This window comes from Mytilus galloprovincialis, chromosome 5 (assembly GCF_965363235.1).
Source record: "Mytilus galloprovincialis chromosome 5, xbMytGall1.hap1.1, whole genome shotgun sequence".
In the NCBI taxonomy this organism is placed as follows: Eukaryota; Metazoa; Mollusca; class Bivalvia; order Mytilida; family Mytilidae; genus Mytilus; species Mytilus galloprovincialis.
The window spans coordinates 47,226,640-47,298,728 of record NC_134842.1 but is presented as its reverse complement, the minus strand read 5'-3'; the positions used below and the strand labels follow the sequence as shown (position 1 = coordinate 47,298,728).

General features: G+C 32.4%; 3 long non-coding RNA genes across 7 annotated transcripts; all 3 read left to right on the top strand.

Moving 5' to 3' along the window:
• The first annotated feature begins 20,244 nt into the window (after positions 1 to 20,244).
• LOC143075930 (uncharacterized) lies at positions 20,245 to 44,688 on the top strand. Of its 3 annotated transcripts, none has more exons than XR_012978471.1 (6): positions 20,245 to 20,384; positions 24,742 to 24,867; positions 25,885 to 25,962; positions 39,000 to 40,311; positions 42,774 to 42,866; positions 44,646 to 44,688. It is a non-coding gene; the product is annotated as an uncharacterized LOC143075930 (long non-coding RNA). The 3 variants fall into 3 exon arrangements; XR_012978472.1 differs by having other exon boundaries at positions 20,254 to 20,454; XR_012978470.1 differs by having other exon boundaries at positions 20,254 to 21,445.
• A 1-nt stretch (position 44,689) lies between these two features.
• Positions 44,690 to 56,495, top strand: LOC143075928 (uncharacterized). Of its 3 annotated transcripts, none has more exons than XR_012978467.1 (3): positions 44,690 to 44,711; positions 53,516 to 53,651; positions 55,825 to 56,495. It is a non-coding gene; the product is annotated as an uncharacterized LOC143075928 (long non-coding RNA). The 3 variants fall into 3 exon arrangements; XR_012978468.1 differs by lacking the exon at positions 44,690 to 44,711 and adding an exon at positions 51,632 to 52,471; XR_012978466.1 differs by lacking the exon at positions 44,690 to 44,711 and having other exon boundaries at positions 51,632 to 53,651.
• Positions 56,496 to 56,507: 12 nt separating this feature from the next.
• Positions 56,508 to 67,369, top strand: LOC143075929 (uncharacterized). Its single transcript, XR_012978469.1, has 3 exons — positions 56,508 to 56,657; positions 60,133 to 60,245; positions 66,006 to 67,369. It is a non-coding gene; the product is annotated as an uncharacterized LOC143075929 (long non-coding RNA).
• The last annotated feature ends 4,720 nt before the right edge of the window (positions 67,370 to 72,089 follow it).

Genomic DNA, 72,089 nt, shown 5'->3' with positions numbered 1-72,089 from the left:
TATACCTTTTGTTCATCTCTTAATAAGCTTTCGAATGAAGTATAATGTATATCTATAAGTAGGGACTAAACGGTCGCACCAGTCCATTCCATTATTCAAAATATCCATTTCCTTATTCAAGATTAGCTATTTCTTAATTTTCACGCGTATTTTGGACATTAGGTCCTCTGTAACCCCTCTAATGGTCATAACGACACATATCATTAATGCCTGATATTCATATGATGAAAACATAATCTTTTTATCAGTTTAATTTAGGTGCGGAGCTGGCATGTCAGTGAACTGCTAGTAGTCTGCTGTTATTTATGTATTATTGTCATTTTATTTATTTTCTTTTGTTTCATCTTCTGACATCGGACTCGGACTTCTCTTGAACTGAATTTTAATGTGCGCATTTTTATGCGTTTACTTTTCTACATTGGCTAGAGGTATAGGGGGAGGGTTGAGATCTCATAAACATGTTTAACCCCGCTGCAATTTTGCGCCTGTCTCAAGTCAGGAGCCTCTTGCCTTTGTTAGTCTTGTGTGATTTTTTATTTTAGTTTCTTGTGTATAATTCGGAGTTTAGTATGACGCCCATTATCACTGTACCAGTATACATATGTTTTAAGGGGCCAGCTGAAGGACGCCTACGGGTACGGGAGTTTCTCGCTCCAATGAAGACCCATTGGTGGATTTCGGCTGTTGTCTGCTCTATGGTCGGGTTGTTGTCGCTTTGACACATTCCCCATTTCCTTTCTTAATTTTATCAATTGATTCCTCTATCAATAAGCTTTAATTTCGTGTATTAATTTTGCCTTGATAAGGGGCTAAAGGCTTGCAGCAGTCAATTCCTTTATCTAAAATAAGCTATTTCTTAATGTTCAAACGCATTTCGATGTTTAGTTCCTTCGTTACTCCTCTAATATGCGTTGCAGAACATATCGTTTATACTCAGTTAATTATTCTATCAGTAAGCTTTAATTTGGTGTATACTTGTTGCATTGATTACAGACTGAGGGCTTGCAGCAATTCATTTCATTATTCAAAATAAGCTATTTCTTAATGTTCAAGCGTATTTCGATGTTGAGATCCTTCGTTACTCCTCTAATATGTGTTGCAAAACATATCGACTATATATTTTTCTTTCCTCTTTTAATAAGCTTTCGAATGAGGTATAAGGTATATCTATAATTAAGGGCTAAAGGGTGGCAGCAGTCCATTGCATAAATCAATATCCATTTCGTATTCAAAATTGGCTATTTCTTGATTTTTTTATGGCCATTGTCGCACATATCGTTTATACTCCGCTTATTCCTCTACCAATAAGCTTTAATTTGGTGTATAAATTTTGACTTGATTAAGGGCTAATGGCTTGCACCAGTCCTTTCCATTTTTCAAAATAAACTATTTTTTCATGTTCAAGCGTATTTCGATGTTTAGGTCCTTCGTTACTCTTCTAATATGCGTTGCGGAACTTATCAACTATATATATTTTGTTTCTCTCTTAATACGCTTTCGATTGTGGTTGAAGGTATTTCTATAATTAGGCGCTAAAGTCTCGCAACAGTCCATTTCATTATTCAAAAAATCCATTTCATTTTTCAAAATTGGCGATTTCTACATTTTCACGCGTATTTTGGCATTTAGGTACTCAGAAACCACTCTAATTGTCAGTACGGAACATATAGTTTAAACTAAATTAATTCCTCTATCAATAAGTTTTAATTCCGTGTATTAATTTTGCCAAGATTAGGGGCTAACGGTTTTCAGCAGTCCATACCGTTATTCAAAATAAGCTATTTCTTCATGTTCAAGCGTATTCCGATGTTTAGTTCCTTCGTTACTCCTTTAATATGCGTTGCTGATAATATCGACTATATACCTTTTGTTCATCTCTTAATAAGCTTTCGAATGAAGTATAATGTATATCTATAAGTAGGGACTAAATGGTCGCACCAGTCCATTCCATTATTCAAAATATCCATTTCATTATTCAAGATTGTCTATTTCTTAATTTTCACGCGTATTTTGGACATTAGGTCCTCCGTAACCCCTCTAATGGTCATTACGACACATATCATTAATGCCTGATATTTATATGATGAAAACATAATCTTTTTATCAGTTTAATTTAGGTGCGGAGCTGGCATGTCAGTGAACTGCTAGTAGTCTGCTGTTATTTATGTATTATTGTCATTTTATTTATTTTCTTTTGTTTCATCTTCTGACATCGGACTCGGACTTCACTTGAACTGAATTTTAATGTGCGTATTTTTATGAGTTAACTTTTCTACATTGGCTAGAGGTATAGGGGGAGGGTTGAGATCTCATAAACATGTTTAACCCCGCCGCAATTTTGCGCCTGTCTCAAGTCAGGAGCCTCTGGCCTTTGTTAGTCTTGTATGATTTTTTATTTTAGTTTCTTGTGTATAATTCGGAGTTTTGTATGACGTCCATTATCACTGTACTAGTATACATATGTTTAAAAGGGCCAGCTGGAGGACGCCTACGGGTAAGGGAGTTTCTCGCTCCAATGGAGACCCATTGGTGGATTTCGGCTGTTGTCTGCTCTATGGTCGGGTTGTTGTCGCTTTGACACATTTCCCATTTCCTTTCTAAATTTTATCAATTGATTCCTCTATCAATAAGCATTAATTTCGTGTATTAATTTTGCCTTGATTAAGGGCTAATGACTTGCAGCAGTCCTTTCCATTATTCAAAATAAACTATTTTTTTATGTTCAAGCGTATTTCGATGTTTAGGTCCTTCGTTACTCTTCTAATATGCGTTGCGGAACTTATCAACTATATATGTTTTGTTTCTCTCTTAATAAGCTTTCGATTGTGGTTGAAGGTATTTCTATAATTAGGGGCTAAAGTCTTGCAACAGTCCATTCATTCCATTATTCAAAATATCCATTTCATTATTCAAAATTGGCGATTTCTACATTTTCACGCGTATTTTGGCATTTAGGTACTCCGTAACCACTCTAATGGTCAGTACGGCACATATCGTTTAAACTAAATTAATTCCTCTATCAATAAGTTTTAATTCCGTGTATTAATTTTGCCAAGATTAGGGGCTAACGGTTTTCAGCAGTCCATACCGTTATTCAAAATAAGCTATTTCTTCATGTTCAAGCGTATTTCGATGTTTAGTTCCTTCGTTACTCCTCTAATATGCGTTGCTGAAAATATCGACTATATACCTTTTGTTCATCTCTTAATAAGCTTTCGAATGAAGTATAATGTATATCTATAAGTAGGGACTAAATGGTCGCACCAGTCCATTCCATTATTCAAAATATCCATTTCATTATTCAAGATTGGCTATTTCTTAATTTTCACGCGTATTTTGGACATTAGGTCCTCCGTAACCCCTCTAATGGTCATTACGACACATATCATTAATGCCTGATATTTATATGATGAAAACATAATCTTTTTATCAGTTTAATTGAGGTGCGGAGCTGACATGTCAGTTAACTGCTAGTAGTCTGCTGTTATTTATGTATTATTGTCATTTTATTTATTTTCTTTTGTTTCATCTTCTGACATCGGACTCGGACTTCTCTTGAACTGAATTTTAATGTGCGTATTTTTATGCGTTAACTTTTCTACATTAGCTAGAGGTATAGGGGGAGGGTTGAGATCTCATAAACATGTTTAACCCCGCCGCAATTTTGCGCCTGTCTCAAGTCAGGAGCCTCTGGCCTTTGTTAGTCTTGTATGATTTTTGTCTTAGTTTCTTGTGTATAATTCGGAGTTTTGTATGACGTCCATTATCACTGTACTAGTATACATATGTTTTAAGAGGCCAGCTGGAGGACGCCTACGGGTAAGGGAGTTTCCCACTCCAAAGAAGACCCATTGGTGGATTTCGGCTGTTGTCTGCTCTATGGTCGGGTTGTTGTCGCTTTGACACATTTCCCATTTCCCTTCTAAATTTTATCAACAGATTCCTCTATCAATAAGCTTTAATTTCGTGTATTAATTTTGCCTTGATTAAGGGCTAATGACTTGCACCAGTCCTTTCCATTATTCAAAATAAACTATTTTTTTATGTTCAAGCGTATTTCGATGTTTAGGTCCTTCGTTACTCTTCTAATATGCGTTGCGGAACTTATCAACTATATATATTTTGTTTCTCTCTTAATAAGCTTTCAATTGTGGTTGAAGGTATTTCTATAATTAGGGGCTAAAGTCTCGCAACAGTCCATTCCATTATTCAAAATATCCATTTCATTATTCAAAATTGGCGATTTCTACATTTTCACGCGTATTTTGGCATTTAGGTACTCCGTACCACTCTAATGGTCAGTACGGCACATATCGTTTAAACTAAATTTATTCCTCTATCTATAGGCTTCAATTCCGTGTATTAATTTTGCCAAAATAAGGTGCTAACGGCTTACAGCAGTCCATTCCGTTATTCAAAATAAGCTATTTCTTAATGTTCAAGCGTATTTTGATGTTTAATTCCTTCGTTACTCCTCTTATATGCGTTGCTGAACATATCGACTATATACCTTTTGTTCATCTCTAAATAAGCTTTCGAATGTAGTATAATGTATATTTATGATTAGGGACTAAAGTCTCGTAAAGTCCATTCCATTATTCAAAATATCCATTTCATAATTCAAGATTGGCTATTTCCTAATTTGCACGCGTATTTTGGACATTAGGTCCTCCGTAACTCCTCTAATGGTCATTACGGCACATATCATTAATACTCATTTTATTCCTCTATCAATAAGCTTTAATTCGTAGCATTAATTTTTCCTTGAAAAGGGGCTAACGGCTTGCAGCAGTCCATTCCGTTATTCAAAATAAGCTATTTCTTAACGTTCAAGCGTATTCCGATGTTTAGTCCCTTCGTTACTCCTCTAATATGCGTTGCTGAAAATATCGACTATATACCTTTTGTTCATCTCTTCATAAGCTTTCGAATGAAGTATAATGTATATCTATAATTAGGAATTAAAGGGTCGCACCAGTCCATTCCATTTTTCAAAATATCCATTTCATTATTCAAGATTGGCTATTTCTTAATTTTCACACGTATTTTGGACATTAGGTCCTCCGTAACCCCTCTAATGGTCATTACGGCACATATCATTAATGCCTGATATTCATATGATGAAAACATAATCTTTTAATCAGTTTGATTGAGGTCCGGAGCTGGCATGTCAGTTAACTGCTAGTAGTCTGCTGTTATTTATGTATCATAATTGTCATTTTATCTATTTTCTTTTGTTTCATGTTCTGACATTGGACTCGGACTTCTCTTGAACTGAATTTTGATGTGCGTATTGTTATGCGTTAACTTTTTTACATTGGCTAGAGGTATAGGGGGAGGGTTGAGATCTCACAAACATGTTTAATTCCGCATCAATTTTGCGCCTGTCTCAAGTCAGGAGCCTCTGGCCTTTATTAGTCTTGTATATGCTTTTTAATTTTAGTTTCTTGTGTATAATTCGGAGTTTAGTTTGACGTCCATTATCACTGTACTAGTATACATATTTTTAAGGGGCCAGCTGAAGGACGCCTACGGGTACGGGAGTTTCTCGCTACATTGAAGATTCATTGGTGGACTTCGGCTGTTGTCTGCTCTATGGTCGGGTTGTTGTCGCTTTGACACATTCCCCATTTCCTTTCTAAATTTTATGAATTTATTCCTCTATCAATAAGCTTTAACGTCGTGTATTAATTTTGCCTTGATTAGGGACTAAAGGCTTGCAGCAGTCCATTCCTTTATTCAAAATAACTATTTCTTAATGTTCAAGCGTATTTCGATGTTAAGTTCCTATGTCATCCCTTAATATGCGTTGCGGATCAAATTGACTTGATAACTTTAGTTCCTCTCTTAATAAGCTTTCGAATGAGGTATAAGGTATATTAATAATTAGAGACTAAAGGGTCACAGCAGTCCATTTTATTATTCAAAATATCCATTTCATTATTCAAAATTGGCTATTTCTTAATTTTCACGGATTTGAAGGGTTTTTCAGGCCCGTGCCCCCACTCTTATCGAGATATATATATATATAGTGAAGCGCCGTAAACACACACAGAGTTGAGTTTTTCAAATGCAAATAATGAAGTTTAAAGATCTTATATATGTGGTATTTTACTTTATTTCTTTAAAGACTGCCAGGTATATTACTGTAAATTCTTAAATTATTGCGAGGTTTTTAATTATTGCGAAAATTGCGACAGAGTTGTAAACGCAATAATAATATTCGTAAAAGTTAAAAATCGCATTTAAGTCTAAAATGACAAAATCGCAATAATAAATGCACGCAATGATTTCTGAATCTACAGTAAGTAGTTATATAAAATCCATAGTCCAAGTTTAAACCATTTTCACTCATCACACCATTTGTTAATAAACAAATAGTTAAAACCCAAAAGTTTTGTGTTGTTAGATTGCTGTCTCGTCGATGTATACTCACACCACCTATTATTCAGATCTCTAAGAGATATAAATATGCTAAAAGGTCATGTGTGTGAGAAGTCACCTTAAAACAAATGTCTAAATAAGAAATGCATGCATCTATTTGTTTTAATTATATTATAATTGTGCAGATCAGAAGATCTTTCTATATAATGATATTTCCCAGTTCAAAGTCTTTTATTAAAACCATATATTTAACACCAAAACGAAATTGTTCTCCAAATTAATACTCAGATACATGTACAAACACTTTGGTTTGTTTTGAGACTAAGAAGGAGCGGGAAATGTAACTGTAAGCTATACATTATAAATCAGCATGTGTTAACCCAACTAACATGTTTATTTAGATAGTGTCCAAAATTGTTAAATGATGATAGGGCGAATGAAGCGGGAAATATAACTGTAAGCTATTATACATAACATGCTGATTACGCATTTCTCACGGATATTTGATACAGGGAAGGTCGTTGTTTTATCATCTCTACCACAAGTACACATTCCATCCTCTAGTTTCCGCTGCAATTTATAATTAATCTGACAGTGCTCGACATCATTCTAAAGTATTTTGCTTCACCGATAAAGGATTAGATTTAAAAAAGAATCAAAAAATTATTAATATGATACTTTAAATTGCAACAGTCTTTTTTTTAACTATTTTTAAACATCGACCATCTTTTCATTTATAAAAGGAACCATGTATATTGAAAAAAGGGAATATGTTAGTTTGTTCCAGGGCGTTTTATCCTTCGATTTGGAAAACAAATGTTTGTTCCGAGCAAACATAACTATACCCCCTTGAAAAAATGAATGTTGGGGCTAAACAAATATTTGGTTTTCATTTAGAAAAAAAAAATAATTATGAAATTCATTTCATGATTCAAAATAAGCTGTTTTATAATTTTTACCCGTATTTCGATTTTTAGGTACTTCATTACTCCTCTAATATGCGTTGCGGAACATATTTATTGATCATCTTTTAATAGGCTTTCGAATGAGGTAAAAGGTATATTTGTATTTGGGGGCTGAAGTGTTGCAGCAATCTAATCCATTATTCAAAATATCCATTCCATTGTTCAAAATTGGCTATTTCTTAATTTTCACGCGTATTTTGGCATTTTGGTCCTATGTAACCGTCTTGAACGTAATTGTGGGTTTTCTATCAATAGCTTTCACATGGTGTATTTAAAGTTTTTCTTATTTAGGGACTGAGTTACTGCCTCTAAATAAAGTTTTATTACTGACGAGTCACAGCAATTCATTCTTTTCTTAAAAAGAACTATGTCTTAATTTTTATATAAAAAAGAAGATGTGGTATGATTTCTAATGAGACAACGGTCCATAAGAGTTTTAAATGACACATAATATGCATTATGTATTTTTCGACATGTTAGATCCTCCGTTTCTCCTCTAATATGCGTTGCGGAACATACTAACTACATATATTTTGTTCTTCTATTGATAGGCTTTCGAATGAGGTATCATGTAAATATATAAGTATGGGTTGAAGGGTCGCAGCAATCCCTTGCATCATTCAAAATTGGCTATTTCTTAATCTTCACGGTTATTTTGGCATTTATGTCCTCCGTAATCTCGATCTCTCTGATGGACATTGCGGCACATATTATTTATAACCTAAACCATTTTGTTTCTCGATCAATGAACTTTCAAATGGTTATAACGTTTTCCTTAATTAGGGGCCGACAGTCTCAGCAGTCCATTTCATTATTTAAAATAAGCTACATTTGTACTTCTTAATGTTCACATGTATTTCGATTTTTAGGTACTTCGTTACTCATCCGCGTTGCGGAACATATTAGCAATATACATATTATATACCTTTTGTTCCTCTATGATTAAGCTTTCGAATGAGCTTGAAGTTATTTCTGTAATTATAGGGCTGAAGGGTCACAGTAGTTCATGTCATTATTTCAAAATATTCATTCAATTATTCAAAATTGGCAATTTCTTTCTTTTCACGCATTTAAGTCCTCCGTTACCTCTTTTATGGTCATTGAGGGACGTATTATTGATACATTTTGTTTCTCTATCAATGAGCTTTCACGTGGTGTATAAAGTTGTCCTTCATAAGGGGCTGACAGGTCGCATCAGTCCATTCCATTATTCAAAGTAAGCTTTTCCATAATGTCCACCCCCATTTCGATTTTTAAGTCCTTCGTTACTCCTCAGATTTGCATTGCAGAACATTTTGACTATATATCTTTTGTTCCTCTATTAATAGGCTTTCGAATGAGATAGAAGGTTCATATGTAATTAGGGGCTGAAGGTTCACAGCAGGCCATTGCATTATTCAAAATATCCATTCCAATTTTCAAAATTGTCTATTTCTTAATTTTCACGCGTATTTTGGTATTTAGGTCCTCCGTAACCCTTCTAATTGTCATTGGGGCACATATTATCAATAAAAATTTTGTTCCTCTATTCATAACCTTGCAAATGGTGTATATATAAAGTTTTCCTTAATTATAGGGCTTATGGGTTGCAGAAGTTCATTTCATGATTCAAAATAAGCTATTTTATAATGTTCACCCGTATTTCGATTTTTTGGTACTTCATTTCTCCTCCAATATGCGTTGTGGAACATATTAACTATATACCTTTTGTTCCTCTTTTAATAGGCTTTCGAATGAGGTAAAATGTTTATTTGTAATTAGGATCTGAATTATCGAAGCAATCAATTCCATTATCTAAAATTGGCTATTTTTATTTTATTTTCACGCGTATTTTGGCATTTTGGTCTCCTGTAACCCTATTAAACGTCATTGTGGTTTCTCTATCAATAAGCTTTCACTTTGTCTATAAAGTTTTCGCTAATAAGGGCCTGAGTTACTGCCTCTAAATAACGATATTGTTACTGACGAGTCGCAGCAGTCCATTATATTATTAAAAAAGCTATATTTCATAATGTTTATGCATATTTTGACATTAAGATCCTTCGTTACTCCTATAATATGCGTTGCGGAACATATTAACTACATACATTTTGTTCTGCTATTAATAGGCTTTCTAATGAGGTATTATGTATATCTGTAATTAGGGGTTGAAGGGTCACAGCAATCCATTCCATCATTCAAAATTGGCTATTTTTAAATCTTCACTGTTATCTTGGCATTTATGTCCCCAACCTCTTTAATGGTCGTTGCTGCACATATTATTTATAACCTAAACCATTTTTGTTTCTCTATCAATGAACTTTCAAATGATTACAACGTTTTCCTTAATTATGGGCTGATGGGGCGCATTCATCCATTTCATTATTTAAAATAAGCTACAATTGTATTTCTTAATGCTCACATGTATTTCGATTTTTTGTCTTTCGTTACTCCCCGCATTACATTTTAGCTATATACTTTTAGTTCCTCTATAAATAAGCTTTCGAATGAGGTTAAAGGTATTTCTGAAATTAGGGGATGAAGGGTCACAACAGATCATGTCATTATTCAAAATATCCATGCTATCATTCAAAATTCTTTCTTTTCACGCGTATTTTTGTCATTTAGATCCTCCGTACATAAAGTTTTCCTGAATTAAGGGATGAAATGTCGCAGCAGTTCATTTCATCATTTAAAATAAGCTATATCTTAATGTTCACGCGTATTTCGATATGTAGGTATTGTTACTCCTCTAATATGCGTTGTGGAACACATTAACTATGTACCTTTTGTTCCTCAATAAATAAACTTTCGAATAAGGTATAAAGTATATCTGTAATTAGTGACTGAAGGGTCGTTGTAGTCCATTACATTACTTAAAATATCCATTCCATTACTTGAAATATCCATTCCATTACTTAAAATATCCATTCCATTATAATCAAAATTGGGCATTTCTTCCTTGTCTTGCGTGTTTTTGGTATTTAGGTAACCAATGTAGTAATCATTGTGGCTCAATCGACATGTTTTATAATCAGGGGATAAATAACAGCAAATACATAAATAAAAATAACCTTAATCATATGGGCACAGGACGTTTGCGCTTTTTCACCTGTAAAACGATACGACATTTGCGCTTCAAATACTATGGACATTTGCGCTTTAAATTTTGATTCACCAGTATTAAATTGACCGGACATTTGCGCTTTTGCACCTATTGTCCTCTATCTGTAATTTTAAAGAGAAGTAATTATTGCGTAAATAAATTTAACTTATATTTGGCATTAGTACGACACATGGTCCAGAATCATTCCCTGTACATTATAATGAACAGTTCTACTCGACTCATCCTGATATTTTTATCTTTTTAAAGAGCATCATTGAACAACAGTATGTGAATCACATTAGATTCGTTATATTGATGAACAGGCATCCCTGTCAAGAATTGGGAAAGAGAATATTGAATATATATTTGAAATGTGTGCGAAATGCCAGTCTGAACAGATAAACAGAGCTAAATTTGTCCAATCCTTGGTCTTCATATATCAAGCGAAAACTGACCTGTGATGACTGTACGTGTTTTTAGGTCTTTAGAATGTTTACCTTTAGCTCAGTGTATATAGACTTTTAAACACATATCAATGTGCTATGAAATGAATGTGCTATGAAATGTGCTATTAAATGATTTTTTTAAACCTTTAACCATAAAGAAAAAATATTATTCTGCCAGTATTAAAGAGGAAGATATGATAGTCATAAAAATCAAATATTGCAAAAGGGCAAATGTCCTATGTTAACAGCGCAAATGTCCTTTTTTAAAAAGCGCAAATGTTCTATGATTTGAAGCGCAAGTGTCCAAAAAAATAAGCGCAAATGTCCTATGAAAAAGCGCAAACGTCCCGCGCCGAATCATATATATGTCTTGGTTTTCAGGAAACAGAAATACAAACTATATATCATTATTCAATATACATCACTTAACATTGAATTTTGACTACTGAAAAATTAATAATGGACATACATCAGTGCAATGCTTTCTGTTCTTAAATTGTCTGATCTAGCCAAGAATTCCTTGCTAAAAATTCTGTGGACCTCCTACGGCACCTATTAGTAGTTAAAGATTTGTTTTTACTAAACAAATTAATTTAATGTATGATCTGCATGTACGTATCGCTTAGAAAACGGCCATATACCATACGGCGCGGGACGTTTGCGCTTTTTCATAGGACATTTGCGCTTTTAATTTTGGACACTTGCGCTTCAAATCATAGGAAATTTGCGCTTTTTAAAAATGTACATTTGTGCCTTTTACATAGGACATTTGCGCTTTTGCAATATTTGTTTTTATGACTTCCTTCCTCTTTTATACTGGCTTGGGACCGACAAGTCATATTTTTTAAAATGTTTAAAAGTTTATATACAGCTAAAAGTTAACATTTTAAAACACATAAAACACGAACAGTCATCACAGTTCATGTTTCGCTTAATATCTGAAGCCTAAAGAGTCAAAATAAGTAGCTCTTGTTATCTATTCTGACTGGTATTTTGTCCACATTTCAAATACAAAAATCAAGTTTTTCTTTCTCAGTTCTTGACTGGAATGCCTGATCATCAATATAATGAATCTAAATGTAATTCACTGAGTGTTGTTCAATGATACTCTTCAACAAGATAAACATAGCAGGATGAGTTAAGTAAATCGTGATTCAATTGTCACATAATTTTTGCAGATAGTCTGCAAATTTGGAACATCCAAGTTCACTTATACAAAGGTAAAAAGCGCAAATGTCCAATCAATTTAATACAGGTGAATCAAAACATAAAGCGCAAATGTCCATAGTATTTGAAGCGCAAATGTCCTATCGTTTTACAGGTAAAAAAGCGCAAACGTCCTGTGCCCATACCATAAGGTCAATATTAATCATCGATGTAATTTGCTCTATTGGATGTTTGAAATTTCAACGGAGGCAATTTCTTGGCATGACAAGCCAGCCTCTTAGCGATAAAAGAATATTTTTGAAAGAACTTAGCATTTTGCTACCTTTTTATTCTTCAGTTCGTTTTTAAAACCTCTTTGTTTCTCCAATTTGAAAAATTCAAATAAAACGAAAACTGAATTTTCTTTCATTAGTGAATTCGAAAAATACTGCTTCATTACTTATTTCAGAGTTTGAACACTTGGTGCTTAGTTTCACTTCATTCGTAGTTGACAAGGATGGACAGATTCCATGTCGAAGGTCAGTGTCTCTCTCCAGGCGTCCCAGTTTTTCTCTACATGCCATGAAATAGCGAATAATGATAAAAGTGGCGTTAAAGTCCAACAATGAACACACCAATCATTATGTATCCTTCACGTTTCACAAACAGATCATAGTTTTGTTAAACATAAATATTATTATTTGAAATTGAATTTGACAATAGAAATTTCCCCGAATCGTTTAATAGTGAATCCGGATTACACTGTAATATGTGCCGCTGGATATGAAAAAGCTCAAACTCTAAAAATTTTGAACAACTAGTGGAATAGATAATTTTAAAGCAAAACTATCTTAATATTGTGTCAGCTACCTTAAGGGAAAACAATAAGTAATGAGAAGATATATAACATTTACAAGGATAAGGTTACATTCCTTACTTAAAGTCGACACCTAATAATGTAGAATATCTATTTCCAATAGAAAAGAGTAATTCTGAGAATAAAGAGAGCAGTCGCTATTCAAAAGGAGCATGTTTGGAGGGTTGAGATCTCTAAAAACATGTTTAACCCCGTCGCAATTTGCCCCTGTCCCAAGTCAGGGACCTCTGGCCTCTGTTAGTCTTTTATGATTTTTAGTATTAGTTTCTTGTGTATAATTCGGATTTTAGTATGACGTCCATTATCACTGAACTAGTATACATCTTGTTAAGGGACCGGCTAAATGACACCTCCGTGTGTGGAAGTTTCTCGCTACATTGAAGACCCATTGGTGGCCTTCGACTGTTGTCCGCTCTATGGTCGGGTTGTTGTCGCTTTGACACATTCTCCATTTCCATTCTCAATTTTATGTCTTTGACAAGCAATGCTTTAAACCACTGACAGTCTCTTTAATGATCCCATGCACAAAAATGACAAAACTAAATAACAAAGTATATTGTCCCAGCTAGCCTGAATAGTGTAGGTCTCAGCTCGAGAGTTCCCACTAAAGGCATTTCGTTTTTTTTTTAGATAAAAAGATTTGAGATACCCAGTCTACAAAATTAAACAAAAGTTCAAAATCTGACTCTCGTCTGTACTAATTGTTTCATTGGCAATTTTACTACATTTTCTCATTATTATGTTGCTTCATAAATGTCTTTAAAGATGAAACTTCTGTTGGTGGTTACGGTTCGGAGATGGGCTGTTCTGTCCTTGTCAGATTTCTCATACATGTTTTTCTATATTAATACTCTAGTTAGAAGAAAATAGCTTGCAGTTATCCGCTATCTCAAGAAGTTTAGACATTTGCTTTAAATAACATGCGATGAAATAAACACTTGAAATGAGTGAAATTCTAAAGATGGCGTAGACATATTGATTTATTAATTGATTAGGATAAGATATCTGGGTTTTTCAGTTGATTGCATCCGTTTCGTTCTCTCACAAGTACAAATGAAGATCTCGATCATTGATTATACTGTTCTGTTAATTTCTGTGTCATTTTGTCTCTTGTGGAGAGTTGTCTCATCGGTAATCGTACCACATCTTCGTTTTACAAGTACAGAAAATTTTGGAAAGCTCATTTTTAATTATTTAATTTTTTTTAATCGAATATTCCAATCGTTACACCATTTTCCAAGGTCATGAATGCTTGGCGCCTTTAACATGATTTAACCCTGTCACATTATGTATATATATATATAAATATATATGCCTGTTCCGACTTAGGAGCCTGTAAACCAGAGGTTGTCATTTGTTGCTGTATATCATATTTGTTTTCCGTTCATTGTTTTAGTACATATTTCATTTTTTTCATTTGTCATTTTGAAGCCTTTTATAGTTGACTATACGATATGGGTTTTACTCATTCTTGAAGCCCGTGCGCACGTGGCGACCTAATGTATATCTGTAGAGAGTTGTCTCATTGGCAATCATACCATGTATTCATTTTTATATTGATACCAGTTTATAGGCATTCAATTGCACCAGAAAAAACTTAATATGGGGAACCTTTAACCTATTTTCAATACAATTAAGAAAGGGAGCTTCCCGTTTTGATAAGATCTGTATTAGATATTTTTTTAATTATTTGTTATTGACTTTGAACTAACTGTTAGTAACTGCGAGTAACGTTATGTGTCTGTTGTTGTTGTGGGGTTGAATAAATCCCTGGCACGTCCAGGATGTGTTCTGTTAGTTGTTTTGTGCTTTCGATCAATCTGATGAGTTAAGCCCTTTTCAATGATTTTTTTTATAGTTTGTTCTTATGTTCTATGTACTAGTTCACCATGCACTGTCCCAGGTTATCAGGGAGTTCTTGGGGCAGCAAACTAGTTTAAATCCGCGTCATTCTAAATGTGCATGTAGCAAGTTAGTAGCCTGTATAAATCTGTATGCTTGCATTTATTGCTATATATCATAATATTTTTCCGCTGTTGTTGTACATAAGTCAGGCCGTTAGTTGTTTTATATTTGTCATTTGAGGCCTTTCATAGCTTGCTATATGTGGTTTGGGTTTTGCTCATTTTTGAAGACCGTACGTTAACTAATAGTTGTATAATTCTTGTGCATTTGTTCTCTGACCATGTGGAGATTTGTCTCATTGGCAATCATACCAAATCTTCCTATATTTATATATATAAATATACTAGTTAAGCATTTTTTGTAAGGGAAACCCCGAAAGATTACACGATTAAATAACTGGTGAAAAACTTCATTGATTGTAGAGTAAAATTATCTCAGTGAATTAAGATATGTCGATGTTAATCCAATTGCGTACCATATATCATTAATATAAGGGACCTATAATCATGATAATCATAAATTAAATCGTGCCAGTACCATAGAAGAAAAGTTCCAGTCGGTGAACAGTCCATTACTGTAAACCAACTTATTTTCGCGAGCGATTTATTTTCGCGACTTTCGCGAGTAGAAAAATAACGCGAATATAAATCGTCGCGAATATGTCAATCTTTGATCTTTCCTTAATAAACTTCATCAAGTAAATCAGATAATCGCGAAATTTAATAGCCGCGAAGTGGTCAAGAAAGGGTAAAACGCGAAATAAAGTATCCGCGAAAATAAGTTGGTTTACAGTATGCGGACTGTGGCGACTGGGCAGGCGCGGATCCAGAGGGGGGTTCCGGGGGTTGGAACCCCCCTTTTTTTTGGACGATCAATGCATTTGAATGGGGACATTTAATTGGAACCCCCCCCTTTTGTCCTGGGTTAGGACCCCCCCCCCCTTTGTCCTGGGTTAGGAACCCCCCTTTTTAAAATGGTTGGATCCGCCCCTGCTGGGCCATGTACTATGCGGCAAAGAAATGAGATGTTCTAATATTATTACACCTGCATACCAAATATTAAGACTGAGCAGCTTTATATGGGTCCATCTTTGATTGACAGACATTCCATCACAAACTTCAACATAGAAAGTATATATAATATATAAGCAAAAGTTTCAAAGTCGACCATGCATTCATATAATATTCATAATATAGCTCATGCCAGTGGAGTGCATGCATATAGTGTTTATGCCTGTTTTATTTTACTTTTATTTTTTGTGTGACTATATGATTTGTGCAATCTTATTATTAACTTGTGCTATGTTTTAAGTGTACTATATGCTTTTAACTTATATATGTCATTTATGGTATCTTACTATGCATTATATGTTTAAAATTGTGTTGTTTTTCATGACTTTTGTATGTGTGTATTGTATTGTGTATGTGTGTATTGTATTTTGTTATTAAGTCGATTTGAAAAGCTCACTAGAGCTTGTGTTATGTAGTTTATTGAATATCGACTCTAAATAAAACTTTGAATCTTGAATCTTGAATCACGGATATGAGTTTTGCTAATGCTAATACAACTGAGTGTTTTTGTTAATTAGTATCGTCCTGAATATCATGAAATATTGTCCATTGGACGTGAAGCAAACAACTTATATCCATACATTGTTTTTGATGTTTGGTCTATTATATCATAACGCAGGAAAACGAAACCATCCAAATTCATGTTTTCGGTATAAATCTTAACGTCATTCTTGTGTTGGTTACAGTTTGACATTATTACATTGAAAAAAACAAAACAACAAAAATTAATTAAGTTAATTAATTAATTAAGTCTCATTGTAGGTTATTAGAAAAAAATGAGTATGGTTAGATTATTAAATGCATGTAAACCTAATATTATATGTAAAACTGAAGTTTCTTTTCAATTTCCTTCATTCTTTTTAATGCATTAAATGTATGTGTATAGATAATCTGTCAAAGTTGTCCCATTTCTAGAACATGTACTATATTTTTCTATCTTTGAGTGGTTATTAGAAAATCCCAAAACCTTAGAACTTGTTGTTTTAGCATGTTATTATCTGCATGCCATAACAGATTAATAGCTTTATTTTGCCTTTTTATAACTGAGAAAAAAATCTCCACGGCTTAGATCATGCAGGACTGTATCCTACTGATGTAAAGTTTAAAAAAAATACAAATCATAATACTAAATTACATCTTTTCGCGCCTATTGATAAAACTGTTGCATATAAATGTTTCACTCAATTGATGTATTTACTTTGGCGTTGCTAATGATATAAGTGCGAGAACTATTAGACGGTGCATCATTGAACTGAATTGACCTGCGTAGGCGTAGGTGCAATAAAGTTGTCATTTCACTTATCAAGCTTTTAACCACATAACGGTAACCAACTCATCATGCATGCTGATTTTGAGCACGCGTCTAATCGTTTCAGTCCCTTTAACAAATACCGCTGTTATGAAAGACCTTTAATAGATACTTTCAGCTTCCTTTTTTTAATCATTAATTAAAATATTAATTCTTCCGACTTGGGTATCTTGTTATTTAAATAGATGCCTTTGGTTTTTGTTTTAGATTGCATTTCTGTAATAAATAGGATTTTACCGAAAAGCACTCAACTTAAATATTTTGATATACGTAATTCCAGAAACATCTCTTATTATCATATATATGGGATGTGATATGACTGTTGTTTCTCTACTATCTGATACTATCTAATATTTGAGACCATTCAGGTAAATGGTATTTTTTTCAATCAGATTATTAATCGGTTTTGTCTAAAACTACTACATATAAATTCAACATATAAAAATACAAATCATAATACTAAATTGCATCTTTTCGCACCGTTTGATAAAACTGTTGCATATAAATGTTTCACTCAATTGATGTATTTACTTTTGCGTTGCTAATGATATAAGTGCGAGAACTATTAGACGGTGCATCATTGAACTGAATTGACCTTCGTAGGCGTAGGTGCAATAAAGTTGTCATTTCACTTATCAAGCTTTTAACCACATAACGGTAACCAACTCATCATGCATGCTGATTTTGAGCACGCGTCTAATCGTTTCAGTCCCTTTAACAAATACCGCTGTTATGAAAGACCTTAAATAGATACTTTCAGCTTCCTTTTTTTAATCATTAATTAAAATATTAATTCTTCCGACTTGGGTATCTTGTTATTTAAAAAGATGCCTTTGGTTTTTGTTTTAGATTGCATTTCTGTAATAAATAGGATTTTACCGAAAAGCACTAAACAACCTCTATAAAATTATCTAAATAATCGAGGTCCCGAATTTAAAGAAATTTAATTCCCGACATCCCGAAATTAGAAAAAATAAATCTTGGATCCCGAAAGGGTCAATCCCGAAATCAGGCCCGAGCTTAAAAACACCCGATCCCGACGTCCCGAAAAAGTCCTGCCCCTCCCTCTGCCATGTAGTTATCAAAATTTTCGTGTTTATGCTGCATACATCAGATTTTTTTTTTCTTTCTCGATACTCAATCAAACAACTCAGACTAAATGATCTTATTAAACATATTGCGGATAGCCATTTAATAAAAAAAGTATAGAAACTAACTAACTAATTTTATTCAGTATAAAACCCAGCACAAAAGGATCATCGCTGAAAAACATGAGCACATATCATATAAAAAATTATCAGTTTCCCTTTATGAGGGGGGATAGGAGGGGTCTTAATCCCGAAATCCCGGACTTGAAAAAAATCCCGAGGTCCCGAATTTAAATAAAGCAAATCCCGACATCCCGAAATCCGAAAAAAAGGATTCCCGGATCCCGAAAGGGTCAATCCCGAAATCCCGAGTTTAAAAACACCCGATCCCGGAGTCCCGATAAAGGTCCTATTCCCCCTCCTTTATGATCCTGTATGTATCCATACCAAAATTGTAAAAAAACAAAACACAGTTCTTTGATTTGCAAAGAACGACAATAAATTCTAGGTTATCATTATTTGAACTGAAGAAGGTTATAAAAAAAACCAAAAAAAAAACAACACTGTAAGTCAGAAAAATAGTCGTGAAACATTTTCTGATTAGCTGAAGGGTGGTTTGCATTCGACAATCCTCGGTAGAATCCGATACTCTAGCTCCTTCCTAGATGAGGGTACGGAATCGGCCGAGTTGAGACGAAGACAAGTTTTTAAGTTTTAGATCTAAGTAAATAAAAACATGACAATTGGCTTTACATATACAGTGCGTGCCTAGATCGTAAACGTCACACAAAGTGCTAATATTTAGATACGATGAAATCTTAAAAACCTTTTTATTAGATGTTATGATGTAAAACGACAAATTCTATGCGTGGATTAAGTATGTAGACACTATGAACGTTTTATTCGATTTTAGTTAATGAAAACAGAGTCTCTGATGAAAAGAAGACAAAGTGTTTTAGCTTTTAGATCCTTAGTCTATATTGTGAAAAGCGAACTATTTTTAGATTTAAATGCTGCAAGCTTGTTATTCTTTTTACCCGTGTGAATGTTAGTGAAGTAATTTATTTTACAACATTTATCTTTTACTATTTTACTACGTAAACATATATAACCCATAGGCGGATCCAGGGGGGCCTGGGGGCCCGCCCGCCTTTTGTGTGGGAAAAATTGGTTGCTTATATAAGGAATCACTGACGCATGACTGGAGCCCCCCTTAGGTCAGTCAACGGGCCCCCTTATGAAAAGTTCTGGATCCGCCACTGTAATCCCCCCTGTATATATGTCCGGTAACTAGCCTAACAATTTTTAACGCAACTAAGAATGCATACTTCAAGCTATGTGACCTACCGAATTAGACTATTTACTGGATTTGTTATCTCATACGCAACACGACGGGTGCCAAATGTGGAGCAGGATCTGCTTACCCTTCCGGAGCACCTGAGATCACCCCTAGTTTTTGGTGGGGTTCGTGTTGTTTTTTCTTTAGTTTTCTATGTTGTGTCATGTATACTTTTAATTGTTTGTCTGTTAGTATTTTTCATTTTTAGCCATGGCGTTGTCAGTTTGTTTTAGATTTATGAGTTTGACTGTCCCTTTGGTATCTTTCGTCCCTCTTCTATACGTCCTCAATCCTCAATCTTATGGCCTGTTGGCACGAATTGTCCCAATGTGCAGTTTTCCTCTCTGGTGCGTTTTCCTCGACGTATTTTCTCAAGTTCTCTGTGCTTTAAATTTGGTATGCGCTGGTTAAGATTGGGATTGAGGAACAGCAGTATTAAATCTGCCCGTTCTGTGCAACTAGAAAGTGATCCTGTATATATTAGTGGAGGATATCATTATTCAATATATAGTGTACATATTATATTCCTACATTCATGGTGGTGGGTTTTGTTCTACACGCCGTAACGGTGTGGTTGTCCTACAAAGGATGTGAAAATTTGGAAGAAGAAGAAGTTTACCTTATCTCCCTTTAGAACTATTTATAGATGGCGCTGTATACAACATGGATGCTGTAACATTATCAATTTATGTCTTATGTTTACATCTTCATGGCACACATTTAGTAAAGTTGTTTGATTGCCAGGGGGATGTTACATCACATTTCAAAAGGTTAGGACTGAAATGTGGACAGAGACGAGATTTTACAGCCGAAATTCTGTCGGAAGGCAATTTATAATGGGTACAACTTCAAGTCAAATCGGCACCTGGTCAAATCGGCACCTTGTTAAATCGGAACTAGTCAAATCAGCACCTATTTAAAGTCAATTCGGCATCCTATAATATTTGATAAAATAAATATAAATAATTCTAAAAATGTATAAATTCATGATCTATTATGGGGGTTGGATTTTAGCTAGTCCAAATAATTATGACGTCTGGCAAGGCTATTTTAATTTTTTTCTGGGACGCCTTCCTACGACGTCATAACGCCGAAGCCATTTTTTACATCTGGAGTTTGAGAGCAAATTTTGGGGGGAACTTTGACACCTAATTTTAGGAAGTCGTCCCAGAAAAAAAATAAAATAGCCTTGCCAGACGTCATAATTATTTGGACTAGATTTTAGCATGCATTAAAACGCATCAAGCAGCTAGAATGCAAAAGTTTATTATCTAAAGTTTTCCCAACATTCTATGACTGACGTTTTGATAATTTTTCTTTTCAGGTAATTAATAACATAGTTACTTCAAAAACTTCATAAGAAACAACGAAGCCCTGCAATAATTAATGAAAAAATATTAACTACTTCCTGTAGGTCGTGACGTTTTCGCCTGGTTTTTGCATGCTGGGATTTAAAATACAATCATTAAAAGTCTTGGCTTTTAATCATATTTTAACGTAATTGTAAGCTCACCAATGACTTATGCTTTATCTAATAACCATCTGATAATAAGAAGATAAAACACACAGACGTGCAATTGTACACATTAATGAGATAAATTTTCTATGTAAAACGTATATATTTGAATTATTTTTGTAGACAACACAAAAAGTTATAAATTTATTTTTAATTAATGCATTTTCGGACTAATTAAGTGAATAAATTAACGTACAATAATCTGTTAAGACAATATGTTGGTGTACTCTTATTGATTGACCTTTTACTACCTCTGCTATGACTGTGTGTGTATTCACGGTTCTGTGGCAATACTCGTAGATGGCTTGTTGAAAGGTAAATTGTTATTTGCACTTCAGTATTTAACCACGCCTCTAGGGCACACCTTGCCAGGTGTGACTGTCTTTTCGGATCAGTGGATTATAAAACAAGGGAGCATTTAATACACACATTTAAAGTACATACTCAAGTTGGTGACGAATAAAAATAGATCGCCGTGGAAACCTAATTCATGTGTCAGAATGAAATGATATACACCGCTTGTCCTTGATTTATGTCTCATAAAAAAGGGGAACTTAGAAATTAGAAATAGCTTAACCAAAGCATTTTGATTGTCTTAATTAGGCAAAAAAATGTACGAGTTAGACTTTTGAAAGCCATGTATTAATTAATATCTGAAACTATCTGAAGATAACTCTACCGAAGCGGAATATAATATGTACTAATACTTTTGTTTTCACATCTTTTCACATTTATGATTAATTATTGTTATCTATTGTTCATTTAATTACTTAATTAGTACCTATATGTCTACTGCTTGGCATTAAATCTCTGTGTGGAAGGAAGGGATTATTACATATAGATTATATTATTTGGATGAGGATTTGAGCTAGCCTATAAAAACACATTAATTAGTTAACATACATTCAAGACCAAAGGATATTAACTTTGATGATTCAATTAACTTTTACTTAAAAACAACAGACAACGAATTTAATGTCATCTTTCCCTATTTTTGAATGTAATTATAAGTCTGTTCAACTGGCAAGAATACCCCTAAAGCGGACAAGCAGTTTATTCTTTAAGTTGCTGTCATTGAATATCAAGAAAGAAAATAAATCCCGAAATTGATTTGAAACTGTACGTAATACTTAATAGTTTTCCTAGAAAATATTCACATCCCTTGGGGATTATCAGTGTACCTCCAGTTGCATATATATATTACATGAATGTCGGAACAATTGTCATGATGACGAATTTCTTCCTTTATTCGAGAACAATCTATTTGATATATAAATCTGTGATTTTACTATGTTCATAACTTTGATGAACCAAAGCAAGTTATATATCGACCTGTATTTAAATCAAATTGGTTCTCTTCTTCTTCTTCTTCTTTTGGTATACAAAAGTCTATCGAATTCGTTGATTACATACCGTTGGCATACGTTGACTAGTCTATTTACAAAACTTTTACCCAAATTTACACAAAATGTATGTTCCTTTCTTATGTTCAATGTATACATGTATATATTTTAAATTACGCTATAGTTCCGTAACTTTCTATCCAGGCGTATAAACGAATCGACAACAAGTGCGTACATTTTTTAAATCAATATCTGGTATGTTCCAATCTGTCCTTTACTATTGACAACGAGTATATATTACATTTTTCCAAATAAACCCTTGGAAAAAATATGTAAATAGATTTCTACTTTCTTCAAATCTTTGTGGTTTATAGACATATCATGATTTTTTTATCGGAGAAGATGACAAAATAGCGGAATGCAGACAATTGATACTCAAAATTTAAAATCAATGGTGATCTCTTATCTAGCGGAATAAAACTTTAATATCTATAAATTTGAGCATTTTTATACAGAATGGACATAATATCAATTTTTGATTTTTTTGCGAAGTTTCCCTTTAAACCAACAATCCTGCAAAATGTTCAACTGGTTAAAAAATGTATAAAAAATATCCATTACCTCTTATACATAATTAAAAATACACATTTAGTTTATATGAGAGAAAAAAATATTTACATCAACCCCCAAAAAATGTGAATAAAATTAAGTGAATATCTCTAGACAACCTCTTCCTTAATTAACTCTTCTTGCGTAAATACTGAAAAATTTCTGGACAACCCATTTCTTATTATACCCCCGCTTTAAAAAAGGGGGGGTATACTGTTTTACCTCTGTCTGTCCTTCCGTCAGTCCCATGAATATTTTCGTCGCATTTATTGAAATCTACGTTTTGTATTACGAAAATCTTAGATTGAAACCATTTTTCTCTTAAAAAAAGGTTTGTTGGTTTATTTTTACAACTTTCCAAAATATACTTTCTGTCTCTTCCGGTACTACTTTTCGATTGAGAGCGAACAATTTGATTTTGAGCTTAATACATTTTATGCTTCTTCATAAAGTGATCATAATTGGCTTTAGTTTACGTTTAATCCATTTAATCCATTAAAAGCGTCATTCATTCCCAATCTCTTGTTTATTGTTGGACTCATTTTTGTTAAAAAAAAATTTGGCTGCCATTGCACACTACGGTTCGGAACCAGACCAGATATGACAAAAATCCGCATTTTCACGATAGAGAACTACGCATAAAAAGACTATTTTTCTGAAAACTTTGTCAAAAATATATATATCATTTTGATGTAAAGATTAGAAACAACTGGAACTAAATCATTGGCCCAAGTGGGTACCTTGAAACAATGAATTTCATAGACATGATGAAGAAAAAAGTTTTTAAATTGAGATTTTTTTGCTATTTATAACACTTTCTTTACTCTTTTGATATAAAAAAAAAAAGGTTTCTTTTTTGTACTAGATATTTATATGTTTATCATTGTATATATATACAAGTTGCACTATGATAAATCATTCATTCATTTTACTTTCATCATGTTCATGACTTATAGTAACTGAAACCACATATATATATTTTTATTTGGCACAAGAGGCAAAAAATAATTCTGTAACTATAAATGAATAAATAAAACAAACTGAAGCAACTGTATTCATGGTATTAGTGATTAGTCTAATTGTATTCTCAGTAATGAATTGAACAATATAAACATATACATGTATAACATAAAGGAAATCAATGGAAATAGAGCATCGCTGAGACGCGACAAATGACACAGTTAATTTTTTTTTACGCCAAATGGGATGCTATCTTCTGGCGATAACACTGCACTTGTAAGAAAGGGACTTCAGGATCAGCCTTTCTGAGATCCATAAATAATTGTACTACAAATGTAGCTTTTTCTTCATAATATAATAGTGAAAAAAAAACTATTATTAATGTTGTTTTAATCATAAATATGAATCCAGCTGTTCACAATCTTTTTACCGATTTACTCCTATCACAATTTTATAGTATTGAACACAATCATGACAATATACATGTATACACATAGACATACATGTTCATGTATGTAGTATATATGCACATGGGTAAAACATTTTTTGATGAACTGAACATGATAGATATATTTTATTTTAATTTCTACTTCAGGTGGAAAATATTAGCTGCAGTTTATCATTGTTTATTATGATTTTCAAATGTTTGCGTAACATGGACAGCTTATGACATATGATTTTTTTCTTCAATTTGCACAGGATTATGTATAGTCTGCTACAACATATACAAGAGATGCAGTCAAAAGAATGCTACATGTATGACTGAGGAAGAGAATTAACCAGCTCAGCTACATTGTACAAGTACCACCGGAGCCATTAATAGATGTATGTACATGTACAAACAAAACTTTTAAAAAAAATGTTCTTAGTTCATGTAGCTATAAACATGTACATGTAATGTATACTTTATACATGTACATGTAGTTCATTATGATTGTCTAGTCCAGTACATGTAAGTCATGAAAAAAATCTAATATATCAAAAATGTAAAGTTCTTACATTTTTATGGTCTACTACCTACGATAGTAGAGGGGCATAATGTTTTCTGGTCTGTGCGTCTGTCCTTCCGACCGTCCGTCCTTCCGTCTGTCTGTCTGTTCGTTCAGGTTAAAGTTTTTGGTCAAGGTAGTTTTTGATGAAGTTGAAGTCCAATCAACTTCAAACTTAGTACACATGTTCCCTATGATATGATCTTTCTAATTTAATTGCCAAATTAGAGTTTTGACCCCAATTTCATGGTCTACTGAACATAGAAAATGATAATGCGAGTGGGGCATCCGTGTACTATGGACACATTCTTGTTAATACTTTGCATGCTTTGATTAAATATTCATGTTTTAATTTGTCAATGATCTGGAAATGATCAAAAATTAAAAAAAAAAAGTAACCTTGATTGGCATAAATGAAAACTTGGCCGAAAAGGACTTAAAATGAAATTGAAAAAAAAATAATATGTAATGATCTGCCCGAAAAGCATGAAAAGGACTTCAAATGATTTTTAAATTTTTTTTTTATGTAATGATCTGTAAATAGAACTGTGTTAACTCTAAAAGTAGGAGCTATATTGTGTCACTCCATTTGTCCTTGGCCAGTTGGTCCTAAAAAATTCAGTGACTCAATTTCAGTCACATGTTTCTCTGAAACTACTTCTTATACTGACTATTTTATGTATGAGCTTCACAGTGATAACTTGTAATATCTGAGCACTTTTCAGATCTATCAAACACCTACACAATGTACATGTACTGCCTGTAAGCAGAAAATTGGAACTACAAGGGGGATAATTGGTATTTGTAATATGACATTGCATGCCTTCTTGTTAAAATTTCATAATTTTTGCAGGAAAATCAATTTGATCCAGAGAGTCATTACAATACTAGGAAAAGAAAATATGTTTATGCATCTCAAACCAGTGATAAGGTAATTATGGACAATGATGGATAATAACTTCAACTGCTTTGTGAGCTCTTGTTGGATGAGTAGCAGCTGGCATTTTTACATCTGCTGTTCTTCAAATTACATCTTTCAATCTTCTCCTCTCAAACTGAATAGCCAATAAGAAGTACATATATATTGAAGTACAAGTAATTCATGATAAAAAAAATCTTTAAAACTTTATCCTCTGAATTTCTGAGCCAATCAGGACAACACTTGTGAAATGGTCCATAGATGATCCTCTTTGAAAACTAATGTACATGAGGTGACCATTTGGATTCCTGTAATGTATTTGAATTTTGAAAATTTGGCCTTACTTTTAAATTGGTCCACATTGAGCATGTTGAGGTCCAAAGGATCCCAAATTAATCTGTGTGATTACACCACAAACTAATTATTCTGGTACTACGATATGCTTATACTAACTGCATTAAGATTTTTTATTTTTGAACCAATTTAAATTAATCCATATTAAAGTCCAAAAAGTCCAATATTATAAAAAAAAGAAGATGTGGTATGATTGCCAATGAGACAACTCTCCACAAGCAATGACGACAAAGAAATTAATAATAATTGCCTTTAGATTAGTTCACATTTAGATCCAAAGGGTCCAAAATTAAACTTTGTTTGATTTTAATAAGAAGAAAAAATGAAATTTGTATCCATATTTTAGTGTTTGTGTCCAGTTTTCAAATTTTCTTAAATTTCAGAGACCAATTAAATTTCGTTCGATTTCAATAAAAATTAATCATATTGGCTATATTTAGATTTTGATTTTGAGCCTTTGTATCAAATTGGTCCAAATTTATGTTCAAATTAAGCTTTGTTTGATTTTATCAAAAATTTAATTCTTGGGGTTGATATGCTGAATCTAACCATGTGTATTTAGATTTAGAATATTGGGTAATACAGAAGGTAATGTAATGTCATACATGTCATATATTAAGTTCTTTGATCAAATTCTTTAAGTCAGGAACTTTTGATGTGTCAAATATTTAATCACAATCCAATTTTAATATAATTTTATATAATTTAAATTTTTATAAAATTATTGTTGATTAGAAATTTAGGATAGATACAGTAAGTCTCACAGCCATCCAATATCATGAATATGATGACAATTAGCATGTTCATGTAGCCTAAGATAATACCTTAATATTGGTTTATTTGAGAAATTTAAAACATGGAGTTTTATATACCTTCAATACTTGCAAACATCATGAACATTATAGGATTAAACACATTTTTCTAGAGGTTATTGCTGTAATGGCTGTGTAAACCGGGGCGATTAACTCACAAACTAAATATTCAGATTTGTATATATATGTCAAGTTTGTGAGCAGGGTTTCCCCTGGGTCAATCATTAATTTTGCTACCTCTTTCGCCAGAACAATATATTTTTCGCCACTTTATTATTTTATTCGCCAAGTATCATAAATATACTGTTTGTTTGAAATTTCCCTTCTTTCTATCTTCCCCCCCTCCCCCAACCAAAATGAGTTTGCCCTATTGTTGTCTATGATTATTCTCAAACTCATCTTTTAGTTTACATTGTAAATTGTAATGAAGAAACACTAAACACTACTTTTTATACGATGGCAAAAATTGAAAATTTTTTGGTCGTTTATTGGTATCACGTTGGGGTCAGCGTCGTTGTCGTCGTCCGAATACTTTTGGTTTTCGCACTAAAACTTTAGTTTAAGTAAATAGAAATCTTTGAAATTCAAACACAAGGTTTATGACCATAAAAGGAAGGTGGGATTGATTTTGAAAGTTTTGGTCCCATCAGTTTAGGAATTAGGGGCCAAAAAGGGCCCAAATAAGCATTTTCTAGGTTTTCGCACTATAACTTTAGTTTAAGTGAATAGAAATCAATGATATTTTGACACAAAGTTTATGACCACAAAAGGAAGGTTGGGATTGATTTTGGGTGTTTTGGTTCCAACTGTAAGGAATTAGGGTAAAAAAAAGGGGCCCAAATAAGCATTATTCTTGGTTTTTGCACAATAACTTAAGTATAAGTAAATAGAAATCATTGAAATTTAAACACACGGTTTATCAACACAAAAGGAAGGTTGGGATTGATTTTGGGAGTTGAGATCCCAACAGTTTAGGAATTAGGGGCCAAAAAGGGGCCCAAATAAGCATTTTTCTTGGTTTTCGTACCATAACTTTAGTATAAGTTAATCGAAATTTATGAAATTTAAACACAAGGTTTATGACCATGAAAGGAAGGTTGGGATTGAGTTTTGGTCCCAACAGTTCAGGAATAAGGGGTCCAAAGGGTCCAAAATTAAACTTTGTTTGATTTCATCAAAAATTGAATAATTGGGGTTCTTTGATATGCCGAATCTACAAAAAATGTTACTGTGTATGTAGATTCTTAATTTTTGGTCCCGTGTTCAAATTGGTCTACATTAAGGTCCAAAGGGTCAAAAATTAAACTTAGTTTGATTTTAACAAAAATTGAATCCTTGGGGGTTCTAGGTGTAATACCACCAAATCATGGTACGTCACATCCGGTTGTATACGAAAGTAGGTCTAAAAAAATATTCCCTTGAATTTGACAGTTGTAGGTAATTAATCCTACATTTTATTACAGTAAAAACATTTCTGTGTCATAAACATATGTCTTGGGTATTTCAAAACACCATTATTTTTTATTTTGGATTTCTATAGAAAATTTTGTAATCTTGAGGTTACATGGTGACTAAACCTTGTACACAGATAAAATAAGGGGAGACATTTGATTGATTAACTTCCAATGATGGTTATTTTCTTATATGTAATTAAATGTTATGTGAATTTTTTTCTATAGTACTGGACAGGATAAAACTTTACTCATGCCAAGTATTTCTTTATTTGAAACAAAGATAAATTCTGCACATTTTTTTGAAAAGTGCAAATTTAACAAAGACTAATAGGGGAAAATCAATGGTGGTATTACACCTTGATATGCTGAATCTAAAAATGTACTTAGATTTTTGATTATTGGCCCTGTTTTCAAGTTGGTCCAAATCAGGGTCCAAAATTAAACTTTGTTTGATTTTAACAAAAATTGAATTCTTGGGCTTCTTTGATATGCTGAATCTAAACATGTACTTAGATTTTTAAGCAGTTAAGCTGCTTTATGCGAGCACCCTAGATTTATGTTCTACCCAATAAATGCTGAAATATGTGCCACTTTTATTATCTGGCTGGCTATCATGTTATTTATAACTAATTGGACACTTTTGTCATACTTTTTATTCTGGAATATAAAAAATATTATCATAAAAACGTTAAATGGTCGTCGATTTTCCCAAAAGTTTTGAAGATGCACATAGGAAGTAGTGCTCGATAGAAATCCTTCTATAGTTTATTATCCCCTGTGCTGTTGGCTAAGATGCCAAAGAACAATTGTATGAAATATTTGGTCGCCGAAAATCTATAAAGATGAGTCGTTTACATTTCCCAAATGGCAAAAGTCGTAGGAATATTGTTTGTCATCGATACGTATTACATACGTCAGTACTGTAGTCTAGTAATAAGTTGGCGGCAATTTCAAATTACATAGAAGACGAAATTTACGTACCTTTTAAATTGAGAGGATTCTGATGATTAGGGCTTTCGGTGGCTTCAAGTGCCGGCTACTTCACTGACAAAAATATAATTCAAAAAGATAAAAAATATCTTTTTTCAAATGTTTACAGGCAGCCGAGAGACGTATTGTCGCAAAGTCGCGGTCACGATAAACAAGGGTGAAAAGTCAGTGTTTTCCGTGGGCTAAATATAGTTCACATGAATTCAGGTCACTGATTGGTTGTCTATTTAAAGTCAGAATGCATCGTTTCTTTTCAAAGATAACAAGAGAGAGGTTCCGGTAGTCATTAAACGATAACAATAGAGACGTTCCAATGGCCATTAACTCGTTGGCTTTTTTTTTGGCTTTTAAAACGTGAAGACAATCAGATAGGATGACAATCTTATGTTATGGAATAATATCAGTCAAATTAAAGAAAGTGTAGTAGATTGTTCAGAATCTGGAAAACAGTATCTTTTGAAGTTCATTTTTCAAAGTCCACGTGGTGTTCAGAGAATCAAGGTCAAAAACGAAAGTAGAATATTGTCGACTCGACCTCAAATAAATAACATTTCCAAATGATTTATGTATCAGACTTATTGAACAGTTTACAAAAAAAAATAAAAAATCAGAGGATATATCAATTTTCTGTCAATGCTTGAGAAATAATTGTATGATTTAAATACGCGTAACAGTCTCTAGAGAGAAGAGGGGGGTCATTTGTTTACAAATTCACGTAGTTATGCAAAATAAATCGATCAAGATTTATAACAAACCGGATTATTATATAAATAAAACTCCTTTAAAAGTAAATGAATTTTAAGCATAAGGTAATAAAAATAAAAAACTATAACATAAAAAAAATGAAATTTCTTTGAGATTTTTATTTCTTTCTTAAATTTCATACATAAAAAATGGTCAGTTGAAAGATGAAATTAGGTGCCAGGAGATTGCGAGAATGCAGGATTTCATGCTCTATTTATGCCAGAGCTTCTGGTGGCCTTGAGGGGCCCTAGACCCCCTGCCGTAAGGCACCAAGCTTATAGCTTGGTGGGCCGCGTCTGGCTTCGCTGAACGCATGTTACAGCCGCCTATAATTTTAATTGAGCCTTCTACTTCAATTTCATGGGAAAGCCCTGCATTAGTGGGTCCTCACTATGGACAGGTGCATACAGAATGTGGTGGCTTAAACATCTTAACTGGCACAAAACTCTCCCCTAACATAGGACAGCTGTATGTGTATAATCTCAAACATTGAATCTTTATAAATATAAATTGGAAATAACTTTTGAAAGTAGTACGATTGCATAACATAAACATTACTGTACAAGCATTATTTGATACTTTAGAAATAGCTGAGAACAATGCCTGAGATAAATAATTGACACTATTCATCTGACCTTTACCAAGTTTGCCTTTGGGTTTTTTGATTAACTGCCTATAGCACCCTTTGGTGCTTTGATTTATTATGGGCCCAGTTTTCTAGTTGGTCCAAATCAGGATCCAAAATTATTATATTAAGTATTGTGCAATAGCAAGAAATTTTCAATTGCACGTACAGTATTCAGCAATAGCAAGAAATCTTCAATTGCACAGTATTGTGCAATAGCAAGTATTTTCAATTGCACAGTATTGCGCAATAGCAAGAAATATCTAATTGCACAATATTGCGCAATAGCAAGAAATTTTCAATTGGAGTTATCTTTCTTTGTCCAGAATAGTAGTTGAATCAACTTAAATCATTGTTTTATACAATATACAATGTATATTCACTTTTACTACCAACTGATAAATTAAAACAATCTTTACCATTCAGTGATAACAAGCACTTTTTTTACATTTTAATATTTTATGATGTATTTAAATGAGTAGTTATTGTTGCAAACTCCATTAGAAATTTGGATTGAGATCAGTTTTGGAATAAGGGAAAGGGAGATGTGAAAAAAAAATTGGGGGGGGGAAGGGGGGGGGGGTCAATTTTTCTCATTTCAGATTTCATGAATAAAAAGAAAATTTCTTCAAACATATTTTTGAGAGGATTTATATTCAACAGCATAGTGAATTGCTCAAAGGCAAAAAACAAATTTTAAGTTTATTAGACCACATTCATTCTGTGTCAGAAACCTATGCTGTGTCAACTATTTAATCACAATCCAAATTTAGAGCTGAATCCAGCTTGAATGTTGTGTCCATACTTGCCCCAACCGTTCAGGGTTCAACCTCTGCGGTCATATAAAGCTGCGCCATGCAGAGCATCTGGTTTAAAATAAGCTCTTTGCTTTTTTAGCTTATAGGGAAGGGGGGATCCATTATATTTGGAACAACTTACCTTAAAGAGGGGTCCACTTACTTTCACTTTTAAAGAAGAGATACAAGTTCAGGAAGAAAATAAATTCCTGGACATGTCTGACCTTATAATTGCAGATAGATGTAAAGCTCTTTAGGAAAGGTTTCTTATTTTTTTTAAAACAAAACAAATTTTGTAATGGATCCCTCATTACATTTGTAGTAAAAAAAAAAAATACATTGAAGGTCTAACATGCATTTGAGTTGTTGATCTCAACCTGTTGAATATATTCCTTCATCCGGACAGTTTTCTATTCCAAACCAATGATATGAAAAAGTTGACGTAAAAATATGAAAAAGTTGAGACGTAAAAACTATCCTTGAAACACATGCATCGCCAAAACGACTTTAATGAAAAAAGACCATTTCAAATCAATTATCTATATCAGAGCCAAAAGTTGGCTTTAAACACATGCGATGCAAAGTGGTAAAATCCTTTATGTGACATGTGACATATATGTCATTTAATCATATCATTTTGTCAAACAATACAATTAACACCTTCATCGATTAGTTCTTTGTTGCTTATAGCTATTTTAAAAGGTGGTACCCAACACTTTCACTAAAATTGATTTGGCTCGTTTAATTTTCATAAAATTTTGTCAAGTATGTACTTTGACCCTTTAACAAAAATATAAAAATTTCAAAAATTTTGAACCAACTGTTTTGTCAGAAGAATTACACTGGTTATATAGCAGTTTGACAAACACCAATTTTGATCATTGAGAAGCTAAATATTCCTTTTACAACACAACGTAATTAAAACATTTAGATGACTTTACAGAGTTATCTCCCTGTTGTGTTAGGTACCATCTTAAATGCAATCACCTGATTATTGATTTTTTGTCAAAATTTTAACAAGCTTAAGGTCAATTCAGAGTATTGTCTGATCAGGTAAAGTCTGAGAAACTCAAAACAAACCAAATAAACAAGATTAAATTCTTTTGCAAATGATGGAATTTATTCACCACAATTATTATTTTTTCAAAATACGAAAATGGCAACTGCCAGCGTAAACCCTGTTTGTGAGTAAGAGACCCAGTTTACACATCAATAACCTCTAGAAAAAATATGTTTAATCCTTATAATTCTTCAGGCAATCATAAGCGATTATTAATTAACATCATTTAATTGATGATTACCACCAAAAGCACAATGGAATATTGTAACTAAGGAGTATGCCACCATCTTTACTTTCTAAAAACCATAAATGTCCGATAAATGCAACAGGATTTAAAAAGAAATAGCACTTACCTCAAAAACTTCATTTTAACTAGATATAAACTGAATTTGAAGTGTACAAGTAACGAAATAATCTTCCCTTTGAAAGTTTTCTATCGTATGACATTGTGTTTTGCCTAAATTGCCATGACGTAAATTCACCAAATCATTCATGAAATTTCCCGGAATTGTGTATGAATCTTAATTTTATACAGTTATACATTTTTAAATAAAATTGAGAATGGAAATGGGATATGTGTCAAAGAGACCACAACAAGTAAAAACAACAGCAGAAGGTCACCAACAGGTCTTCAATGTAGCGAGAAATTCCCGCACCCGGAGGCGTCGTTCAGAGTGCCCCTAAACAAATATATACTAGTGCAGTGATAATGAACGCCATACTAATTTCCAAATTGTACACAAGAAACTAAAATTAAAATAATACAAGACTAACAAAGGCCAGAGGCTCCTGACTTGGGACAGGCGCAAAAATGCAGGCGTTTTTGCGCCGCCTGTCCCAAGTCAGGAGCCTCTGGCTTTTGTTAGTCTTGTATTATTTTAATTTTCTCAACCCACCCCCTATACCTCTAGCCAATATAGAAAAGTAAACGCATAACAATACACACATTAAAATTCAGTTCAAGAGAAGTCTGAGTCTGATGTCAGAAGAAAAACCAAAGAAAATTAAAACAATTGAAAGTCTTTCCACAACAAAGAAATTTTGATAAGAAGATAGTTTCTTCATACTGATGCAATTAATAATGGTTTAATTATATTTTTGAGAGATATAAGGGAGATAATATGCTACTTCCGGTGAAATGAATGTCACTTCCGGTCTCATATGAGAGCTTTTTTCACACTGATTCCAAAAATATATAGTTTCTATATACTATTGTATGTAGAATGGGAGATAATTAGCCACTCCGGTTTGTTGGAAGTCATTTTTAGTCGTCAGTAATCAGTTTATGTATCTATATGACGAAATATATGGATTCTGAGTACTTTTATATGTAAAAATTGCAAAAAAAGCTACTTCCGGTTTTCCCAAGGTCACTTCCGGTAGTCATTTTTCAAGGTCAATTGTCATTTAACCTTTTGTACAAGGTCAAATGCCTTTATAATGAACTTAGTTGAAGTTATAATGAAATAACGTCATATCAAGACATTTCAGGGGCACCAACTCCTATAAGATGCCATTCAATTGTATAAGTCTAAATGTAGCATATCTTCATTACAATAAAGCAGACATTTTGCACTTGTTCTTTTATATGTACCTTTCAAAGTGACAGAGAAAATGCAAAAACAAGCAAAAGTCACAAATGAGAACTTGACCTTGACCTTTGACCTTGACCTCAATTTCTAAGTTAGTACCTAGGGGACTCATATATATAAAAACATTCCGTACGGTTAATGGTTTATAAGTTAAAAATACATTCCGACAAATTTATTTTGTAAAGGTAGATAACTCCTATAAAATTTCATCAAATTGCTTTGATCCAAATTAGCCAAATATTCCTAAGGATGTAACGAACAATTAAGAAAAAGAATTTTGTAGATATCTTTTTTTGTTACGAAGGAGATGCACACAAATGATAAACAGTGAATAGGGAGATAACTCTTACAAAGAAAATTGTTCGTCTTAGCAGGGTGAGATTTAAAGCCGTATAAACTATACGATACAATATACAAAATATCTAAGCGACATATTGTGAAACAAAAATTTTAGAATGTGGCGGAAAAAAAAAAAATAATAATAATCAGAACAAATACAATTAAAAACCAATTGTTCAGAGAACAATTGAAAGTCTTTCCACACCAAAGAAATTTTGATAAGAAGATAGTTTCTTCATACTGATGAGATAAATAATGGTTTAATTATGTTTTTGAGTGATAAAAGGGAGATAATATGCTACTTCCGGTGAAATAAATGTCACTTCCGGTCTCATATGATAGCTTATTTCACACTGATTCCAAAAATATATAGTTTTTATATACTATTGTATGTAGAAGGGGAAATAATTGGCCACTTCCGGTTTGTTGGAAGTCATGTTTAGTCTCCAGTAATCAGTTTATGTATCTATATGACAAAATATATTGATTCTGGGTACTTTGAGATGAAAAATTGCAAAAAAGGCTACTTCCGGTTTTCTCAAGGTCACTTCCGGTAGTCATTTTTCAAGGTCATTTGTCACCTAATCTTTTGTACAAGGTCAAATGCCTTTATAATGAACTTAGTTGAAGTCATAATCAAATAACCTCATATCAAGACATTTGAGGGGCAACAACTCCTATAAGATGCCATTAAATTGTATAAGACTAAATGTAGCATATCTTCATTACAATAAAGCTTACATTTTGCACTTGTTCTTTAGTATGTATCTTTCAAAGTGTCGGAGAAAATGCAAAAAAGTATGTATCTTTCAAAGTGTCGGAGAAAATGCAAAAACAAGCAAAAGTCACAATTGAGAACTTGACCTTGACCTTTGACCTTGACCTCATGTTCTAAGTTAGGACCTAGGGGACTCAAATAAAAACATTCCAGGGTTATACGGTTAACTGTTTATGAGTTAAATGAACATACCGACAAATTTATTTTGTTAAGGGAGATAACTCCATAAAAATTTCATTGAATCGCTCCGATCCAAATAAGCCAAAAATTACTGAGGATGTAACGAACTATTTGTAAAAAGAATTTTGTCGATATCTTTTTTTGTTACGAAGGAGATGCACACAGATGAAAAACAGTGAATAGGGAGATAACTTTTACAAAGAAAATGGTTCGGCTTAGCAGGGTGACAGTGTTCTCCCCAGGCCGTTTTAGTGTCATGGTACCACGACGCTATATTTTTTCACCGTGATGCTATAATAATTCCCGCGACGCTATAATTATTTTGAAGATGCTATTTTACTTGTCCTCAATTTTGAACTTTCATCTATTATCGATTATAATCATAAAAATTAAATCACCTTTAATTGTAATCCCTTTAAGTCGGACACTAAAGGCAATTAAGAGATTGAATAGCCAGGTGTTAATTGCCCTCAGGGTGATAACTGTTTGGATGCGAATATCCCAAGCTGACACTTGCCACGTGTCTGCAATCACCAATTTCGACATGGAAAAATTCAATTACAAAAGCAATTCGAAATCTATGTTTTGTATTATGAAATTTCAAAGATTAAAACGATTTTTTTATTTTTTAAAAGGTCGTTTATTTGTGCAACTCGAGTCTCCAAAAAATACTTTCTTTCTCTTCCGGTAATACGAGAGCGAGAATTTTGGTTTTGAGCTAAAATAAGTTTGATACTTCTTTAAAAAGTGATCCTAATTGGCTTAAGATTATGTTTAATTCATTTAATGCATTAAAAGCGTCTTATTCATTCACAATCTCTTGTCAAACAATGTTTATTCTCGGATTTTTTTTCGTAAATTTTTCTACGGCCGCCATTGCACATTTTTGTGTAAACTACGGATCGGAACCGGACCAGATATGACAAAAATCCGCATTTTCACGATAATGACAACAGACGGACGGTAGACAGAAAAAATATACCTAGAGAAAACTACGCATTAATAGACTATTTGTTAGATAACTTTGTTAAAAATACGTATCATTTTGATGTAAAGATAAGAAATAACAGGGACTAATTCATTCAGTGCCATGAAACAAGTTTTTAAATTGATATTTTTTTTGCTACTTTTACTACTAGTACTTTATCTTTACTTAATATAATATAAAAAAATAGTTAATTTTTTGTACTAGATATTTAGTTTTGTATATATACAGGTTGCACTTTAATGAACCATTCATTCATTTGACTTATTGTTGGGTAACTGAAAGCACATATCTATTTTTATTTGGCACACTAGGAAAAAAATTAATTCTGTAACTATAAATGAATAAAGAAAAGTTTTTGGTCAAGGTAGTTTTTGATGAAGTTGAAGTCCAATCAACTTGAAACTTAGTACACATATTAACTATGATATGATCTTTCCAATTTTAATGCCAAATTAAAGTATTGACCCCAATTTCACTGTCCAGTGAACATGTAAAATGATAGTGCGAGTGGGGCATCCGTGTACTATATATGGACACATTCTTGTTTTTTTCTGTTATATGTGCATTAAATAGAAAAAAGTCTACTGTTATGTTTATTTGTTTTTCAATCTCAATTTGATGAAAATCCTGGGATCCTTTTATGCATGTGTATTGCGCATGAATAGATCACTGAAGTTTATGAAAGTGGTTTCAGAAACATGAAATCAGGAGCCTGTAATTCAGTGGTTTTACGTTTGTTTATGTGTTACATATTTGTTGTTCGTTCATTTTTAACCGGATTTTTGTGACAAAAATGTCGGTTATTGATTTGGGGATGTACAGCGGGCAACCGGTCGGGCGGGCGGCCGGGCAGCAACTAAATATTGTCCGTGCATTTACTCATGAACCGTTCAACCAAAGCTTTTCAAATTTTAATATGTTGTTACAGACAACAAAATGAAGGTCAAGTCCAATAATGATGATTTTGACTTTAACGTTCAGGAGTTATGGTTCTTGAAAGATTGAAAAATGGCTTTTCCAGTCGTGTCTGTGCATTTACGCATGAACTTATCAACCAAAGCTTCCCAAATTTTAATATGTTGTTACTGATGACAAAATGGAGGTCAAGTTTAATTATGACGATTTTGACTTTTACCGTTCAGGAGTTATGGTTCTTGAAAGATTGAAAAATGGCTTTTCCAGTCGTGTCCGTGCATTTACCCATGAACTGTTCAACCAAAGCTTTTCAAATTTTAATATGTTGTTACTGATGACAAAATGGAGGTCAAGTTCAATAATGACGATTTTGACTTTTGCCGTTCAGGAGTTATGGTTCTTGAAAGACTGAAAAATGGCATTTCCAGTTGTGTCCGTGCATTTACACATGAACTGTTCAACCAAAGCTTCTCAAATTTTAATATGTTGTTACTGATGACAAAATGGAGGTCAAGTTCAATAATGACGATTTTGAATTTTACCGTTCAGGAGTTATGGTTCTTGAAAGATTGAAAAATGGCTTTTCCAGTTGTGTCCGTGCATTTACTCATGAACCATTCAACCTAAGCTTTTCAAATTTTAATATGTTGATACTGATGACAAAATGGAGGTCAAATTTGATATTGACGATTTTCATTTTCACCGTTCATCAGTTATGGTTCTTGTGATATTGGCAGGATACAAATAAATGTTAATAAATTTGGTTTGCTGTTGTTGTGACAGCCTCTTGTTTTACATAAATAGACCGTTAGTTTTCTCGTTTGAATTGTTTTACATTGTCTTATCAGGGCCTATTATAGCTGACTATGGGGTATGGGCTTTGATCATTGTTGAAGGCCGTACAGTGACCTATAGTTGTTAATGTCTGTGTCATTTTGGTCTTTTGTGGATAGTTGTCTCATTGGCAATCATACCACATCTTCTTTTTTATATTTATTGGAGTGTAAACCAAGGGGGAATAATGAAATTGACCAATCCTGTTCAAGTATTTATTGATATATGCAAATCATATTATTATAAGAATTATTAATGTATCATTTTCTCGTTTGAATTGTTTTACATTGTCTTATCGGGGCCTATTATAGCTGACTATGCAGTATAGGCTTTGATCATTGTTGAAGGCCGTACAGTGACCTATAGTTGTTAATGTCTGTGTCATTTTGGTCTTTTGTGGATAGTTGTCTCATTGGCATTCATACCACATCTTCTTTTTTATATTTATTGAAGTGTAAACCAAGGGGGAATAATGAAATTGACCAATCCCGTTCAAGTATTTATTGATATATGCAAATCATATTATTATAAGAATTATTAATGTATCATGTTCATAGATATCTGTTAATTGTATTCTTTTATTTCAGGGATCTATTACAGATTCACAGATATCAAATTGGAGTCAGACGTCAGAATTTTTGTGGCACAGGGAAGTACATGTACTGATCATCAACTTGGTAATGTTAATAACTGTTTGACACTGATCTCAAATAATACTGTGAGTTCCTTAAAATTGCAACTAAAACAACTTGGAATAGTACATCAGACTGCACCAAAAGATACTATACACGAAAAAAACTGAGGAAGTTGTATCACACATATTTGAATTGCACCTGGCCAGTCTGATGAATTTAAAAGAAAGCAAAACTATCTTCTGGAATTACAACTTCATTACCTGAAGGATTTATATTAACATTATTTAAGATGAACATACAGACTGAAAACAATGTATTAAAGTAGCAACTGCTGGCTGTTCTGTCCAAAAAATACACAAAGTCAGATATAAACAGATACATACCTAACATTTCAAGCTACATGTATTATCAGTCTAAATATTAGATATTGAAACCACAGGATTAGTTGACATGGTCAAAGAAAAATACCCCAGAAAAAGGATGAACACTGTCAAATTAAAACATTCTATGGCATTCTTAACTGACTCCTGTTTTGTTCAATCAGTTAGTTAAATGTATGAAACACCAGATATGAAATTGGACTCTGTGGCAAAAGTCTAAGTATTCCAGATGTAGTCAGAACAGTATGTCTTTCACAGATGGTTAATATATATATGATATATATCTTTCTTATTGTGAAAATACTGACTTTACTCCATTAAGAAAATCATCCTTGTATAGAATCTTACAAACATATGCAGCTTCAAAAAGAACAAGTTTACAAGGTCTAGACAATATTGCAACAGATGAAAATGACACATTTACACGACTTGAAGAGATGATTGAAGAGCTTCATAATAAGGGATTCACATGTATGTCAAATGAACAGCCCAAGTTTTGTAATAATAAGCTTTCTGCAGCAAAGCAGTGCCTTAAAATTGATTTTAAACTACGTCATGTACATTGTGCATCTCAGAGTAGACGTGCAGACCATTGCATTACTTGACTTCTCAGTTACCCAAAAAGGCTAGAATTATACTCAGCATGTGATCATGAGCAGTGTCAGCTGATTCGAGATGTTGAAAATGTTACAGTGTGCTCAGTTCTGTGAAGATTCAGGAGAGAAAATTAACTGTATCAAACCATGGATCAGATGCATGTCTGGAAGAGACATATAGTCTGAACAATCAACTAAGACCAATCACAACTGGATATCCTAAAGGACCTCAAGCCTCAGCAGATTTTAATAATCATGGAGTTTGCAATGAAATTCCTGCCATAAAAGGTATATAACTATTCAAATGCATAAAATTTAGATTTTTATACGACCGCAAAATTTGAAAAATTTTTCGTCATATATTGCTATCACGTTGGCGTCGTCGTCGTCGTCGTCCGAATACTTTTAGTTTTCGCACTCTAACTTTAGTAAAAGTGAATGGAAATCTATGAAATTTTAACACAAGGTTTATGACCACAAAAGGAAGGTTGGTATTGATTTTGGGAGTTTTGGTCCCAACATTTTAGGAATTAGGGGCCAAAAAGGGCCCAAATAAGCATTTTCTTGGTTTTCGCACTATAACTTTAGTTTAAGTTAATAGAAATCTATGAAATTTTGACACAAGATTTATGACCACAAAAAAACGGTTGGGATTGATTTTGGGAGTTTTGGTTTCAACAGTTTAGGAATTAGGGGCCAAAAAAGGGCCCAAATAAGCATTATTCTTGGTTTTCGCACAATAACTTTAGTTTAAGTAAATAGAAATCAATGAAATTTAAACACAATGTTAATGACTACAAAAGGAAGGTTGGTATTGATTTTGGGAGTTTAGGTCCCAACAGTTTAGGAATTAGGGGCCAAAAAGGGACCCAAATAAGCATTTTTCTTGGTTTTCGCACCATAACGTTAGTATAAGTAAATAGAAATCTATGAAATTTAAACACAAGGTTTATGACCATAAAAGGAAGTTGGTATTGATTTTGGGAGTTTTGGTCCCAACAGAATAAGGGGCCCAAAGGGTCCAAAATTAAACTTTGTTTGATTTCATCAAAATTGAATAATTGGGGTTCTTTGATATGCCGAATCTAACTGTCATGACTGTGTATGTAGATTCTTAACTTTTGGTCCCGTTTTCAAATTGGTCTACATTAAGGTCCAAAGGGTCCAAAATTAAACTTAGTTTGATTTTGACAAAAAATGAATCAGTTAGGTTCTTTGATATGCTGAATCTAAAAATGTACTTAGATTATTGATTATTGGCCCAGTTTTCAAGTTGGTCCAAATCGGGGTCCAAAATTAAACTTTGTTTGATTTCATCAAAAATTGAATAAATGGGGTTCTTTGATATACCAAATCTAACTGTGTATGTAGATTCTTCATTTTTGGTCCTGTTTTCAAATTGGTCTGCACTAAAGTCCAAAGGGTCCAAAATTAAACTTAGTCTGATTTTAACAAAAATTGAAATCTTGGGGTTCTTTGATATGCTGAATCCAAAAATGTACTTAGATTTTTTATTATGGGCCCAGTTTTCAAGTTGGTCCAAATCAGGATCTAAAATTATTATATTAAGTATTGTGCAATAGCAAGTCTTTTCAATTGCACAGTATTGCGCAATGGCAAGAAATATCTAATTGCACAATATTGTGAAATAGCAAATTTTTTTTTGATTAGAGTTATCTTTCTTTGTCCAGAATAGTAAGCAAGAAATATCTAATTGCAAAATATTGTGCAATAGCAAGATTTTTTTTTAATTGGAGTTATCTTTCTTTGTCCAGAATCAACTTAAATCTTTGTTATATACAATATACAATGTATATTCACTTTTTACTACCAACTGATAAATTAAAATAATCTTTACCATTCAGTGATAACAAGCAGTTTTTTTACATCTTAATATTTTATGATGTATTTAAATGAGTAGTTATTGTTGCAAACTCCATTACAAATTTTAATTGAGATTAGTTTTGGAATAAGGGAAAGGGGGATGTGATTAAAAAAATTGGGTTCAATTTTTCTCATTTGAAATTTCATAAATAAAAAAGAAAATTTCTTCAAACATTTTTTTGAGAGGTTTAATATTCAACAGCATAGTGAATTGCTCTAAGAGAAAACAAAAATTTTAAGTTCATTAGAACACATTCATTCTGTGTCAGAAACCTATGATGTGTCAACTATTTAATCACAATCCAAATTTAGAGCTGAATCCAGCTTGAATGTTGTGTCCATACTTGCCCCAACCGTTCAGGGTTCAACCTCTGCGGTCGTATAAAGAAGGAGCTCACTTCTTTCAATGCATACATACACATTCTCAGTCAAATTCAGTGTTTGCAGTCAAATATGCCAGATTACATGTACATGTATATAATTTATTTGTTAAGCATGAAGGATTATGATACAAAATGTGAATTGTATGCAATTATTCATATTTGCTAGACAAATAAATAGCTTATACTGCAAAAGTATCTGTTTTCACCACATAAATGTCATTATGGTGTCATTTGTTTACATCACAACACCATTTGTATTTATATACTATACATGTAGATAGTGTAAAAAAAATAAAACTCTGGAACGATGAACAGAAAATGGAACATTAACAATGATTAAAAAAAAAAATGGTATTTTTACCTAATAGTGATATGATAGTGGGATTTTGTATTGACAGTTTTTATGGACATTTACTTTTAGATATACCTTGGAGTATGGAACATATACCTTTGTTATACATGTATCTTTCTTTTTTGTCACAGTATCGAGAAAAACAGAGTGATTGGTTTGGTCAGCATGGTAAGAACTGACATGTGACAGTTTGCATCATGGGGGATCCTAATGGAAAATTGTGTGTAAGTAAAATAAAATCTCTTATGTCTGAGATTTTTATTTCATGTACATTAATTATAACCCATGGATCAAAGTTCTGTAGGGTATAATGTTTTTGACTTTGTCCATCAGTCCTGTTCTAGTCATCCCAACTCCTCTGAAACCACTCAACAGAATTTTATAAAACTCTGTAGATAACAAGAACAAAATATGTAGATGTGTTTATCGACAGAAAATTACGATACACTGTTTTTTCTTTCATTACAATACATTGCAACATTAAAAAAAAAAATGTCAGATTTTTATAAATAAGCAAGTTATAATATAACTTCTGAATGAATTAAAATAAATCTTACACAATCGTCTTTGGATGCGTTATATGTGGGCACACTGTGACCATGTGATTGTTTCAAATCATCAATCATTTGATTCAAATGTCATGAATGTGGGAGATTAATAAATGATGTAAAAAAATCTGTAAACACATAAACATGATAAAGACAAGAAGAAGAATTTAAAATTTGCAAATCCAAAAACAAACAAAATTTGCAGAGTTTTCTCCAGCTGGGATGCGTTGGTTTTTATTGAGTCCTAAGTTAAATTATGACCATATTTGTTGACCATTGTAACAACTAGATATGGCTTTTTATTCCCTCTATGTCATGTGTGCGTTTTTGAAATTTGCATGTGAATATTAACAGAACTTCTCATTATTACCATGTAAATATTTTTTGTAAAAAATGCAAAATAACTTCAAAATGTATGTACACATTATACTTATGATACTTTTTTTTCTTGTAGCACAGAACCTTTACTCATTTGTTTAAATCCGAGAAATAAGATTGGTTTACTGTGGCATCAATTCTAGAAAACACCTTTTCCACTGTTAAGCTACAAGTTCCAAATATGAGAGATACTTTTGTCATCCTACTTACACCTGAAATATACTTTTATTAATTGTTGCAATGCCAATGGCGTCTTTGCAGGGTTACTCACACTAACAAAGAAATTCACTTATGTTAAATCAGGGTACTCACCATTTGACCATGACCTTAGGATGAAAGACAACAGCCAAAGCACCCTTCCTTTGCTTTTCATTTTTTTCCCCAATAATACATGTACATGTATGATTTTGTATACATTATTGTTCTTCTAAAACTTCATGCAATGATAATAGCATGAAATATATGCTTTCAAAATGTTGCTAAACATTTCTTTGTTCATATCTCGCAAAAGTGTAATTATCTTCTTTTCATACTGGAACCATTCACATGTGCTTCGATACAATGACCATATTTCTGGCGACTACATGATGTTTGGCTAATTAAAATGATTAAAATCTTTTTGTAAGTGCTGTTATACATAACAAAAAAAGTAGAATAACAGAAATACTGAAATCCAAGAAAAATCCTACAACAACCATGACAACTGACAAAATCTAATCACCAAATTCATCAAGCAACATAATCCAACGTTAACAGTTCTGAATATAAGTTACACAATACTTTACAATTGTTAAGCACTGGTTATGTTTCATGCTATTTAAAATCCTAATAATTATAAACAACCTTGGCTTATGTAGTTAGGATTAGTTTCTGCAAGCACTTAGTATAATAAACATACTGCCCTCAATTGATGCAATTCTGGGCTGGCAAACAACTGCATTCAGAAATATTAATTCAACACTTGCAACTTCGTCTTAATGTTAGATTTATTTTTCTTTATTGGATATTGTACCTCAACACTTAAGACAGTATATATATTTACTACATATTTATTTTTGTATTTTTTTTCTTTTCTAGATCAGATAACACAGGATGTTACCACTGTGGTATGGCTATCAATGCATGGCATTAGTGAGCCGAAAGGTTTGTAAATATTGTAGCTTTGCCTTTTATTTTTCAACCTTTTATTTTTAATTTTGTGTTAAATGAGGTCTTAATTTCCATTTAAGTTAAATATTTCTTTACAATTATGGAAACAATGCTGAATTTTCTGTTTCCATTCTCTAACTGAAGTTTGCATCAACCAAATAATATAAAAAATGTATACACAATGCTTATTCACACAAATTTTTAATGAAGCATGAATTTGGGTACATTCACTTTTAACGTTATGGGTTTATATGTCCGTTTGATACAACCGCAAAAATAATTAAAAAAAATTTAGTTGATATTTGTTATACGTTGTTGTCATCTGCCTTGTTGAGCGTCATCCAAGACCAATGATTTTAGGATAATAACTTTAGTATGTATAAGTAAATAGAAATCTATGACCACAAAAGGAAGATTGGGATTGGTTTTTAGAGTTTTGGTTCCAACAGTTTAGGAATGAGGGGTCAAAAGGGTCCAAAATTAAACTTTGTTTGATTTCATCAAAAATTGAATTATTGGGGTTCTTTGATATGCCGATTCTAATCGTTTATTTAGATTTGTGATGTCTGGGCCCCTTTATCAAATTGGTCCACATTGAGTTCTAGAGGTTCCAAAATTGAACTTTCTTTGATTTCATCAAAAATTGAATTGTTGGGGTTCTTTTTAAAATATGCTGAATCAAATCATGTATTTAGATTTTGTATATTGGACCATAGCAGGTAAATGTCCAATTTAATTTTTTTAAGTTCTAACACAACATTCATTGTGTGTCAACTAGCTATGTAGGCCAAAAATTAATTATTGTTTGTTTCCCTTTCCACGACTAACCCTGTAAAATCACTGCAACACGAAAAATTTTATTGGCCATTCTTGTCCAAATTTTTTTTTTCTATGTTGGTTTTTAGTGATATCTTTCCGATGCGTTGGTTTTTTTTTTTATACCTTTCTGATGCTGCAGTCATCAAACGTTTTAAATCAAAGCTTTTTTGCTTTGAAGCTTCTATATGATTTGGAATCAAGAAAAACAAACATAATGCCTTGCCATATGATTTGTGTTGTGTGCAAGGGTGATCTTAAATCTGAAGCATCTTTCAACCCACTGAGTGCACCTTGATTGGATTTGTCTTTAACCTCTGTTCCTGTTTAAAGGATAAAATCTTTTGAGTAAAAATAGTCTGAGACGTCTGAACAGGTTGAGCACAAGTCAGGAAATATATTTCCTGCTTTCAGAGAACGTCCCTGATTTCTGGTGTAAAAAAAAAGTTTAAATGTGATTTCATTTTTATGCCCCACCTACGATTGCCCCACCTACGATAGTAGAGAGGCATTATGTTTTCTGGTCTGTGCCTCCGTTCGTTCGTTCGTTAGTTCGTCCATCTGTGTGTCCGTTCGCTTCAGGTTTAAGTTTTTGGTCAAGGTAGTTTTTGAAGAATTTGAAGTCCATTCAGCTTAGTACACATGTTCCCCATGATATGATCTTTATAATTTTAATGCCAAATTATAGTTTTGACCCAAGTTTCATGGTCCACTGAACATAGAAAATGATAGAGCAAAGTTCAGGTTAAAGTTTTTGATCAAGGTAGTTTTTTAACTTTAACTTTCTTAAACTATCCTGGGTTTGTACCAAACTTGGACAGAAGCTTGTTTATGATCATAAGATAGTATCCAGAACTTAATTTTGTAAAAAATTAAATTCATTTTTTCGGTATTTTTCGGGCGTCAATCAAATGTTGTCCGTGCATTAACTCATGAACCGTTCAACTAAAGCTTTTAAAATTTTAATATGTTGTTACTGACAACTAAATGAAGGTCAAGTTCAATAATGGCGATTTTGACTTTTACCGTTCAGGAGTTATGGTTATTGAAAGATTGAAAAATGGTTTTTCCAGTCGTGTCCGTGCATTTACGCATGAACTGTTCTACCAAAGCTTTCCAAATTTTAATATGTTGTTACTGATGACAAAATGGAGGTCAAGTTCAATAATGACGATTTTGACTTTTACTGTTCAGGAGTTATGGTTCTTGAAAGGCTGAAAAATGGAGTTTCCAGTCGTGTCCGTGTATTTACACATGAACTGTTCTACCAAAGCTTCCCAAATTTTAATATGTTGTTACTGATGACAAAATGGAGGTCAAGTTCAAAATGACGATTTTGACTTTTACCGTTCAGGAGTTATGGTTCTTGAAAGATTGAAAAATGGTGTTTCCAGTCATGTCCGTGCATTTTCTCATGAACCATTCAACCAAAGCTTTTGAAATTTTTATATGTTGTTACTGATGACAAAATAAAGGTCAAGTTCAACATGTTCAATAATGACGATTTTGACTTTTACCGTTCAGGAGTTATGGTTCTTGAAAGATCGTAAAATGGCGTTTCCATTCACTTTATTGCATTTACTCATGAACCATTCAATCTAAGCTTTTCTAATTTTAATATGTTGATACTGATGACAAAATGGAGGTCAAATTTGATATTGACGATTTTCCCTTTCACCATTCATCAGTAATGGTTCTTGTGATATTGCTAGGACACAAATAAATGTTAATAAATCCGGTTTGCTGTCGTTGTGACAGCCTCTTGTTTTCCTTTTTTTTGTTCAGCCTGCGATTTACAGCAAAAGTAGGTGAGACACTGGGTTCCGCGGAACCCTTACGAATTTTTTCATTACAAATTTTATTCATCTCACTATTAGTTATTGCTTTATGATATGGTACAAAAATCAACTAAAAAAATCAATTTTGTTTGCCCCCAGGTGACTTTTAATATGTTTATAGCATTGAAAAAGCTCCAAATTATCTCCCTTTGATGCAAAAATACATTTTTTTGGCATTAAAGTTGAAATATCTTTTTTAAATCATCGATGACCTATATTTTTTATTATTGTTTTCAAAAAGCTGTACATGAACTAAATACTTGTAAAATTTAAGCGATTTCTGTAATTTAGTTCTTTTTTTATTTCGATATTACTTCTTTTTCTCCTATTAGTTCAACAGTAAATAAGGACATTAACAAAAAATTATGCTTCTTTCAGAGGCAGATTGTTAGCGTAAATGAACGGTGACCCAATTTTTTTATTTCATTTTTAGCTCACCTGGCCTAAAAGGCCATGTGAGCTTTTCTCATCACTTGGCGTCCGTCGTCGTCGTCTGTCGTCGTTAACAATTTTTCAAACATCTTCTCCTCTGAAACTACTGAATGGATTTGGATGAAACATGATAGTTCCTTAGATTATCCTGCACAAAATGTGTGCTTCGATTTTTGATCCGTCAAAAAACATGGCCGCCCTTACTTTAAATAGAACATAGGGGTCAAATGCAGTTTTTGGCTTATATCTCAAAAACGAAAGCATTTAGAGCAAATCTGACACGGGGGTAAAAATGTTCATTAGGTCAAGATCTATCAGCCCTGAAATTTTCAGACGAATCAAACTAACCATTGTTGGGTTGCTGCCACTTAATTGGTAATTTTAAGGAAATTTTGCAGTCTTTGGTCATTATCTTGAATATCATTATAGATAAAGATAAACTGTAAACAGCAAAAATGATCAGCAAAGTAAGATCTACAAATAAGTTAAATATGACCAAAATTGTCAATTGACCCCTTAAGGGGTTATTGTCCTTTAATGACAATTTTTTCACAATTTGTTCATCATATTTGCTAACTTTAAAAAATCTTCTCCTCTAAAACTACTCAACCAAATTCAACCAAACTTCAACTGAATGATCAGTAGGGTGTATAAAATAAAGTTTGTGTTTTATTTTCTATTTTGTCTAAAAACATGGCCGTCATGGCTAAAAATAGAACACAGGGTAAAATGCAGTTTTTGGCTTATATCTAAAAAACTCCAGCATTTAGAGCAAATAAGACTAGAAGTTAAAATATTTATTAGGTCAAGGTCTACCTGTCCTGAAATTTTCAATTTGCAATTTGCAAAAAAAATAATTTGTTGTGCTACTTCCAAAAAATAGAAAATATTCTGACCAGAAAAAAACCCATGTCCCCCTACAAGTTAAATGGTCCATGCCTAACTGTTATTAATGAAATCATTTAACTGTTTTGCTGTTATTGGAGCCCCTTGCCCCTTCTCAGCAGTGGAATAAATTCAAATCATGAATGAAGAAATTGGAAAGAATAACAATTTAATAATGTAACAATAACAATTTTATTGTTAAAATTCTTTTATTGTAACTATAATGTAATAAAAATAACGTCCTGCCGCTCTTCTTGTATGCATATTATATTAGAAGGAAACGTGTAAACATGGTAGAACTTGTATTTCTAATATTGAAGAATTGTTAGCTGTACATGTTTGCCTGGCATGGTTCAATATGTTCAATAAGGCATTATTTACCAGGTGAGCGATTCAGGCTCTTGAGAGCCTCTTGTTCTATTAAGTATATAATAAAGTTCATTTATCATGTTTATAGAAAAATATAAAGAAATCATATATTAGAAAGAAAAAAAAGATTTATACTGGAGAGCCCCCTTAATATAAACATATTTTATTTGTAATCATCAAAGGGAATGAGACACAAGCTAAGACTTATGATGTCTTCTTTGGTATCTTTTCTTGTCTACATGAAATTTTATTTTGCTGTTATCACAGTCCAGGCAATTACTGAAAACTGTAATATTACTTTTTAGCTCACCGTCGTCGTCGTCCTGCGTTAACTTTTACAAAAATCTTCTCCTCTGAAACTACTGGGCCAAATTTAACCAAACTTGGCCACAATCATCATTGGGGTATCTAGTTTAAAAAATGTGTCCGGTGACCCGGCCAACCAACCAAGATGGCCGCCATGGCTAAAAATAGAACATAGGGGTAAAATGCAGTTTTTGGCTTATAACTCAAAAACCAAAGCATTTAGAGCAAATCTGACATGGGGTAATATTGTTCAACAGGTCAAGATCTATCTGCCCTGAAATTTTCAGTTGAATCGGACATTTCGTTGTTGGGTTGCTGCCCCTGAAATGGTAATTTTAAGGAAATTTTGCTGTTTTTGGTTATTATCTTGAATATTATTATAGATAGAGATAAACTGTAAACAGCAATAATGTTCAGCAAAGTAAGATCTACAAATACGTCTACATGATCAAAATGGTCAGTTGACCACTTTAGGAGTTATTGCCCTTTATAGTAAATTTTTAACCATTTTTCGTAAATCTTAGTAATCTTTTAGAAAAATCTTCTCCTCTGAAACTACTGGGTCAAATTTAACCAAACTTGGCCATAATCATCATTGGGGTATCTAGTTTAAAAAATGTGTCCGGTGCCCCGCCCAACCAACCAAGATGGCCGCCATGGCTAAAAATAGAACATAGGGGTAAAATGCAGTTTTTGGCTTATAACTCAAAAACCAAAGCATTTAGAGCAAATCTGACACACAGTAAAATTGTTCATCAGGTCAAGATCTATCTGCCCTGAAATTTTCAGTTGAATCGGACATTTCGTTGTTGGGTTGCTGCCCCTGAAATGGTAATTTTAAGGAAATTTTGCTGTTTTTGGTTATTATCTTGAATATTATTATAGATAGAGATAAACTGTAAACAGCAATAATGTTCAGCAAAGTAAGATCTACAAATAAGTCAAATGACCAAAATGGTCAGTTGACCTCTTTAGGAGTTATTGCCCTTTATAGTAAATTTTTAACCATTTTTCGTAAATCTCAGTAATCTTTTACAAAAATCTTCTCCTCTGAAACTACTGGGCCAAATTTAACCAAATTTAGCCATAATCATCATTGGGGTATCTAGTTAAAAAAAGGTGTCCGGTAACTCGGCCAACAAACCAAGATGGCCGCCATGGCTAAAAATAGAACATGGGGGTAAAATGCAGTTTTGGGCTTATAACTCAAAAACCAAAGCATTTAGAGCAAATCTGACAGGAAGTCAAATTGTTGATCTGGTCAAGATCTATCTGCCCTGGAATTTTCAGATGAATTGGATAATCGGTTGTTAGGTTGCTGTCCCTGAATTGGTAATTTTGAGGAAATTTTGCTGTTTTTTGTTATTATCTTGAATATTATTATAGATAGAGATAAACTGTAAACAGCAATAATGTACAGCAAAGTAAGAACTAAAAATAAGTCAGTATGACCAAAATAGTCAATTGACCCCCTAAGGAGTTATTGCCCTTTATAGCCAATTTTTAACAATTTTCTTAAAATTTGAAGATTTTCAATAACATTTTCCACAGAAAGTACTGTTATAGATAGAGATAATTGTAAGCAGCAAGAATGTTTAGTAAAGTAAGATCTACAAACACATCACCATCACCAAAACACAATTTTGTCATGAATCCATCTGTGTCCATTGTTTAATATTCACATAGACCAAGGTGAGCGACACAGGCTCTTTAGAGCCTCTAGTTTATATAATATTACAAGTAAAAGTAATATTACAAAAAATAGTAATATAATTCTTATATTACTAAAACCTGTAATATTGTTATATTACTGAAATGTGTAATATAGTCTCCATATTACATAAAACAGTAATATTACTAGAAAATGCCTATATTACATAGAACTGTAACATAAGGCTAAAAATCACTAGGTTTTCATACTTTAATTACTATAATAATTTAGACGTATGATGATAATAAATTAATTATTAAACAATTCCAAATAATAATAATAATCCAATTAAAGTACATAGTATCAATTCAAAATAAAAAATCCAAAGTAAAACTATTTTCTCCTTACAATGTGAAATATAAAATAAATGCCAAATTTACTAAATCATAAAATGAACTTAATCTCAAAATCAAAATATAAAAGTCTTAAAAGTATTTTCTAAAATTAAATTATGATTCAGAGATAAATTTTGTCTCAACACTGCACAGTCAACTAGTAGACTGGTAAAACAATCTTTTAGGTCTAGTATAATGACATGACCATGACGAGTAGTGTGAGGTTACGCTTCCAGAACACTGACTGCTATCTTAAAATATTCTCAAAAATAAAAGGGGAGTCAAAAAATACATTTTTGTCCAAACACTACAAAGTCAACTGGAAGACTGATCGTCAGTCCTACAGGTCCAGTATAATAGACTTTATCAGTGCAAGTTTGGGTTTCCGAAGGGTGACTGCTCTTCCAAAATTTTGCAACGATATTTATACTAAAACACAAAATAACTCAATTTATCCCGACATGTTAATATTACTCTCATTAGCAAAAATAGACTTTAATTAACAACGCCTAATCATATAATGTTTTGATAAAATCTGTGGATGCTAATTGTCGAGCCTGCAACTTTTGTTGCAGAAAGCTCGACATAGGGATAGTGATCCGGCGGCGGCGGCGGCGGTGTTAGCTAACTTCTTAAAAGCTTTATATTTTAGAAGGTGGAAGACCTGGATGCTTCATACTTTGTATATAGATGCCTCATGTTACGAAGTTTCTGTCAGTCACATGTCCAATGTCCTTGACCTCATTTTCATGGTTCAGTGACCACTTGAAAAAAAAGTTCAGATTTTTTGTAATGTTGAATTCTCTCTTATTATAAGTAATAGGATAACTATATTTGATATGTGCGTACCTTGAAAGGTCCTCATGTCTGTCAGACAGTTTTCACTTGACCTCGACCTCATTTCATGGATCAGTGAACAAGGTTAAGTTTTGGTGGTCAAGTCCATATCTCAGATACTACAAGCAATATGGCTAGTATATTCGGTGTATGGAAGGACTGTAAGGTGTACATGTCCAACTGGCAGGTGTCATCTGAACTTGACCTCATTTTCATGGTTCAGTGGTAAGTTATATTAATCTGAAGATCTGTTTACTTTTTTGTGATGATTCTTTATCTTATTTTAGAGTGATCATGTTTATTAAAAATACATGTTGTGCCGTATCTCAGAAACTATTTATGATTATTCCATAAATCTTCACACACTTTTTAGTTATATTAAAACCACAAAAGGAAGATTCAGATTTTTTTTTGGTGGTGATGGTCCAAACTGTTTAGGAATTACGGGCCAAGACCAGTATTTTTCTATCTTTATCTATATAGTCAATCTAGACTTCAAAAAAAGAGTGACGAAAGATACCAGAGGAACAGTCAAACTTATAAATCAACTAAAATAAATTGACAACATGCACCTGGCTAAAAATAAAAAAGACAAACAATAGAACACATGACACAACATAGGAAAATAAAGAATAAGCAACACGAATCCCATCAAAAATTGGGGGTCATCTCAGGTGCTCCAGAATGGTAAGCAGATTCTGCTCCACATGTGGCACCCGTCATGTTGCTTATGTAATAACAAGTCCGGTAAATAGTCTAATTTGGTAGGTCACATTCATGAAAGGGAAGGGGATTGTAGTAACAACATAAGGAACATATCCGATATCATTTGTGAAACAGTTATTTCATAACTTCAACTTATTAATACCTCAAGTAGAAGGTTGCATTGGGATTTTCACACCAAAATGTATGTCGCTTGAAAAATGTCTCACTGAGTCATGAAATGTTTACAGATATGGTGTGTCTGAATGATCTTGATGTGAATGTTTCTTTAAATTTAATTTCTTATTGTCTGTTGATAAGTTTATCTTGCTGTTAAAAAGTGTTATACAATAGTATATATACATGTGTATATTTAAAAAACTGACTGCATGACAAATCTCAAGTGACTTAAGAAAATAATGTGATTCTAATTGTCTAGTTTATTGAAATATTTTCTTCTTTTTTCACTTTTTTTATAATTTATTGTCTTAGTTCACTTTTTTGAAAATTTTGCTTTTCAATGTTTTATATACTCATCCTCTAATGCTGTTTTATTTGATATTTTAGCAATCCATGGTGAATTTAAGTCACCCAGAAATACTGACAATAAAGAATGTAACAAAAGATAATGCTGGATGGTATGGTTGCTTGATTTCTATTCCACTTGGTAGATATTACCAGACTGCCTGGCTAACAGTTTTAGGTAAAGGCTTAGATAAGAATGAGAAATGTTTGTTTTTCACCAAGAAATAATACGTCTTAGAGCAAAATATTCACATAAAAATGATTTAATCGTTTGGAGAATTTAATTATCAATTTTCGATTACATCATTATCAATAAATTTTTTATAGACTGTCATAAAAATAGGAGGTTTGGCATCATGAAAATTGGAAATGTACAGTTTTTTCTTAAAAAATTAATTCTTTTAATGCCGCCACAACTGAAACGTCATATTATTTTACCCCTGTCAGTGTCTCTCTGTATGTCATTCCCATTATGGGTTTACAGTTATTCCACTTAACTCCTCCTACAGTTTGAATTCTAGGAAGTTTTCACTCTGATGTCTGTTTGTAGTCTTTGTACATGTATTGAAGGTGTGCATGTGGTCAGGGTTTTGATTTTGTTTAATATTTGCTCTTAATCATTTTTTGTAGTAGTTACTTGCATAAGGGGAGCTCGCATACAGATAATTGTCCTACAGTTTTATGCTAGGAAGTGTTCACTTAGTTGGTGGTTTTTCCATTTTTTGTGCATGGGGTCAGGATTTTGATTCTTATTTATATTTGCTCTTTTGGGTGATAATATAATTTACCTTTGTCATATTTAAGGTAAAGTGTTAGACAGGTATTTTTAAATAAGACTTTGCATCTGCAGGGGCATCATTTGTGTCTGTCAAAGAAATCCAACATTGACTTTGCTATAAAACAGTTTCAGAGTGAAGTGTGGCCAGGGATTTCACTTAGTCTAGTTTGTATTGTGTAATAATTAAATTTTGTATGTCATACATGTGATTCTTCCGATGGGAGTCGAAATCTCTTGTTTTTCAGACCCTCTTCCATCCCTCCCATTAAAATTTGAAATCTACAACTTTTGAAAATGTCAACATCGAAAAAGTTTCAGTAAACATTTTTGTTTACAGAATTAAAACTGACAGGGTAAAACTCTTGAGAAACTCGAAATTGATATCGGAAAAGTCTGTAAAAACAGAAGGTCACCATTTCTTTTTCTTGTTTTTGTGTCGTAAGGTAAATAGCTTCGAGTAATCAATGAAGGTGTTTATTATTAGACTATATATACAGCAATAACAAATTATTGGCAATTACCTGGTCATCAACTAGCTAGTTTAAGACACACGTCTGGATGATTAAAAGTGAAATACTGACAATGGATTAAGATGTAAAAAAAAAGACTTTAATTTGATGCTATTGAAAACATTGAACAGTTATAGTACTGAACCTCAAAGACAAATGTCTTAATGAAATCAAATACGATATTTATGGCTTGTTTTCTATCTAAACCAATGGAATACCTAAGTATAAGTATGTTTGTCTTTGAAAATTCTAAATTTTTATAATTTGATGAAATGCAAACTATGTTATCCCATAGACATATAATGTATTATACATGTATGTCTCTGTTATTACCAAATACCCTAGCAACAAATTAAAAACAACCAATTATCTAGCCATATTTTCTCTGCCTGGAGATCTGATTTTAAATTGTACAAGTCAAGTGCCATTGGGTCAAGATCATGCTTACTACACTTCTTGCCAAGCTGACTATGGTGACCCTAATGACTTTATTAAACATATTGAGACAGCTACCTACCAGAAAGCCACTGCTCAATAGTGTTACCAAAGTTGACATTATGTAGCTTAAGCAGAGATACTTTTTACCAACTATATATGATGGCTGATCACTTTATCTTAACTTTATATATGTAATAAATAAATATTTGAAACCCCCTTATCTTATATTTCTATCAAGTAAAAATGGCTATGCAGGTGCTTAAAGTATAGAACACTTACAAAAAAGGAGAATAAGCAGTTTTAACACCAAAAATAATCATGGCGTTCATCGTTAAAAATGTTGAATTTGATACACACTTTAGAGTAACTTATGTAGTGGGTTATTCAGTGTGCACCACATTTTTTTTAATGATATTATTCCTTCATAGACAGAAAAAAATATTACAATCATTCCTAAAATAAAGACTTTTAACAATTAAAAGTTTGATGAGGAGGAAAAAAGGATTGAATTGGATATAAATATTGTAGATAAGCCAGCTATTGAGCTGACACATATTTACCATTTCCTTTCAAACATATTATTTCATCTTTTGAAAACTTTTTAATTACAAATACTTTAATTGCAGATGAACAAGCAGAAGCAGTAGACATTAGGTCAGGAGGAACAAACGATAAAGAGCAAATAGTAATCTACATTATCGGTGGTGTCGCATCAGTAGTTGTTCTCTTCCTGTTACTCCTGATATTTATATGTTATAGACGTTACAAGAGGGTTCAGTCCAGCAAATATAGAAATGTCAAGAGAGTAATTGTCATGACACAGGCTAGTTTCAATATTCAAACATATTTTATTACTGATAAGTTCAAATACAAGTGCACAAAAAAGAATATGTTTGACTTATTCGGTTATAATTAGGAAATGAAGTTTTATGAGGAAGTTGTCTTTATATGGTGTAAAAGTTACAAAGTAAGTCTTAAGAAAGGAAGATTATTGAGATTCATTAAATGTTCATCAGTAATGTTTAGATTATGAAAATAGAGATATTCAATCTAGACAGAATCTAATTTAGTTTTAAGGAAGTTTTTGTCAATTTTAGATTTGAATATTTATAACAGCTTTGCATCTGGACTTGCTTCATTTATTATTAGCGATAGTCTGTGTGCTCTTCAAACTTTTATGATGTTTATTTCTATTACAAAATCATGATAATTAAAAAAATGACATGGATTTGCACACAAATTTGAAACAGGTATACATTTTAATTTCATATCAGAATGTTTTGCATCAATTCCAGAATGAGAAATACCATCCATACAAATCTTATGATGGTACACAACCATTTGTTTTACCCTCAATCAGAATTGAACCTGGTCCAAGAAGACGCTTGTCATCTGATTTGACCATGATGTCAGAGTATGATCTCCCTCTGGACAAACACTGGGAATTTAGACGGCAACAGTAAGTTAAAGCATAACATTGACCATTCCATGAAAGTTATCATACTGTAAAGACATATATATTGACTCATGACAACATTTTAACTTATATCTGTCGACCCACAAATAGCATTGCTCACTGTTTCTGACATCCAGATTGTTTCTTTGGTTAAAAGCTGTATAATGACCTGATATTTGATTGGTTGTATCAATTTTCAGATGAATTCAATAGATATTGTAACCACTGTAGTATGAAATATAACAAGAAGTTTTTCCAAAAACTCTTTTTTTCCAAGGTTTAACATTTTCTCATATATATACTGGAATCATTAGGGCTCAACAATAACACTTGTCTGATTGTCTTGTACTGGAGGATAAAAAGGTCAGACAAGTAAAAGCTATATCAATATTAATTTAATTTAACAGGTTTATATGCTCTTATAATATACTAGATTATGGAGTGTGTGTCCGAGCGAGAATATTTAGTCAGACGTCAGTCGCTACCCTGATATACCCTATCTTTTTTGGGTAATTAATACAGATAGCGTTTGACATCTTTAGCTGAACAGATTTATCATTTTTTCATAACTTAATTCATTGTATGCTGGTTCATATTCTGGACACCAGTCTTTGCTCCTTTCTAATATAATTCACAAACAAAAAACAAATAGGAAGCTTAGAAATGGAAAAATATTAAATACTTAACTCGTTCAAAGGGTAATTACACGTCTCAATCTTCAAAATCGCCTATCTAAAAATAGTACCATCGCTAACATTTTTAAAAATAAAAATCGTGGTTACCCTTCTATCGATAAGTGTCATGCCAAAAAATGAGTAACATGTCCCTGTCTTTCCACCAACAATACGGTAAGGTCCACACTTAATGGTCGCTCATTTTCTTTAAAATTTGAAACTGATATAACTTGAAAAACAAAGTCTTATTTATTTACTCACATGAAACAAACCAGGATGCGGTATTCAGTACGTAGGTTAAACTGGTCGATATTTATCTAAACGCACTCAAGAAAATAACCCAATAAATTCAAAAGTATCATTTATCAACACCTTAAGAAGCACAGTCATCTTATCAAATATTTAGCAGTTCAACCTTTGGAAGAAGTAAATAAGCAGCCTGGTGAATCTCATTCAAAGTTTGTACAATCACGGAAAATAATTGAATTAAATTAGATTAAAAAATATCAAGAACCGATACTGTTAACATTTTGGATATTGTTTCTAAAACTGTTCGAAAAAAAAACATTCTCATGGTCGTAGAAAAAATCACAATCAAAGAAAATTTCGGACCAATCACACCAATATTTTGGACCTAATTTCTATTTCAAAAAACAACAGCAGACATTATCTGTTAACAAAGCTCTGTTCATTACCGATTAATAAGTTAAATAAAATTTTAGAGGATTGCAACACAATTTCATATAGCAGTCCTAAGTACGAAATTGTTCAAATTATAATGGCATATTGTTATTCTAAACTGTTTCCTAAAATTGATCGTCCTGAAGATCATAAAAAACATTTTATTAAAATAAAGTATGTCAATAAAGGTTTTGATTTTGTAAATATTGCTGGTATTTTTAACAACCATTCTGTTAAAGAACAAATTCCTGGATATTTTGATATTACTGAGCTCCCTCTTATTTGTTATATTTACAAGAAATCTACATGGAAATTTGTGTTAAATTATAGCCAATTGTGTAAAGATTTTAATATCAGTGAAAATACACCTACTTCATGTAATTGCAGTAATTCCAAATACATTTATGGACCAATTTCCCATGTTATAACAGGAGATCTTAACATATTTCAAGACGGAGAGTTAAAATAATTCCTCAGTAAAGGACCTAATTATCTTCCCCAGTCAATTATAAATTGGAATGAGTGTCGTAATATCATCCATGACTCACTCTGTACTTACTGTATGAAATGGATAAAACTGGAAAAAGCTGACAAAAAATTCGACTTTATAATAAAAACAAGATACAAATCCAATGAATTTACATTGACATGCCTATCAGACGGTGCCTCATATGCAAGTCTGATTTGACTTGGCATTGTTAAAAAGTAGATCCTAAGTTCTGTGACATGACTAGTTTCAGTTTTTCTTGACTAATAATTTTTGAAAAATATTTAAAAAGATATAAAACTAACTTCTGTTCTATTGTTTTAAATTTCTTTTGTTCCTTGAATCAACTTATAATGCAAAGTCCTCCTGGACAAGTTGAAAAAAATGTTATTGTAGAGGCCTGATCATGCAATACAATGTGAGAAACTTGATTTTCTGGTAATTTTTTAAAAGAGCAAATATAACATTCTCACATTACCTAGATAAAAAAAAACATGTGTCTCGGTACAAAATTGTTCAAAAACACTGAAAATTGTAAATCATTAGTAATAAATGGTTTAACCCATTAAAACATTTAATCCATCACTGCAAATGTTTGCACCTGTCCTAAGTCAGGAATCTGATGTACAGTAGTTGTAGTTTGTTTATATAATTTATATGTGTTTCTCGTTTCTTGTTTTTAGCTCACCTGGCCCGAAGGTCCAAGTGAGCTTTTCTCATCACTTGGCGTCCGTCATCCATCGTCGTTAACTTTTATAAAAATCTTCTCCTCTGAAACTACTGAGCCAAATTTAACCAAACATGGCCAAAACATTATTAGGGTATCTAGTTTAAAAATTGTGTCCAGTGACCCGGCCAACCAACCAAGATGGCCGCCAGGGCTAAATATAGAACATAGGGGTAAAATGCAGCTTTTGGTTTATAACTCAAAAACCAAAGCATTTAGAACAAATCTGACATAGAGTGAAATTGTTTATCAGGTCAAGATCTATCTGCCCTAAAAATTTTAGATGAATCGGACAACCTTTTGTTGGGTTGCTACCCCTGAATTTTGCTGTTTTTGGTTATTATCTTGAATATTATCATGATTATAATAGATAGAGATAAACTAAACAGCAATAATGTTCAGCAAAGTAAGTTTTACAAATAAGTCAACATAACCGAAATGGTCAGTTGACCCCTTTAGGAGTTATTGCCCTTTATAGTCAATATTTAACCATTTTTCATAAATCTTAGTTATCACCAAAACACAATTTTGTCATGTCCTTGAATATTCACATAGACAAAAGTGAGCGACACAGGCTCTTTAGAGCCTCTGGTTTTGTATAGATTAGAACGTTGGTTTTCCCGTTTGAATGGTTTTACTCTAGTAATTTTGGGGCCCTTTATAGCTTGTTGTTCAGTGTGAGCCAAGGCTCTGTGTTAAGGCCGTACATTGACATATAATGGTTTACTTTTATAAATTGTCATTTGGATGGAGAGTTGTCTCATTGGCACTCATACCATATCTTCTTATATCTAAGAAAATGTGTACAACTATTAGAATTTTATTTAGTTATATATATATATGGTTACATCAATCAGTATCTCAATATCTAAATGAATATGAGATGAAATAATTTATTTATTGTTATAGGTTATCACTTGGTGAACCTCTTGGGGAAGGAGCATTTGGTAAAGTTTTTAAAGCAGAAACTGTTGGTTTAAATAAAGCTCCAACAACTGCCATAGCAGTCAAGATGTTGAAGGGTAAAATTTACTTATATATTTTAGATCAAAAATCAAATAGTATTAATGAAAACTGGATTTATGCTTAGGTTTTCTTTTTTTATTAGACAAGCATAAAATTTTGGGAAATAAGAATTGAATTTTTTCCATCTTTTTTATCTTTATTGAAAAATTTGCATTGTTATGGCCCTGCAACGAATATGGCCCGCAACAAAGATGTCGGTGCCATATAGTTTTATCCATGTCCGTAATTCGGTCATTCCGTAATTCTGTCATTCCGTCATTCCATCATTCTGTCATTCCCTAATTCCACAACTAGGAATTGTTAAGTTTCAGTTTTGTTCCGCTTGGCTCATTTTTGCTATAATTATGGGCTTTGAACTTTGATAATTTTTTGAAAATCACAGTTAAAAGGATGAATTGTTTGAGTATAAAGGACAAGATTATAAATATCCAATTAATGTTCTGATTCAAACAATAAAATAATTACAAATCAATTAATGTCATTAGTGCTGTAATGAATTGTTAAAATCTCAATACTTTTATTTTTTGTTTGATGATTCTAGCTGTTAATCTGGATTATCCCACCTCAATCAACAGGCCTTGAAGTAATAAATATTTGAGTCAGTTTTTTGTACTTAAACAAATAAAAACCAATCAAAATGCTGGATTTTATGTTTTGAGCAAGATTTTTGTGCTCCGAGCACTGAGCAAAGTTTTATGACTTCAACCCCAGGTCTAATGAATGTCAAAACAAATCAGTGACAGGTTGACCTTGTTCCTAATTAAATTTGTTCAGGTTACAATTATGTGATAATCATGTTTTCAATCATAATTTCTTGAAAGGTTTTAAACAGTTGTTTAAAAGTTGAAAAGTTACAAAGTAAAAACGTATTTATAAAAATAAACTTCTCATAGAATAAATCATCACTTTACAATATTATGTCACATGACTGACCAACATGACTTGTGATCACCTGATATATTATATGGTTTATCTTTTCAAAATGAGTGTTGTTTATTCAATTTTCATACACTTTTCTTCAACTCTTCACATACAAAACAATAAGTTATGACAACAAGGAACACAACTCTAGGCTGATTTAACCAATAACAAAAGCTTTATTGTGTCTTCAATATTAAGACAATTGGCAAATTTCCGGATTGCAAAACATATTGACAAATTTACACGAAAAACGTAACAACAAAGATATAAAATGTATTTTATTTGAATAAAACATGACAAATCAAGAATATTAATATTATAACACATAAAAAACAATCAAGGTTTGAGCAAAAAAAATCCTTACTTTTCACTTCAATTGGAAATTTCTTGGTCCAATTTTGGACCTGAAAAAAAACTAAGAAAATATTTGTAGTCATGTATAACACACAGGGTATAAATGTAAATGTGTTCGTTATACATACCAAAAGACAGTACTCCTTATTACATAAACATGGATAGTTTGTAGGATCGATTAAAACCCATTTTAATGTCCCATTTATTATGCCCCATTTTGGTGCATTATGTTTTCTGTTCTGTGCGTCCATTCATTCGTTCTTTTGTCTGTCCATTTGTTCATCTGTCCATCCATTGGTTCGTTCTTCCGTCCGTTTGTCCTTCCGTCTGTCTGTCCCGCTTCAGGTTAAAGGATTGGTTAAAGTTTTTGGTAGAGGTAGTTTTTGATGAAGTTGAAGTCCAATCAACTTGAAACTTAGGGCTCATGTTTTCTATTTTATAATCTTTGTAATTTTTATGCCAAACTAGAAATTTTCCCCCATTTTCAAGGTCCACTGAACATAGAAAATAATAGTGTGGATGGGCTATTCATGTACTGGGGACACATTCTTGTTAGCTATAACCATTTGAGCTTATGTTATCACTAATGACTTGGCCTCCATCATCATCTGTTGTTAACTATTTCAAAAAACCTTCTCTGAAACTACTGGGCCAAAGATTTCAAACTTTAACAAAAAAAAATTTCCTTAATGATCTGGTATCTTGCTTATAAATTGTATCCGAAGTTTTGATCCATCGACAAACATGGCTGCCATTGTTGGGTTCCTGCCACTAAATTGGTTATTTTAAGGATTTTTTTTAGTTTTTGTATGAAATTAATTAAAGATAAAGATAAACTGTAAACAGCAAAAAATGTTCAGCAAAGTAACATCTTCAAAAATGTTTTTTATGACAAAAATTGTCAATTGACCCGTTACGGAGTTATTGACCTTTAAGGAAAATTACACAAGTTGTTTTATTTTTTTTTTAACTATATAAATCTTCGCAAATGAATTTAGTATAAATTTGTATTTTATTTCCTTGTACTTCAAGAAACAAAGACACTATGGTTAAAATGGAACAAATGGGTAAAATGCATTTATTTGCTTTTAATGAAAATATGACAGATACAATGAACATTGTATTGGCATTTGTAAGCCTCTTATTATTAAATATAAATTGAAAAGCAAAAACAGTCATTGATGAAAGATTTAAGCAAAAAAACAAACTTGTGAGCAATGCAAGCTCTGCTTGTTCTATTGGGGATCCAAGGCAGTGGCGTAGCCAGGGTTGAAATGATGTGGATGTTTTGCCGAGTCGAGCGAGCCAAAAAATGTTTTGGACCTTTTTGTGCAGAAAATATTTTTTATTTAAGCACATGTACTCCCCCAGAATCCGACACTAGTTAGATTTTTGTTTAAATTCAAAATACCCACCAATTCATATATTTATATTTTTAACCAAATTTTATTGTTTTCTTGAAACTACCATCATTCAATTCATAAATATTTGATGTAAAGTTTCCCCCCCAATCTTCTATTTGACATATCAAAAACCGTTTAAACGGACTCCATTACAGCGGCACTTCTGTATAATTTAGGAACTTCTGAGTATAGGAACTGAAGTGACTTCTCTTTCCAGGAATTTGAGTCTACAACCTTTGATTTTTTATTACTGAGCTAAACGCATGCAGGAGACATAAAAATACCGGGCGTCCGATCGTCCGGTATTGTTAGCACTCTCATGTGTACAATTCATGTCAGATTAAGTGAAACTCATATCATAAGCAATGTCTTTGACAATTTTGAAAATAATTCGTAATCAAATATTTTTAACTAGTAATGTCCCTTTGAAATATAAATTGTAATGGAAATCCCATTTCATTTGCTGTGAAGCTTTTATTTCTTTTTATACGACCGCAAATTTTGAAAAAATTTTCGTCGTATATTGCTATCACGTTGGCGTCGGCGTCGTCGTCGTCGTCGTCGTCGTCCGAATACTTTTAGTTTTCGCACTCTAACTTTAGTAAAAGTGAAAAGAAATCTATGAAATTTTAACACAAGGTTTATGACCACAAAAGGAAGGTTGGGATTGATTTTGGGAGTTTTGGTCCCAACATTTTAGGAATTAGGGGCCAAAAAGGGCCTAAATAAGCATTTTCTTGGTTTTCGCACTATAACTTTAGTTTAAGTTAATAGAAACCTATGAAATGTTGACACAAGGTTTATGACCACAAAAGAAAGGTTGGGATTGATTTTGGGAGTTTTGGTTCCAACAGTTTAGGAATTAGGGGCCAAAAAAGGGCCCAAATAAGCATTATTCTTGGTTTTCGCACAATAACTTTAGTATAAGTGAATAGATATCTATAAAATTTCAACACAAGGTGTATGACCACAAAAGGAAGGTTGGTATTGATTTTTGGAGTTTTGGTCCTAACAGTTTAGGAATAAGGGGCCCAAAGGGTTCAAAATTAAACTTTGTTTGATTTCATCAAAAATTAAATAATTGGGGTTCTTTGATATGCTGAATCTAACTGTGTATGTAGATTCTTAATTTTTGGTCCCGTTTTCAAATTGGTCTTCATTAAGGTCCAAAGGGTCCAAAATTAAACTAAGTTTGATTTTAACAAAAATTAAATTCTTGGGCTTCTTTGATATGCTGAATCTAAACATGTACTTAGATTTTTGATTATGGGCCCAGTTTTCAAGTTGGTCCAAACAGGATTCAAAATTATTATATTAAGTATTGTGCAATAGCAAGAAATTTTCAATTGAACAGTATTCAGCAATAGCAAGAAATCTTCAATTGTACAGTATTGTGCAATAGCAAGAAATTTTCAATTGCACAGTATGGTTCAATAGCAAGAAATCTTCAATTGACAGTATTGCGCAATAGCAAGAAATATCTTATTGCACAATATTGTGAAATAGCAATCAATTTTCAGTTATTTGGAGTTATCTTTCTTTGTCCAGAATAGATATTTGTGCAATAGCAAGATATTTTCAATATTCTTTGAAAATTTGAGTTATCTTTCTTTGTCCAGAATAGTAGTTTAATCAACTTAAATCATTGTTTTATACAATATACAATGTATTTTCACTTTTACTACCAACTGATAAATTAAAACAATCTTTACCATTCAGTGATAAAAAGCACTTTTTTTACATTTTAATATTTTATGATGTATTTAAATGAGCAGTTATTGTTGCAAACTCCATTAGAAATTTGAATTAAGATCAGTTTTGGAATAAGGAAAAGGGGGATGTGAAAACAAAATTGGGGGGGGGGGGGGTCAATTTTTCTCATTTCATATTTCATAAATAAAAAGAAAATTTCTTCAAACATTTTTTTGAGAGGATTAATATTCAACAGCATAGCGATTTTTTTTTTTAAGTTCATTAGACCACATTCATTCTGTGTCACCAACCTATGCTGTGTCAACTATTTAATCACAATCCAAATTTAGAGCTGAATCCAGCTTGAATGTTGTGTCCATACTTTCCCCAACCATTCAGGGTTCAACCTCTGTGGTCGTATAAAGCTGCGCCCTGCGGAGCATCTGGTTAGATATTAAAAAAGAAAAAGAAATAAAAGTTTTTTTTAGTTATTCCCTTGTTCCTTGGCCTTTGATAGATAAAATATGACATGTAATGTGCATGGCGGGGAATATTGGATCTTTGTTCTTTACTGAATAAAAATAAAATTAGTATTTGAACCTAAATAGAAACAGGAATTCATAAGCCTAGGACTTATCACGATCTATTACAAATTGATTTGTTTTATCACGTCGTTTACAATATCGCAAGAAACGATATCAGGATATGGTGTTTTAGTTGTTAGTTACTATAGTCAAATGAGAAGCCATCCCTCCACTAGGTTCAATTTCAGATGAAACATGTCCACGGGTCTGCGTATCAGTCCTCTCCGCTTGCCTTAGCTGATGACATAGACTATTTATACGAAGAAAAGTTAACTTGAAACACTATTCTGCGATTCATGTATCAAACTAAATTATCCTAAATTAAAGACCAGGCATACTGCTTCGAAAATGATTGGATGTTATCCTCATATCCTCAGCCTTGTTACATTTTGATACTTCCGAGTTAAACTGCTGTTTTTTTTATTTTTGTTTTGTCAAAATGATGTGGATGCTTGAGCATCTGAGCATACATGCAAGCTATGCCACTGCAAGGGGAGGGTTCCTGATCAATGTTTTTGAATGGGGACATATAGTCCTGGGTTGGGACAAATTACTTTTGATTCATTAACATTAGTTTGATACCAATTTTCGTGGGTACAGGTGAACATTGAATTCAAATGTTCATTGAATAACATATTTTGAATAGGCTTTGAATACAGAGATTGGAAAAATTACAAAATCAAATATCCACGATTATGCAAGTTTTAAGCAATCCATGAAAATGAATGAATCCACAGTATTCTTTGAATGTGACCAATGGTTTTATCGATTAATAATTGTCAATATTATTTAAATATTTTAGAGGATGCAACCGATAGAGAATTGACAGATTTAATGCAAGAAATGGAAGTGATGAAATTAATAGGATGCCATGAAAATATTATTAATTTCCTGGGATGTTGTACACATAATGGTAAGTGGTGTACTTTAAGGGTTAAAAACGATCTTGGTCCAATGGGCAGCACTTGTTGTCTGTCGTCCATATTAAATGTCCGTTAACTTTTAAAAAATCTTCTCCTCGAAATTACACAGGACCCATGCTCTGAGAAAACCATCAACTGCCCCCTGTCTGATTTGCTCCAAATGGTTTAGTTTCAGAGATATATACAAAAATCTGCATTTTACCCCTATGTTCCATTTTTATTCATGTGGGCCATGAGGGTTGGAAGGTGGGGTCATCTGATACATTTTTTAAAGAAAAAACATATTAATTATTATGGTCAAGTATGGTTAAATGTGGGTCAGTAGTTTCATAGAAAGAAGATTACCCACACATGTCAGATTTGCTCTAGGTGTAATACCACCATTGATTTTTCCCTATTAAAATTGAAAAAGGAAATGGGGAATGTGTCAAAGCGACAACAACTCGCCCATAGTCTTTGTTAAATTTGCACTTTTAGAAAAAATGTGCAGAATTTATCTTTGTTACAAATAAAGATATACTTGGCATGAGTAAAGTTTTATCCTGTCCAGTACTATAGAAAAAATTTAACATAACATTTGATTGCATACAAGAAAATAACCATCATTGGAACTTAACCAATCAAAGGAGTAGGAGCAATAAGGCCCTTATTCGGCCCAAAAATTACTGTAAATTAAAAAGTTATCATACATATAGTAGATAAGATGCACACAGATATACAGATTATGTGACGTCATTTAAATATATTGGTAGATAAGGTGTACATCGTAGTTACAAAGCGAGTTAAAGTGGTTGTGAATCGAAATATATATATATATAATTGTGGAAATTCCAATACGTCACAAAGCAATATGGCGATTGTTTACATCAATGTTGACAATGAGTTGACAATGAGATGATGTGTTGAAACACGAAAAGGAAAATATCTCTCGAATGTGAATAAAATGCATGCAAACGTAAGTGAATCTATATATCAGATATTTTATTTAGTATAAAAGAATGCAGTATTATTCGATTTTGTTTTATAAAGAATATCAATTGTGGTAAATATAAATAATGTGTGTTGCATGAATTTAATATTTGAAATTTCAATATTTTCACAACCATAAAAGAAATTGTGTTTATTTAAATATTATGGAATCTAACATCTGAACAAGAATTTGTGTATTAATATTCATGTCACGTGATAAGATAGGCACGATAGTAGATAAGGTGCACACAGATATACAGATTATGTGACGTCATTTAAATATATTGGCAGATAAGGTGTACATCCTAGTTACAAAGTGAGTTAAAGTGGCTGTGAATCGAAATATATATATATATTATTGTGGAAATTCCAATACGTCACAAAGCAATATGGCGATTGTTTACATCAATGTTGACAATGAGTTGACAATGAGATGATGTGTTGAAACACGAAAAGGAAAATATCTCTCGAATGTGAATAAACTGCATGCAAACGTAAGTGAATCTATATATCAGATATTTTATTTAGTATAAAAGAATGCAGTATTATTCGATTTTGTTTTGTAAAGAATATCAATTGTGGTAAATGTAAATAATGTGTGTTGCATGAGTTTAATATTTGAAACTTCAATATTTTCACAACCATAAAAGAAATTGTGTTTATTTAAATATTATGGAATTATACATTTGAACAAGAATTTGTGTATTAATATTCATGTCACATGATCAGATAGGTACATGGTAGATTAGGTCCACACAGATATACAGATTATGTGACGTTATTTATATATATTAGTAGATAAGGTGTACATCGTAGTTACAAAGCGAGTTAAAGTGGCTGTTATTCGAAAATATATATATTGTTGTGGAAATTCCAATACGTCACAAAGCAATATGGCGATTGTTTACATAATAATAATAAAATTCTTTATTTAACGAAGGTAAAACATTTAACAATTACATGTTAATCTTCAAAAACTATCAATACAAATAAAAAACGTACAAAAATACATACAATATAAAATACATAATACAGTTAAATAAGCACATATGCATTCAGTAGAAGAAGAAAAAGAAATACATTAGTTTCATGCATCTTTATTCTGTTCAGTTAGAAAATAGTTTGAACAGTTGGTCATAAATGTATCTAAATTATCTATTTCTTTAATATTATTTGGTAAATTATTCCAGGTAATAAGACCAGAATATTTAAATGTTCTTTTCAAAAAATCAGAATTAGGTCTTGGTAAATGAAGAAGTGGCATGTTCACGTCCTTAATATATGCATATTTATTTGCCACTTGACTTTAAGAAGCCATCCTTTAACATATTTGGTCGGGTTCTTGTCTCTTTGACATATTCCCCATTTCCATTTTCAATTTTATCATCAACTAAAAAGTAAAACAAGACAAAGAAAATTTGCCTGTCTGTAATTGTAGGAACTTAATTTCACACAGTGGCAATTTTCACAAATAAATTTATATTCTCGCTCTATCATTTACCGAAATTGACGAAATACCTATTTGCTGTGACGATGTTTGATATTATACAAACTAAAGGCATGTAGAACAAAATCAGAAAACTTTTCCAAAGCCCGAAGTTTTTTTATTGTTTTTATTTTCTTCTTCAAAAGTTTGACAATGGAATTTGATACACAAATCCGAACATTTGAGTTTAATAAAGCATATTACACATAGAGTTTGTTCTAGAACGGGAGCCTGTCGTGAATTTAAAAGTGATGCAAAAGACGTCACACTTCTTCTGATGTCAATCGAAGTAAAACCGTTAAATATTTTAAACTAAACACTGGTGTTGTCACCATAACTAATTATGGTTTATTTCATACAACACAAACGATTTAAAATGGGCCGTGGCATTTTTGAGAAATAACTTTAAGGCCAAAATATTGGCCATGTGGCACAGATTTTCTGAATACCATTAAAGTCAATGAGGCTATCAGTTTTTACAAATACTAATAAATTGCAATTAACACCAATTAAAAGACTGATCAAATATAAAAAAAACACAAATACAGTAAAAACATTCGACACTTGAGAGTGATAAATGAACGAAGCAGACATACTGTGGTGTCATCACACGAGCAATCATATACAGGTACCATGCAGAATAGCGTGACGTTATCAATTGTTGTCAGGGTTGCCATGGTGCTGTTTGATAAAGTTTGAAGCCAGGCCGATTCTTAGCAGTCAAAGGTAAAACGTTTTTCAATGCCATGGCAGTCAAAGGGTCAATACTCTATGATAAAACCACAAAAACGTAAAACGCTTCAAATTCTACAAACTGGCATGTAGACTCCTGCTGTCCTTTTGTAGCTAAGTACAAAAAATGTACAAGGAGAAGACATCATATCTAAGTTTTATTTATCCGGTTGGGAACAAACCCTCTATATGGTGTTTATACCTGTATAGAGGGATAAAATTATTGCTGGTGCTGGAAAAATATAAAATATGTTATTTTTGTGAAGTCATGAAAGGCTATTTTATTTCTTGCCTTGATCCCTTTCTGCGACAGGAAAGTGTCACAGCAAGAATAAGCTTTTGGGTCGATCTGGCCCCACGTAGATCCGGCCCAAGTCGATCCGGCCCAACGTCGATCCATCCCATATGTAAAATCGATCCGGCCCCAATAAAAAATATATTTATCATGTATATAAGAAATAAAAATAAAGATATATATTAATTGTAATTCATAAATTTTTATGATTTTTATTATAATGTCAATAAATGTAAAAGGTGTACAGTAAAAAAATAAAAAAGACCTTTGAAAAATATCTATTTTAGATGAGTATAAAACAACTAGGTTGATTATGTTTTTATTGCAAGTTTTCTAGATTATTGGGTATATTCATATTATAACGTATATAAAAGAACTCAAACATCAACATTAATCAGCAGTAAGGCCCTGGGTTCGTTCTCCTTATTTTTATCAAGGACGCATAATACTAAAATATTAATATTATGGGTATTTAAGTTAAATAAACCTTTTCAGATATTTAAATGGTATAAATTCTCGAAATTCACGAAAACACATGAAAATAATTAAAAGTTAATGGCTTGTTTTGGAGCATTAATAGGTCATAATAATAATTCTCACTGATTGTTGTTATAATTGCCTTTGATACATTAATAATTGGAATAATCCGAATGAAACAACTGGATTATTCGGGTTAATCTTAATTAAATTGGTTACGCTTCTGCGCATGTGCACCATTAGGAAATTTAATTGTGCTTCCGAAAGTTTCAAAATAATGATATCATTTATTCATACAATCCATCTCGTGTTAAATTCAAGTATGTACGAGGAGAGTATGACTTCAAATCAATTATGCTTGAACAAAATATATATGGATTTAGTCATGTTAGTGTTTCTGTCTGTGTTCAGATCTTTAACGCAATCAAATCATATTCCAGTTTTGGACATGTGTTTTTTAGAACGAAGGTTAAAATATTTTATGTCAAAGAGAAGATGTGGTATGATTGCCAATGAGACTACTCTCCACAAGAGATCAAATGACACAGAAGTTAACAACTATAGGGCACAGTATGGCCATCAACAATTAGCAAAGCCCATACCGTATAGTCAGCTATAAAAGGCCCCGAAATGACATTGTAAAACAATTCAAACGAGAGATCTAACAGTCCAATCTATCAAAAACAAATATGTAACACATAAACAAAGGACAACCACTGAATGACCGACTCCTGACTAGGGATAGAAACATACATACAGAATGTTGCGGGGTGAGACATAAGAGGTGTGTTCATATTTTTTTTTTATTTAAGCGTTCATCCTGAGATTGCGGTACCTTTTTGGTCACTATTTATGTGTTGCGTCTAAATATGAATTGTAACACTTTATAGTGACTGAACAGGTTGATTTAACTTCCTCAAGAAACAGAAAAAGAAGACAAATTCAATGGAACAGCTCTAGACTATTTAACATGCAAGCTGATTATGGATAGATTTATAAGGATAGTAACGTAAGTTATCAATAGATTGAATAATAATGGGGATAACCAACATTTTTATGCCGCAGCCTTAGCTATGGATGTTATAGTTTGACTCGACCAAATGTTTGAAACTTATACACAATGCTTATTACGCAAAACACGGATCAAGTTTGAATTTTAGTGGCATAACTTTAACCTTTCTAGAGAAAATGTATAGTACTATCAAACACTTATCAAAGCTGGTATATAGACCAGTTACATCCCTGAATAAGTAAACATTAAATAACTAAAGAGCATTACAAATAGTATCAACAGGTCAAATAAACAAGAAAGTACGATTTGAGAGTACTCTTAGTTACTGAAAAGCCAAAAACAATTCATTAAAAAAAAATCATGCATCAGAGACTAAAATCAACTAAAACAGATCCCAGAGATTTAGTATTTCAACGTCATGAACAGTCAAAGAAGACATGACTTGTGCAATGCCAAAAATAAATGTATGCTTGTTAACATATTGAAAAATTGCTGAATTTTTCGTCGTTTTCTTTCTCAAACTTAAGTTTCCCTCAACCTAACGTTATAAAACTTATACACAATTCTTATTGCAACAAAATACAGATGAAATTCAAATTTTGATGGTGTTACTATTACTTTTCTAGAGTTATGCCCCTTTACAAATGAAAAACATTACTGAATTTGTTAGTTGGTCTATCTTTTGAAACATGCTTGGTATAATTGGTTTTTATTGTGTAGAAAGATAGTACTATTATGTTAGATGGTCTATCTTTTGAAACATGCTTGGTATAATTGGTTTTAATTGTGTAAAAAGATAGTACTATGATGTTAGATGGTCTATCTAATGAAACATGCTTGGTATAATTGGTTTTTATTGTGTAGAAAGATAGTGCTATGATGTTAGATGGTCTATCTAATGAAACATGCTTGGTATAATTGGTTTTTATTGTGTAGAAAGATAGTACTATGATATTAGTTGGTCTATCTTTTGAAACATGCTTGGTATAATT